Source organism: Coturnix japonica, chromosome 2 (assembly GCF_001577835.2).
Source record: "Coturnix japonica isolate 7356 chromosome 2, Coturnix japonica 2.1, whole genome shotgun sequence".
In the NCBI taxonomy this organism is placed as follows: domain Eukaryota; kingdom Metazoa; phylum Chordata; class Aves; order Galliformes; family Phasianidae; genus Coturnix; species Coturnix japonica.
The window spans coordinates 59,241,397-59,313,485 of NC_029517.1; positions in this window are offsets into that span (position 1 = coordinate 59,241,397).

Genomic DNA, 72,089 nt, shown 5'->3' on the forward strand with positions numbered 1-72,089 from the left:
AAATTACTGTGTTGCCAGTATATGCTTTTGTGGGGGAAGGAGTGGCTGGGGAGTAGATTCAGGACATAGCTGTGATAGAATGGGAAATAGCTAAAAACTGAGCAGTGCAGACAGTATGAACAGAGTGAACTTGAACTTTGCTATTGTCATGGTTTTGTAATTTTGTAATTTTGCTATCAGTATTCCACATCATAACATCGTGTAAAGTATGGATACTTCTATTGAATGTGCAGTCCACAGAAGAAGACTACATATCCCAGAGAACAACAGGGGTAATGATAAGTCACGGGACCAGGACGCTATATAATCTTGTTCCCAGGCTGGAGTGCCCTCCTTCTTCTCTCGAACTTCTCGGAGAGTGGGAAGCGTTCCAGCCGTGTCACCTAGAGTTCACAGTAGGCCTCTCGGTTTTCGGGGACTCTCTCTCTCTGTTTCGTTCGATTTGTTAGCCTCAATTATATTATATTCTGTTATCTTGTATTTCGATATCATATTTAGTAAAATAAGTTTTTCCTCCTTAGATTGCCGCTGTTTTTATCCCATTCCCCTTTTCCCCCTCCTTTCCGGGCCCCGGGGGGGGGGGCCACGGGGTGGCTTCCCCTGTCACGGGCATAGGTAAATCTAAGTAACCCATGACAGCTATGCAACACCCCAGGCTCCTTTGCCTCTGCTCTGGTTTTAAGAGATCCCTACAAAGCTTCTGACTCCAGTTTGACCCTTGGTTTTGCCCTAGCCCAGCTATATCACCTCCTTTGCTCTCAGCAGCTCTGTAGCTCCCCTTGCTTTCCTTCCAAAGGCAAAATCTTTTCCTCTGCCACATTCACTAAAAAAGAGAAGTTTGTCATCCATATCTTTTTTCTTTTTCTTATTCTTTTTTTTTTTTCTTCCTCCCCCCCCAAATATGAGCAGCTCATCTCAGGTGTATTTAATATTGCTGGTAGGGAAACAAAAATTATGGAGGTGTTTGGTTTGGATGGGCTCTGATGATTTGCACTGCTGTACCTTAGATAGATTTGGCTTTCTTGTTGTCGTTGTTTGTTTCGTTTATTTTCCCCCTGAAGTCATGACATGGGCACTTGAGCATATCAGCCAGGTGGATTTCTTAGCACATCTAGATGATTAAATAAATGATGAATAGGTGTTCCTTGGCCCACTAGGAATATGATTCTGACTTATTTATGCTTTAGAACAAATGTCTACACAACAAAATATTAACATGCAGCACAAGACTAGTTAAAAGAAGGCATGACTGTCACATTCTGTGCATAAACCATTGATTGTGTCGAGGTTTTATTTATTCATTAAAGCAAGAAAAGAAAATAACCAGCCTTGTTTGTTTGTTTGTTTGTTTGTTTTATTTGTTTTCCCCCAAAGCATGCAAAAGGACATGTACTCTGTTAGGGTGGATGTGTGTAGGGAATCTTTAGTTGCTGCCACTTCACAGGTCCCAAAGTGCCCAGAAACACCAGACTTAGTAAAAACCAAACAGGCTGCAACTATTTGTGTGCACACAGGAGTGACCTTTAGCCCCCTTAGATGTTGCTTTAGCAGATCCACATATTTAATTCAACATACCTTTCTTCTGATGATGAAAGCTCCAGAAAACTATCCACTGGGCAAACTAAAAGAAATGTCCTCTCCCCACCTAGCACTGTCTAGTAAGTTTAATTAACTGTTACACTAATATATTATTACATGTCTTACCTTTCTGTAGAACAGTCTTTATCACAATGGCTGTGTCTTATTTCAGGGGGGTCAGGACAATTTTTTGTACTCCTTTCCAGGGCTTTCCATCCCCATGACTGTGCACATGCAGAATTAACTGTGCCATATCTTACCTCTAGCCTTCAGAGAAGATTACATTCCTTTCTGTTTCCTTGTTTTCTAGTATACTTATTCTCCTTCTTTCCACTTATTTAACCTTTAACTAGCTCCAAGAAATAGTGCTTAATTACGGTCATGGTAGTGAGTGACCTGAGGCTCCTCTCTGGTTAGCAGAACTGACCTTTACTTGATTTGCCTCCACCTCACTTGTTTTGAGTCCCAGCACTACAGGGGAAGTGAAGTAACTTGCCTTGTTAAAGCAGAGAGGAAAGAAATCATAAAACCAGAAGAAGTGCTGCTAATAATAATGAAAAATATTAGCTTGGTAAAATAATTTCCTGCTGCTTTCACACCCTTCATCAGTTGTACTCACCCTTGATTGCTCTCCGCAGGTTGACTGACTGAGCAGAGATAGCATTAGAAGCAGTCCACCCAGTGGTTTGAGGTTGGTGTTACATGTTTACTAACCACTAGGCGTATTAAAGCCAGAGAGCACTTTCAGCTCTAAGCGATGCTGCTTAATATTATCCAGTCTACTCCAAGTCTGGTGAACACATAAACAAACAACATTTACAAAAACTGAAGAAAGGATTGTGAAATGGAAAAGTATGCAGCAGATGTGGAGGGAAAGAGTACGAGCATACTTTTTCACAAATCATAAGCCAGATCTCTGTATCAAATTGCAGTGAAACAGATTCTGTATTCCACATTGCAGTTGGGACAATACAAAAGGACAAAATTGTCTATCCATTTGGCTTTTGTTTTTATGAAACAATTCTGTCATATCAGCTGTGCAGTGTAGTCTAGAGCTTTTTAAGTATTTCTGCATGGTACATACAATTATTAATTGCTAATGTCATGATCATTCGGGTAATGTTTCCAGGGTGTAGAACATCTTTCTTGATTTTATGACAGGAAGTATTTGCATGTACTTATGAGAAGTGTTTAACTGTCCCACATCCCTAACTACAGCTAAAGACTGTGAAAAAATAAAACAATAGATGTCTTGAAAAACCCCTGGGTACCTTAGGGATATTCACTATCCTTTCTTAGGATGGAAAGCTTTATGGAAAGAGCAGTTGAGTTAGCATTAAAGTGTTTACACAAAAAGCAAGGGAGGAAATATCAAAGACACAAAATTTCATGCAACATTAGAAAGCAGCCTCTGAAGCAGAAGCCTTTTTGAAATACTGAGAAAGCTATTGTACTGCTTAGAAAGAAACCGGAAGGCTGGATATCAGGTGATAATGTTTTACATTAAATGCTTGGTATATCAGACCATATGGCAGTATGGAGATTTTGGACCTGTAGAAATGTAATTGCATGAATAAAATCATGTCTCTGTGCTAATTGTACATGGAGTTTCAGGACTGGAGAGCAACTTTCTGTTTAATGCATTCACAATGAGAGCTGACACTTGAACAAGAAACAGTTACAAAACAAGGGGGAAAACATATGGTTCAAAAATTCCAGCAAGATGCTGGAGGCAAGTTTTAGTCTCCTCCAGGCAATACCTCTGGAAAGCAGAACCAGAGTGAGGGACTTGCCAGCTGAAGTGCCAAGGTACCTGCACAAGATTGAATGGAATCTAATCTTGCCTCATAAATAGTAACTGCAAGACTTATCTTTCATAAAATGCTGTTTGCTTCAAGTAGTTCTGATTCATTCCTGTTCAATTTTATTTGATTCATTTTTCTCTGTCTCCTACAAATGCTGCTTAGAAGAACTGAGCTAGTAACATTACCTTAACTGCAGAGAATCTAAATAAGGAAACCTAAAGTAATATTGTGGATTTCAAAATGGTTCAAAAGTCATGAGATTTTCTAAACCAGTTATTTTTAAATCCTTAATTTTCAATATGCCTTTCTTTTGTTTTGTCCTGTTTTTGTTGTCATTGTCATTGTTTGTTTGTTTTTTAACCTTATGAGGAGAACTTCTGGATCCAAAAATATGGAATCTATCGAAGATCAAACATTATCATTAATATCCACTCAAAAAGATTTCATTATTCCTTCCTTCAAGAAGTCCATCTCAATACTTACTACCATTCATGTCTTGGATATTGTCCTTCCAGATCTTCTTTTGTAATCACTCCTTAATAAAAATTAAAAATAAGAGGATGTCATAAAGATAAAGAGATGAGGGGCGATGTTAGGTTAGGTTACAGCAAGCTCTTCCAGAATTTCTGAGAGTGTAACAAAAAGGTGAAAGTTTTAGCTTCACTGCAGTACTTGGGAAAATCAAGGGCTCTCCAAGTGTCCCAGGCACAGCCAGGTTTTTGGAATAGTGTAAGTAGAGGGCAAGTTGGGACCAGAGGGAACAAGATAGATACCTTTTTTTTAGCTGCACAGCTGTCAGGACTCAAGCTTAGCTATTATTTTAATACACTTATTTACAAATAATGAATTTGTATTATATATTTGATGTGGTTAGTGCTTGGAAGAGTTTGTGACAGTCCTTAAACATGTGACTGCTAGGAAAAGAGAAGCCTGTAAATAATCCCATAGCAATTTAATTTGACATTATTGATCTACATTTTCTAATTGATTTGAACAGCATTACAAGAGCAGCATTCTGTATTTTGACATTTGAATTACTGTCTTGTTACTGTGCCAAAGTCTAGACACTGTCTCAGTTTCAAAAGGGCATGAATGTCTCTGATGATGTCTTCCCACTGAACAGGACTGATCAGTTCAGGATAAGATAGTTTTGCCTGTTCATTACTACTTTGGTAATTTGATCTGCACACTCACCAACTAAATTTTACCTACTCTGTGTTTATTATGTTTACTGCTGTGTTTCTGTGCTAATGTACCTTTAGAGTTGAATCTGACAAAAGCTGTCTGCCATTAGAAGTAGATCCCAAGTATGGTCACCCTTTGCTTGCTGGTCAGCCCAAATTCAGGAAAGACACAGTGTACCAGCATCAAGGTATGTGCCTGCCCTGAGAAGTTCCAGCCCCATCTATTTGTCCTGGTGCAGGTTGCATTCTCCTGGAATCAAAGCCTGCCTCACCTGGCAAAGTCAGCAGGAATGCAAAAAGAAATAAAAGGAAAAGGAAGCCACAGGAGTCTGGGCTTTGAAGGGACATCGGCTTTCTTTGGGTGTGCTGAATCCCATCAGGCTGTCCTGATGCTGTGATAGCACATCATGTGGAATAATACTTTCTTTTTCTTTTATTATTTCAAACTGTTGTACAGTAATCTAGAAATAAAAATAAGCTTCTATCAAAATAAAAAGATAAGAATAGCCTTTTTTTTAACTAAGCAATTTTTAAGAATCTCTGTTGTTCATATGCTTGTGTTTATCATTTTCCATCTTCTCACATATTTTTCTTTCTAGATATCAAGAAGTTTTTTTTTGTTTGGCTTTAATTCTTGAAAGAATAAAAGTAAGAGTAGCAATGGAATAAGCAGTAGAGATTTCAGGGGAAAAAAAACAAAACGATTTTGAAGTGTTAATATAGTGCACTGCTTGCAATTTTATTTTTTTTTCTGTTAATTCATATGATAAGATTTTGAATTTTCTTCTCAATATATAATAGTAGCACTTTTTTTTTTTTTTTTTTTTTTTTTTTCCCTTTTTTTTTTTTTTTTTCCCTTGACACTGTCATGGTTTAATAATTTTGTAATTTTGCTATCAGTATTCCACATCATAACATCATATAAAACATGAATAATTTTACCGAATGTGCAACTTACATAAGAAGGCTACATATCCCAGAGAACATCACAGTCAGAGATAGGTCACAGGATCTGGACACTATATTATCTCACTCGCAGGCTGGACTGACGTCTTTCGAGTTCTGGCGTTCAGGAGAGCCTGTGGGAGTCTTCGCCGTTTCGCCTAGAATTTACAGTAGGCCTCTCGGTTTTGGGACTCATTCTCTCTCCTATTTTGCTTGATTCATTAGCTTAATTTCAATTATATTATATTATATTGTGTTATCCTGTATTTCGATATAGTTTTTAGTAAATAAGTGTGCCTCCTTAGATCGTTGCCGCTGTTTTCTTTTTCTAATTAACTTTTCCTTTCAGCCTAGCGGCCCTGTGGGGGCTGTCCTCCCCCCTGAACTCCCCCCCCCGTCACGGATGCAGGTAGATTTTTGTTTAAACCATGACAGACACTACTGGACTCCTTTTCTTTCTCCACAAAGCTAATATAGAGCTCTTCTAAATGAATTGAAAGATTGCCCTTGCCTTCAGTGTTCTTTGGAAATGATAACACTCATATATTTTCCTATCATTACTCATTTTTATATAACTTTTCTGTTTTTCGGGTACAAAGAATTGTAGAATTCATACACATCTTCTTTAGTTCTTCTGATGAAGGAAGCTTTCATATATGAGAACTCTAATTATTAAATACATTACTAAGAACAAAACTAAGACAATAACTAAGGAGTGTCTATACTTATAAAAGTCATCAAATCCTCAAAATTGAGGTGACCCTCATGTCTAGTAAATACTGTTGTTACGATTAAATTTTCCACTAATACTAGTAATAAAATATACAATTAATAGAACCCACATATCCTCTGGTTGGTCTTAAATGAACATTTTAATGTTGATTTGTTATTGATTTATATTATTTATTGGAAAACAACATTAAATGGAACTGTGAGAATACAGTGGTTGTTCTCTTTACAACAAGAATACAGGTGGCAATGTTTATGGAATTAATTTTTGCTTAAATTCTCATGATCCTAACTGTTTCCATTCCTTCTTACCTTTCTTCTTTCTTCCTGATTCCTTTTCTCTTCCTTCTTTCGCCTTTCCCTTTTAATCTCCCTTAATCTACTTATTAATTGGAATTGGAATTTTCTGATGTAACATTTCAAGAAGCATCCGCACAAAGTCAAAGACAGAAAGTAAAAACAAAACAAAACAAAACAAAAATCTCCCTGAAAACAGCATAAGATGACATGGACGGATTAACAACTGTCATAACACTACAAGGAGGAAATGAGTTAGTGCCTCATTTGCTGTCAAAATTGAGCATATGGGCAGCATAGTATGTTGTCATCACAACATTGAGTTAATTAAAGCAAACAATCTATCTGTAAAATGGTAATGTTCTTAGAGATGACAAATCTACAGAATCTGGGAAATACTTGTTTTTTTTTGTTGCTTTTGTTTTTGTTTTATGTATTTTGTTTCTTTCCCCCCCTCTTTGTGCTTTTATATGCTTGGAATGAATTTAAAGATATTCTCAGTGACAGATTTCATGCTTTTTTGCTGTCTTTATTCAAATAGCTTCACATTTTCTATTAATGAATATTTCAGTTCTTTGTCTCTCATTTATCTGAAAATCCTTTCATGTGGATTGGGCTTTATTCTATAGGCTGCTTATTGTATAAGTATTTAGAGCAAGAGTGATTGTTAATCACAATAGTTGTATTCATTTTGGTAGGATATTTTCACAGGCTGGAGTTCTTCAGGATCACACTACAATGAAAGAAATCAATAAATCTGATTGATAGCATATCTGAGAGAAAATTACCAGCATTATGGAGAACATCAATTAGACACAAATATTTAGATGTAACATTTATATATCAGTGTATGACTAACATATTGAAAAAAGCTTACTGGGGCCAGCAGTTAGAAATTCGGGATCCATTGTTTATTCCAAATGACAACGTAACCCAGAGCAAACTCTACTGGAGAGAAGAGTTACAGATGAATTTCTATACACATAGGAATAATTTCATTAAATTCAATGGAAATATTGCAAGTTCATTTTAAAAAGATAAATTTCTTCTGGGGAGAAGTGTTAGAAGGACTTTATTAGTACATTGTAGCCTGTGACACACATATTTTTTATGGAAAATTTGAAGGACAGGCAAGTCCCGTGAGTCCTCAAACTCAAAATAACCTTATTTTAAGAGATGTTGAGCTCAATATAAATTGAGAGTAACAATCATCTTTATGTGTTTCTAAGTTTTCATCGTTCCACTCGTTTTCCTTTCATTGAGGTTATTCTTTATAACTCACTGTAGCGCTTTCAATACACCAAATATATCATCACTTTTCTCTTGACAACCTCGTGTCATCATTACCATCACATTCTGGAAGATACTCCTGAAGTATTTGTAGAGCATCTCACTGATATCACTGGGGCAATACACTCAGTAGTATGAGTTTCTGCAACCAGTTTTGAATTCAGCTGACACAATTGCTCAGGTAGTGGAACGCCTCCTTTTATTTTCCAGAATATCAATTTGCCCTGTTGATTTACCCTTAAAAGGAAGAGCAAGGATTATTTCAGAAATAGATTGCTGTACATCTTTGCGTAAGAGGTATATTATTTGCCCTATTTATGCTTGTAACTTTACCTCAAACTGTGTAAATTAGAAGACAGACTGTAAAAGCCTGAGTACAAACTGCAGAATGCTTTTTCCTTTTCTTTCCAAAGCTGAACTCTTCTTTAAAGTGTCTCTTTTTCATCTTTATCTCAGGGCAGTAGGGCTTATTAGAATATTAGGTCAATCTTCTTATAAACACACCTTGTCATTTAAATCTTTCTTCTTTCCTTTCCTTGTTGGAAATCTTGCAGTTAGCATTTTCTGTTAAGTAATTATTATAGATGCAATAGTAAAGATGATTCACAACTGTCTCATTTAATAAGATACCCTGTCAAACACAAAAACTGTAACATTTGTGTTCTTCTGTCCTCCTCCTAATCCTTCCTCTCAACCTACTCCCGGCAATGATGAGAAATTATCCTTTGGAAATACTGCACGAAACAAGGAATAGAGAACAGGTTTTTACAGCTTATTACTTAAATTGAACTTGATAAAAAATTTAAGATTTCATTAAGAAGATAATTTTTAGACAGTCATTTGGTTCTATTACAAGTCCTTAGACAAGACTTAGAGTTACTGTTTCTCACTTTTTCTCATCATCTACTTCTCTTTATAACGTCATTCTTTATCAAATGTCATCTACTCTGTGACCACTTTTTTTAAGAGTTACTAACTAAGACTTGGATCAAAAAACCCACAGCCCTTTGTTCTTGCCCCCACCATCTCCCAGTGCCAAATATAGCTGACATTTCATTCTTACTGAATAATGGTCTTTGTTTCTCTTGGCTTTCACTGTGAGGTACAAAAGCTCTTGATCCATCCCTTTCATCAGAAAAGACATCAAAAAGTCATCTCAGAATGGAGTGTCCAACTTTTCAGCCAATTGTATGATTTGCGTACACTTGCTTTTAACAAGTCTTTGCTCTACTTAAAAAAACAAAAAAACAAAACAAAACAAACAAAAAAAAAACAACCAACAAAACAAAAAAGGTCCCAACTCAAACAAAAAAAGGCACAAAGCTGCCTTTCACATAACATATCTCCCTCTAAAAGTTATATTTATTATCTCCACACTTACTTATAAGAGAATATAGTGACAAATAATCTAAATGATTAATGTTAAATATCCTACATTTTATGATTCTGCATCTGGTACATTACAAGAAGAAAATATTAGAATTTTTATGAGGAGAGTCTCAGCTTATTCACTGTAACTAATACTAAGGACATAAGTATACTAGCATGTTTGTTAAGCATAGCTATTACCCAGTATTCTTGGGGGCTAGCAATGTAAGCGGAAAATGACCATGTGTCTGGATGTGTCAGATATTTATTGTCTCATTGATATAGACTTTATAGAAATTAAGGTATTTTTTTAGGACCCAAAGTAGTCAAAACAGTATTACTAAATTAAAAATAAAAATAAAAATAGAGAAACTAAAAAACAAGTACCACACACTCTCAATATTAAATGACTAAATAAGTGAAAATATAATGTGAGAAGATCAGAAGTCTTCTCTGTGTTCAGATTATGATTTCTTGAAGTTGCTGTGATAAACAGTGAAATAAAGTATTTATAACCCCCACAAAATGAACAGATTTTAAATGTTTAATCATGCACTGATGGAAATATTTGTAATCCTTTTCAATAAATATGAAATTATTCCTTTGAAGGGAAAACTAAGACCAGACCTAAAGCAAAAATTGTTATGAAATTGACTATTACTAATTTTTTGTGAAAAAGCATAGGTTCTAACATAGGATGTGTGACACAATGTAAATCATAAGTTATTGTGTACCACTTTTCAACTGTTTGCCTTTTACTTGCTATTCTTTGACCAATATTCTAAAGCTAATTTTAAACAATGCATAAGACATAAAGATTACCCAAATTTAAATAAATAAATAAAAATCACAGATTCATAAAAAGTTATCTTTACATGTAAAAACAAGAAGGAGGAAGCAAGTGAAATATTACTGACTCAAATGAGGAAGCACAGTAGGAATCAGAAGGACAGACAAGGACTAAGCTTTATCAGATGGTTATCCACCCTGGCAAAATACTGACATTCACAGCATGTGATTTCCAAACACCTTTTCACTCCGCTGCTCATATGCATCCTTCCTGGTCCAATGTATCATTTTCTTTGATAAGAACTTAGTGATGGAGGAAAGACCCTGACAAAACTTATACATATATTTACAAGTTACATAAAATAACTTTTTTGTTTAAAGCACAGATTTACCTTCACATTTCTCTGCTCCTCAATCTAGCAGTCATATACCCTGTCTTAAAATATGTTTCTTGTAATCCGTGTATATTACTAACCATGTCAGAGGCATTTGGAGCATGACTGAGGTGTTAGGAAAACTATATACAAATGTATCCAATACAGATGAATCTAAGCATATATCATAAAATCTCATCTGTGCATCTTAGAAATGTAGCCACACTTGCACTGACACAATTACAGATTTTAAAAGGTAGTTTAAATACAGTTTGGATAAATCATACCAAATTTACATACGGTACTTCCTAACGTTTTCCAGTCTTCAAGGCAGTGAGGCATAATCTAGTGATCGGAATGAGTTTCTATGCAGGATACTCAGTCCTGAAATATTTTAAGTCTAATAATTCTGTAACAGTACATAACATTTCCTTCATCATTTAATATTTACATGTCATTTTTCCTAACTTCACTAATTTGTTCCCACTTTTTCATTCAGTTACCAAAGGAAGACTAAAATCCTGTGGTGAATTTGTTAGTATTTATTCATTGCCAAGAAAAAAAAAAAGAATGTATGACATGCATTTAGAATCTAGCTCATTTTCTTGCACAGCCAACAAGTTAAAAAAGCTTTTTAACAATTTATTTTCAACTAAAGAAATGCCCCTCTAAATAGAATTCTGAAAGTACCCTTAAAGAAATATATTTTCCTCAGAATATGAAAAAATCAAAGATAACTAACAGTAAAATTGCTGCAACAAGAGCTTCAGCTCTTCTATATATAGGTGAAATGTTGTCATGGATTGATAGAGAGGGAGCACATTTCTTACTACAGTTTCTCTGTACTCAGCAATAACATTATAGCCAAGTGAGAAGAAGAATATCCATTTTAAACAGAAAATGCAGTACTTCCTTTCTTTGTCTTCCTTCCCAGTTGGCTATTAAATGAAAATCTAATAAACTTGCTAAGCATTCTCAGTGTGTAATACAGGAATTCTAAGAAGTTAAACTACTGCATATTATCAACAAGAAATCTAAAGTTTTGTGGTTTGTTTTTCTTTTTCCTTTTTTTTTTTTCTTTTCTTTTTTTCTTTTCTTTTTTTCTTTTTCTTTTTCTTTTTCTTTTTCTTTTTCTTTTTCTTTTTCTTTTTCTTTTTCTTTTTCTTTTTCTCTTACTTTTTCTTTTTCTTTTTCTCTTTTTCTTTTTTCTTTTTCTTTTTCTTTTTGAGAGCTAAAAAGTTTTATTTCAAAGAAAATTACAGAGTACCATCATTTTTCTGTGCAAAAGGTTTTTTTCAAATCCATAGAATAATATGATCTTTCTTCCTTAACTACAAACACACCCTAAAACAAGAGAAACAAAAATGTAATTCCAGTCCAATAGGTAATTAGAAAAAAACCCACCTGACTTCCAATCTAAAGCACCCCTGGCACAACTTGAGGCCAATTCCTCATGTTCTAATAACACATCGCCTCAGAAAAGAGACCAAAAACAGCCTCACTGCAACCTCCTTTCCTTTTGAAACCTTTTTTTAGTTATTTCACATTTCCTTTCTACATCAAAAAAAAAAAAAAAATGTGTTTCATCTGAAGGAGACTAAAGATTAATAAGGGACACAGAATAAAGGAAAATAATGAACACAGGTCATTTGAACTTGGAATGGTAAGAGTAGTGTGAAAATAATATATATCCAGGAACTGTTCCAGTAAGTATGCACAAGACAATAATGTTGCTGGCAAGGTATTTTTTAGATTGCCATTGTCTTAGAGAGCTGGTTTATCTGAAAGACAAATAAGAAAAGAAGTAATCAAGTATATGCTGACTACACAAAAAGAATTGCATCAGAAACATACAGTTTTATACCTCTTTCACCACAGGAAAAAATATTACAGACAGGAAATGGCAAGGTTGAATGTCCTGCCTTTATATCAGTAGAATTATTAGTACATGATTATTAACATTTTCTGATATTGAATAAAAATACAGATAGTATTTTAGAGTATATAAATACATTATTCTTATTTTATTAAGTATGAAAAATATTTTATTTAATTATTTATTTATTTTTTAAAAAAACTCTTCTTCATTCTTCTGTCACAAGCTTCCACATCTTTAAAGGCCAAGTCAAGTATGACTTGTATTTGTGTACCCCCAGATGTTGGGGGTTATGTGAGAATGCAAATCTATTTTACACTGTACATTCTTTCTTGTGCAGAACCCTTGTTCTGTGGCTGTTATTGGTAGCTGGTGACCTGTCTCCTCAGGGTCTTAATAGAAAGCTTATAATAGTTACCTCAACAGAGATGTGAAACATGCCAATGAGCAGAGTGTGTTTGGGATAATTTTCAAGGGGTATCACAGACATTCTTTAAATAAAATTCTTAATGGCCCTAGAGGCCACTCAGACAATAAGGCACACAACTCTCACTTTTGAGAAAACACTAGCCTTAATTTCACCATTAATTATATTTGTGTATTTCTTTTGACCTCAGACAAATTGCTTAGAAAAATATATAAGATGTGATCTGACAGTAATAGAAATAGACTTATGACAGAAGACAATATACTTGGTAAATATTACATATCCATACTTCTTTTTTTTTTTTGGGGGGGGGGGGGGCGGGGAGGGGGTGAAGAGAGAATTAAGAAATTAAAGAATTACTTTCAAGCATTTGTTGCCTGCAACCACCAGGACCTACTGGGCTGATTTGAAAAATAAAGAAAAAAAAAATAAAAAAATAAAAAGATTTTTATTTGTAACAGAAATATGGTAGATCTGAAGATAAAGCACACATTGAGATTGGACAATATATTGGACAATCAAAGTGCAGTGACATTTTTACAAGGTCTATCTTCAGAGAATAACTTTTTGATGTATGGGGTTATGCTATGATCAAGGACCTGCACCAGAAAGGAAGTCTGTGAGACAAGGATGAATGTCAACAAGAAAAAGTGGGATATTTAGTGAGTATGATAGGGGCACAAAGAAAAGAGAGCAGCAATAAGGAGGAGGAGAAAGAGTCTGAAAATTTTAAAATTTTATGGGCACAACCAAGTAAAAAGGGACAAAAAATGAGAAAGGAGAACAGAATAATTCAGAATTGTTCTTAAGAGATATCAAAGAATCATAAAACCATAAAGTAGCTTGGGTTGGAAGGGACGTGAAAGACCATGTAGTATCAACTTCACTACTATGGAAAAGGCTGCCCCCCACCAGCTCAGGCTGCCCAGGGCCCCATCCACCCTGGCCTTGACCACCTCCAGGGATGGGGCACCCACAGCTTCTCTGAGCAGCCTGTTTCAGTGCCTGAATTCTCTTTGAGTAAAGATTTTATTGTGAATATCTATCCTAAATTTCCTCATTTAGTTTAAAGTGATTCCCCCTTGTTCTATCATTATTAGACTCCATTTATAGTCTCCCTTCAAGTACTGGCACACTACAATGAAGCCTTCCTGACATCTTCTCCTCTCCAGCATGAACAAGCCCAGCTTCCTCAGCCCTTCTTAACTGAAGAGGTGCTCCAGGCCTCTGATCCTCTGGACTTATTCCAACAGCTCTACATCGTTCCTGTGATGTGGGTCCCAGGCCTGGATAAGGCACTCCAGATGGAGCCTCAGAACAGCAGAGTAGAGGAAAGCAATCACCTTCCTCTCCTTGCTGGCTACCCCTCTTTTGCAGCCCGGGATACTGTTGGACTTCCAGGCTGCAAGTGCACACTGCTGGCTGTTGTTCAGATTTTGTCCACCAGGACATCCAAGTCCTTCTCCAATAGAGCTGCTCTCATGTAGTTAACCTCCTGGTCTGTACACATATCTGGGATTGTCCTGACTCAAATACAATATCTTGCTCTTGACCTTGTTGAACCTCATTACATTCTTGTTGGCCCAATTTTCAAGCTTGTCCATATCCCTCTGGATGGCATCCCTTCCTTCTGTTGTGTATCAATCAGCTTCATGTCATCAGCAAGCTTGCTGACAGTGCACTTAATCTCATTGGCTACATCACTGATAAAAATGTTGAAGAGTCCCAAGAAAGACCCTGGGAGAAAACGACTTGTGACTGCTCTCCACCTGGAACAGATCCATTGACGACAATCCTTTGCCTATGATCATCCAATCAATTCCTTACCCAAGGAAGGCCAACCTTCAAATCTCTCTCTCTTCAAGTTACAGATAAGTATGTGGTGTGGGGACATGTCAAAGGTCTTGCACAATCCTGACAGATGGCATCAGTTGCCCTTCTGTTGTCCTTAGGTGTTGTTACCCTATTGAAGGACACCACCAGATTGCTGAGGCATGATTTGCCCTTGGAAAAATCCTGCTTGCTGTGTCAGATTACCTCTTTGTCTTGCATGTTCTGAAAGAAAGCTTCCAGGAGGATCTGTTCCATGATCTTCCCAGATACAAACACGAGCCTCCCACAATTGCAGTTCTCCAGGTCTACCTTTCTCCCTTTCTTAAAAATTGATGTTTCCTTCTTAAAGTTGTTGGGGACCTCACCTGACAGCCAGGACTTTCCAAACATAATGGAGAGTATATTGGCAACCACATCAACCAGTTCCATCAGGATCCTGATATGTATTTCATTTCGGACTTGTACACATTGAATCAAGTCAGATGGTGCTCATGGGAGGGACACTGCTTCCTTGATCATTGCCTTCAGTTTAACCAGCAGGTTCTTGCCCAGCCATGACAGTTTCCTATCCAGGAAACTATCCTATCCCCCTACCAGGTGACAGAGAGGTCCTATGCTCTCTGAAAGACATCCTTAAAGTGTTGCCTGCCCCACTCCTTTGTCTCTGAGGTCAGCATCCCAGGGGATCTCACTCAGTAATTCCTCAAATAACTTGAAGTTTGCTCTCCAGAAGTACATGGTCCTGACTCTAGTCTTTGCCAGATATATATTTTTTGAGTTCATAATCTCAACCAGAGCATGGTCACTACAACCCAGACTGCCTATGATCTTAACCTCTTTAATCTTAACCTCTTCCACACTGATGAACACCAGGTCCAATAACACTTTCCCTCTGGTTTGTTTGTCCAATACCTAAAGTTACTGTTCATGGACACCAATAGTCTTCTCTATTCCTTGCAGCTCATGGTATCATTTTCCCAGCAGACATCCAGATGGCCCCACCAGGTTAAGATCCCACAACTGTAATGCCTCTTGTAGCTGAAGCAAGAAGGCCTCATCAACAGACTCCCCTTGATCATGTGGCCTTGTAGTAGAACCACATAGCCATATTGGTCTGGTCACTGATATTCATGCACAAGCTCTCAACCTGATCATGGCTATTTCTCAGGGACAGTTCTCTGTAGTCTATCTACTACTTAACACAGGGGATAACCCCCACCTCTCCTGACTTGCCTATCCCTTCTAAGTAGGGTTGGGAATTTGTCTATTAAAAGAAGCAAAACTAAATTATCACTGAATCTTCAACCCCAAGAGAACAAACCAGCCGTCAGGAAACCATTACACACTGATTCCCTGAGGAGAATTCTGAATAAAAAAGATAAAAATGGACACATATTATACAGTCAGGGACAACTGATAAAGACTGGACAGAAAACCAAGTGCTCAAGTTTCTTCAAAGAAAATGTCATCTAGCCTTACATATTTCAGCAAGTCACACCATTGGCTCTGAGCAAATTATTCAGAAATTATTCAGTATTTTAAAGTTACCATTACTGTGTGTTGATCAGCAAGAAAGCCACATGGATGTTAATGTTTATTAGCAAGCTTTTCAACAGAATACTGGCTAAAGTGGTCTAAGCTTTGAAATTCTTCAGTAGCAGCTGGCAAATCAGAAAATGTGTACAAGGCTTTAATTAACTGTAAAATTTGAAGTGAACTGTATTGCATGATACCTGGGGATTCCAGGGTAGAACATACATATGTTCTATATCCTAATTGAAGATGAGCTGCATTTTAAGGGATTACATCCCCTGAGGTCATAGCGAGAGAGAGTGAGAGTGGGAAATTGGAGACAAATTTTAAAGGTCTTAAGTAAACTTTCTGTTAATGTCTTGCCCTTTGAAAGCAAAGTGTACTAACATTTTAAGCTGATTTACTGCATACTGTGTGAATATTATATGGAGTTGGTAACATAGTACAAACAGGAATTGTATATATTTTTTTCTCCTAGCCATAAAATGCAAAACTGTAAGGTTTCTTATAACTCTGTGGCAAAGCTTATACTTGGTTTTCATTTTATCTTATCAGCAACATAGTTTTTTAAAGTAGATTAAATGAAAGATAAATAATCCTGGTTAAACTGTTCCATAACCTAATGGAATATTAAAATGTTTCTGTGCCAGGACAATATCAAATATTTTTGTATGGATTGTATGGATCTTGTATGGTTTTGTATGGATCTCACCTTGCACCAAGTACATATAACAGTTAGATACTGTGTAAAGAAAATCTTCACTGTCCTAAAAATGGTCTTAAACACATTAAATGTACACAGTGATTTGACCCCTCTCCTCCTTTCTTCTGCTTTCCAATCCACTGTGCTTAGCCATTGGCTTTCTGTCAATCAGTTAGCGTAGTTTCCTCTTTACTGTTCATTGGGGGGTACCTATAATGAGCAAACTTGCTTTTGATCCTGGATTAAGTAAAAATTTCCAGCTGCACATTCCTCTGCTCTCTGCTGTATCTCTAGGATGAACAGGGGGAGTAAAGAAAAAACTTGAGTAGCAACTATCTCTAATTCTTCCCTGTAGAGAAAGCAGTGAAATTGCTGAGCAGTCTGGCATCCTTCAGACCATGCTGTAAGGTGACATATTAAAACAGAGAAGCAGCTGAAACCTTATGTAAAAGTGCTTCATTTCATTCATTTCAGGTTTGATGCAAAATTATGCCACCTCTTGAAAAGCGTTGACAGGTTGAGAGAGGCAGATTAAAAGGGCAGTGGAAATTGCTTTTAAGTGTAACAGAGGAAGCAGAAGCTGACAGAGGATCCATCATGGTTGAATTCCAATGAGGAGTAAAGCTAGTGTTGTGAATAGGAAAATGCTAGTATATTAAATTTACAGGAAAAGAAAATGAAGAGACTAAGAAAATGTAGAGAAGTGAAAATTAAATTGAATCATTCAACTTTCTGGATTAAATATGTTAGGACAAGGATATGATAGAGAAAGAATTAGATGAATCATCCTGGAGAAATATGTCTCCAGTGATTCTTCAGGTGGGAAGTACTTTTTAAAGTTTATCTTTGTTCATTGATTCTTCCTAAGATTGATGTGTTATTGCGATGGGTAACCACTGAATTTGGGTGTGTAATTGGTTGATCTCAGTCTGTTATATGGAAATAAGCTGTGGAACTGTAAAATTCTGCAAGCTGTATGCAGCTCTAGTGCACATTTTACACAGGCTGAATGTGCATTTAGCATAATAAGCAGATGCTGTAAGAAGGCCATTGCTCGTTTTACAACATTTATTGAAAAAACATGGTCAGGACACCAGTGAATTTGGAGCCCTTTTTTGTAACTTCTAGATGAAAAATAAAGGCAATGCAGATTAATAAATGTTTTTAAAGATAAATATCTCTATTCACAATTCACAGCGAAAGCAATATTTATTTTAGTTCTGTTATGTCAGTAATATAATTGTAGTTTATTTTACTGTTGAAAAAGTTCTAAAAATGTAATAAAATATCACTGACATAATCTAAAACATAATGTACTTAAAACACAGAGAGTTTATCAAGATACTTTCATTACCCATATTACCTGTTATTTCATATGGTGCTATTTTAAAGAAAGCATCTCATGAATAAAGATTAGAGAAGTGAAGAAACTGTGTCTCTGCATGTTTAGTATATAAAATATTGAATAAATTTGAAGAGGAAACTGCTGAAATTTCCTTTGTATAGAGTCTGTGAGATACAGAAAATGAACATATAAATCAGCTCATATAATATTTAGCAGAAGAACTTCTGTTGAAGTTAATGAGCTGGCTTCTACTAACTTAAGGAACAGTACACAAGCAAAGATCTGATGCTTAACCCCTAGACTCAAAATAGAATTAATCTTGGGTTATATTTCTTGCATTCTTAATTCCAAAGAGCATTTAAGGTGCCCTATGAATTCCTGCTTTTATAATAATTAAAGAGTCACAACTATTCCAGTCCTCTTTTCTCATAGACTTTTTCATGGATGTTTGTTCAGAACCGTACAGTTTATTAATGCTATTGATACTTACCTTTCACCTACAAAATGTTTGCTCAAATGGAAAAATCCATTATGAGTACACCTGACTATGTTATAATTACAAGGTTTTGTATAATCTTTATTTTAGATATAATGAATGCTCTGTGACTGGCTGGTCTTGTTACATTTTTTTGTTAAGAATTACTTCTGGAGTTGTCTCAAGTCCGATATGCACTTCCATGTCAGATTCTTTTTTCTCAGACTGCCCCTCTGCTGCCATCTGTCACACAGCAACAGAATGTAATGTAACACTGTTCAAAAGGTTCATCCTCTACAGCCATACCATCAGCATCTGTCTCTCATGTCATGAACAAAAATAACTGCTTTCAGCACTGCCCTTGTAGGTTGCTGGTATTGAAATCCTAAGTTATCTACTCCAAAATCATATAACCATACACTGATTAAAGATAAGATTGTGCAAGTGATTTCACAGTGCTCAGAAAAGTGGTGTTTGATACTTTGCCTCTCCAACTAATTACCACTTCTTGTTTAAAGAGTCTAGGTGGAACTGATGAAGGTTCTTAAAGTCTTAGCTAAACGCCTTGGTAAACCTGTGGCAGTAGATTAAAATTTGATTGCTGAAGCTGATAACATCACTCATTGTCTCCCTATTTCAGTGAGATACAGCTTCACTAGCACAGGTGTAGCTGATTTACTGTATTTATTCCAGGACTTGGTGATAACAGTATTTTCTGTTGTCCAACTTCAGTCAACATCTACTATCCATTAAAGTGCTAAGACTCACTGTAAATTAAAAAAAAAAAAAAAAAANAAAAAAAAAAAAAAAAAGTAAGAAAGTTGAGAAGATTCACTCCTGAATTAAATTCCATGGTAACATTATGACACCAGATGTGAGTAGTTTGGGGTTTTTATTTGTTTGTTTGTTTGATTGTTTTGTTTTCTTATTTTCCTTTTTTTAGTTAAAGATTAAAAGCCATCGTATTTCTGTCTTATGACAGCAGAACTTCATTCTTGCAGCCAGTTCTACCTTTTGCAAAGATCTTATAATTCCAAATTCGTTGTTTTTCACATTACTGCTATAAATTTCATGAAGTTCTGATTTGTTGCTGTGAAATGTTGCTGTTTGATTTTGCATGATTGATAGTAATAAAATACACTTGCTGACCTTCTGCATTTATTTCAGTCTTGGCTAGTGTGGGTGGTGGGTGGTATATGCCTCCAAAAGAGGATAAAGTGAGAAGACGGTTTAAAAACAAACAAGCAAACAAAACAAACAAACAAACAAACAAAAAAAACAAAAAACAACAACAACAACAAAAAAACAAAAACCAAAAAAAAAAAAATGTTTTCAGAAGAATTCAGAGGACATTTCAGTGCCAGCCTGGAGTGGGATTTGAGCAACCTGATCTACCTACAAATGTCCCTGTGCATTGCAAGAGAGTTGGACTGAAAGACCTCTAAAAGTCCCTTCCAACTCAGATTCTGTGGCTTATAAAGCATTGAACAAGCAACAAGAACAGGCAAGAAAACCTTTAATGAGAGTAGAAAACAGATGTCAAAGTCAGTCCATACAGGTTTGTATACTGAAAGTTGCTACCTCATGTTGTTATAGGAGAAGAGAGCCTTTCCTTTGGCTTAGAACTTGTTACCCTTGGTGTTTTGATGGCCCCAGATTCTTGACAACCTTCTTTTGCTATTTTGTACTGTCTTCTGGTAGGAACATTCAGTTAGTCTCTTCCTCATTTCTTCTCCCTTCTTTTTGCCTAGAAAAGGCTCAAGCGCTGTCCTCTTTTTTGAGGATCTGTCCTTATTTCATTTTCATTCCATCTTCCTGCTGAGAGGATAACAAATTTTCTCTATGGTCACCTCCTTTCTTTACTCCTTTCATCTTCTTTGCACCTTTCTCCAAATTTTGCTTAAAACTCTTCTAAGAAAGAAAATGAAAGGGCTGTATAAAGAGGGTAGATGAAATTATCTCATGATAACTCATCTCTTCTTATGAAGACTGTGGTTTGAGACACAACATTTAGAAATCACAGATTCTCCTACTCCAAAATATATGTCAATGTTCTTTCCCAAGTGTGTCCACAAAAACACTGAGAAACACCTCGGTTCTTTGAGGAAGAAAAGTGAGAGGCAATTGATTTTCAGGGTAAAATACATTAACATTCTGTGATGTTCTCTGCTTTTGAAGGAGTACAGTGACTATGACAAACCAATACAACAGTTTAATGATTTTTAAAATGCCCTATGCTAAGTACACAGAGGAAGTTTTCATGCAGTGCGACTCCCTCACTGAAAATGAAATGAGATAAATTTACGGGAAGGCAAAACTTCTTTGTCAATATAAAAAAAAATGTATATTCTTCAAAAAACTACCTACCATCTATGCTGATGGCATGTTAATTTTTCATTAATCTCAATAAATAAATAAATAAATAAATAAATAAATAATTAGAAGAAGAAAACAATATACTCTAATGGAAACAGGAATGCATGTTATATGCTATTGCTGTGATGACATTAAGTTGAACAACTAGAATACAGCCTTGTGATTATAGAGGTTGATTAAAACATTTTTTTTTTTCAGCTGCCTTGTTTGTGTACAGAAGATATCCTGAGATTTTAATGTGACTGGAAAAGAGTCAAGACAAATTAACAAGTCCACTTTTTCTTACTGGTGTGATGGAAGGCATGATTCAGAAAATCTCACAGGATAATTTTGAGAAAGTAAGTTATTTTGTGTTTGTGATGTATGGATGATGATATTCATGTCTAAAATTTGATTAGGCTTCATCATGCAACTGCAGCAGTTGCAATTTGAATTATATGCTTATATAAATCTGAAATTGAACAACTTAAAAACATCATCACTGTGACGAGCTCCTTGAAATGAAATGTGTAGTTTTATTTGTAAGAGACCAAACCCGGAGTACCAGAATGTGTACTTCAGGAAGTCTTCTCTCCATTGTCCTTGGCTTCTGGCTGCTGCCTCCTTTCCCTCTCACAGAGTTGTGGTCCTCTAACTCCTTTCATCATCTCACTGACTCCTGCTCTCTACATTCTGCAGTTCCTGCAAGGTCTTCTCCTTAAGAAACATGTTTGATCCTATGGAAAACTGCAATTTCCTCTATTTCAGAGATGCTTCCTTGGGAGTCACAGAATCAGTGGTGAGTCTGACAGGGACCTCTGGACACTATCTAACCCACCAGTTTGATTTGGGCTTACTCCATTTGGGTTTTGAGTGTTTCTAAGAATGAAACATCTTTGAGATGACTGCTTCAATATTTGACTGCTATCACTATAAAGGGGGGGGGGGGGGGGGGAAAAAGCAAACTATTTTTTTTCATGTTTAAATGTAATTTCCTGTATTTCAGTTTGTGCCTATCATTTCTTGTCCTGAAACTAGGCAGCACTGAGAAGAGTCTGCCTCCTCAGCCTTTTATTCCCTTCATCACTTACCTTCCTTAAGGTGTTTCTGTACACTGAGCCCCCAACTTCACCCCTGTACAAACTGATCCATTCTTCTAAAAGGCCATGAGGATGATTTAAGGGCAGGAACACCTCTCCTATGATGAATAACTGAGGCAGTGTTTGGGTTACAAAAGAGAAGGCTCTGGGAAAACATTACAAAAGATTTACAGTACTTAAATAAGACCTACAGGAAAGATGGGGAGCGACTCTGTATCAGAAAGTGTAGTGAAAGGGAAAGGGGTAATGGCTTTAAACTAAGAGAGCAGATTTAGGTAGGTGTTAGGAAGAAATTATTTCATAGTAGAGAGGTGAGGCCCTGGAGAAGGTTGCCCAGAAGCTGTGGATGCCCCATCCTGTAAGTGTACAAGGACAAGTTGAGAATTCTGGTCAAGTGGAAGGTGCCAACCATGGCAGGAGGTTGGAGCAAAATTGTCTTTAAGGTCTCTTCTGACCCAAAACATTTTAGAATTCTATAAAAGTTTAATTCCTTCACTAGTCAGGCAGTCTTCCCATAAAACTCTATACTTACTGATAAATATTTATTATGGTGTATAAATAGGGTGTAATTAGGTGCCCAATTAGGATTTTTAGAAAGACTTCTTCAGCCTAAAGAGACACATGCCTCATGCTTATTTTCCAAATGAGACTGTATGTTATACCTTCATAGCCGATAGCATCATGTAATATCAACACTATCAGGTAGCAGTTTCCTCTGTAATAATGTTTCTTGATAACTGAAGATTACAAATTTTTTATTTTTTTTTTTTAAGTCTGCCTTTTCCTATTGTTCAAAAAAATATCTAAAATCTTTGTTGGTCTGTATATCACATAGATGAGCATGTATGCTGATCCTGAACTATCTAATTGTGGTTGTTATTTGCTAATTTTCTAAATATTTGATGAGGCATGAGCTTTAGCAATCCGTCCACTGAAAATGAGCAACACTCTAACAGAATGAAGTTTGTTGTCTCACTTGTTATTTCATGCCAACAAACAAAATCAGTTCATACCTCATTTTCCAATTTTACAAATGTGTAACTTAGAAGAAAAATTATTCATAAGTAGCACATTTAATTAAAATAGATCAGATGATCTACTCATGGAGAGCATGGTGAAAGACAATAAAAATTCTGAAACCCAGAAATTTCATCTCTGAGCCAGTGCTATAGTAGACTTTCATTCTTGAGTGCAGAGGTGAATCTCTGATTCTAACTATATTTTACATTAGTCTGATGAAAAAAAAAATAAAAAAATCGGGGGGGGTAAAATAAAAAAAAAAAAAAAAAAAAATTAGAATGTTTAAATGCTGCAGTTTTCATAGTTACCCTAATACAGAGAAGTAAACTCAGCTATGCAAATGTGATTGTAAATAACCGCTTTTCTAAAATTGAACAGATATATTACTATATTATATAAATTTTTGAAGCCTCCTAATTATTCTAAATGTAATAGAAATTCAAGTTTAAGATAGTTCCAGGTGCACAGTTCTGTTTTCAGCCATGATCAGCTGATTACTCATCATCATCTGTTGAAAGCCAGCTGTCAGCTCACAGGGAGATCATTGAAGTCAGTTTGGCTGAGCAAACAGAGTTATTTCTGAACTGAATGTCAATTGGTTTCCAAAGCAGCGAAAGTAATAAAAGTAGTGATGTCAGTACTAGCAATCAAGCTGTACAGACAAGCATTATTTTTCTGTTCTAAATCATATTAAACTATGGCTTTGATTAACAGTGAGATGATTTCTGCTCCATGGGTTCAAGCTTTTACTTGTACATCAGGACAAAACTGTCATATAATGATTTGTGTTGAAAGGAACATTTAAAGATCATCTAGTCCAACTCTCTGCCATTGTCAAGGAGTATCTTCCACTGGATCTAGTTGTACAAAGCCATGTTTAAACTAGCTTTGAACCTTTTCCATCTCTCGGAATAGATAATGCATCAGTACTTGAATGAGAACCTCTAAAGAGAGAATGATATAACTATCTTGCATATATACAGAGTCAAGCACATATGTTATTAGTAGAACAGAAACAGATGGGAGATTGTTTCACGAAACTCAGTTTAATTACTTCATTTGCATATTTCTATAGGAAAGAAAAAAATGTATTATCATATTAAATTAAATGTTTCATTTCTTGGTGTTTTTTTTTTTTCTTGTTTGTTTTGTTTTGGTTTTTTCCCAGCGGTCTTTACAGTAAAGGCAGGAAAAGCTCTAAAATTCACCTGTTTGGAAATAATTCAGTGGATACATATGTACATGTATGTGATCTATTTCTTCTGCAAATTCAGACTAATTTAGACACATATGACAACTTTAGTGCTTTGTCTAGAAAACACTAACCATACTGCAGGAGTTCACAGCTCATATGATAAATGATAATTACATCCATCAGAATCGTGTTTGTGATTTCCAGAGAAGCTTCTTGTTGTCTGAAATTGCTGTGTGTTTCTCAGCTGTATGCTTGGAAATGTCAGATATTGTGACAAAGCTCTCAAAATCTACCTTGACAAAAGAATGCCTTCAGGAAACTTCAGCACCCCTTCCTGTCAGGAGTAACCGTGAGCAAGATTGAGGGAAACACAAAAACAGCAGGTCCACAAGTTAGATAATAGCAAACTAAATTTGACTCAAAACAGTGCTGAAAACTTGTAGTAATTTGGTACTCTTTATGGAGGAATTTCATATTGAGGGTCATACAACATTTATGTTTCTGTTAAAAAATGTTTGACAGATACTTGAAAACAATTTTTAAGCATAATAATTTTGAGGCCAACAGCATGATCCTGTGAATAGTCTGAGTCATGATTTTTTCAACTAGTAGAACTGACAGCTCTACAACTCTCTTGCCAGTTATAAGTTTTTATGCTACTGAAAAAGGAGCATTTATTACTTTCACATGCTCATGGAGAAGTACTTTGTTACCTATTGTTTTTATTAATAAGATCATTTTTCTCAGCTTTCTCTCTCAGCTTTCTCTCTCACCTCCAGTTTAAGGATTAAAGTAAAAAATATTTCAATATTAAATAGGAACTACTGTAGAGAATTTAACTCTTTCCTATTGCACTGAAAATTCATCATGAGCAAAAACTCTATTCATCAGACTTTGAAATATCGCAAGTATAAGCATTATTAAACAAATAATATGCTTCAAAAGTTCTCTCTGCATAATACTCATTAAGATTAAACAACCATCTGGCTGTCTTCTTAATCACTTGACCTAATTGCAGGGTGGTCATTTAGCACATGTTTCAAAATGGTATTCAAGTACATGAGGTTACCAAGAAAAACATCTGTTTCATATCACAAATAATAATTAAAGTTAAACAATTAAAGCAGTGATGTGCCTCTGGGATATGTACGGAGTCCTTCATTAAGATTCCACAAACTAAATCAAGGTATGATTATAGTTAATTTTCATGCTTCTGATGAAGCTTATTTTCTTTCTGGCTGCTGCTAAATAATTCCTGTAGGAACCCTACAGACAGCTTAGCAAAAGCTAAGATGCTTCATGAGTCCACTGCTGTCAACAGACACAGGGGAGAATGCTTTTCTTCAGGGACAAATAGGAAAAAAAATGTTGTATAGATTTCCAAATCCCTACCGGGCAGAAAGTACTTAAGAAGTTCCTTTATTCATCTTTAGCAATAACACTTATGATGTTGATCCTATACCAGTGTGTTTGAGAAAGAGTGCAGAGGGTAATGAAAAACATCTTTAGTATGTTGTGTTGTTTTCCTGCCCTGCTATGTTACTTCTTGGTTAAGTGTCTGTAAGAAAGTGTTCTTTTAGTGAAGGAAGTAAGTAGCCATCTATGTTCCTCATTTATTGCTCTGTGGAGCACGCAGTTAAAGGGCAGAGGCATTCCCAGGGACAAAGCATAAAGCAGTGCCAGGTAATGGTTCTGGTAATTAGAAAACATTATTTGTATTTTAGGGTCAAGAAGAAGATATTTCATTTTCACTGGAAACAGTTGCAATTGAAACTGAAATTCAAGGCTGAGAAATAGTTAGCTTTTGTTCTACTTTGACACTTGTTTTGTCTAAATGAGCAGCTATATAAGATTTAGCTAATTTTAAATAGCTTCTTTTACCAAAAACAAACAAACAAACAAACAAAAAAAACCCACACCCATATTTTTAAAAATAAAAAGGAAGTTTGAATGGACGTATTTTAGTTAGAACTAGCAACTAAGTAATTAAATATGAGGACACAGTAGTAAATGGCATTTGGAGTGAGCGTTAGAGCATTACCCTTCATTGCTCTGTTTCTTTCTACATCAGTAGGGAAGTGAAAATTCAGAACCAGCAGTTGTGGCTGAACTTGTGCTTCTCTGAGGATAAGAAAGCAATGTACAAGCATGTACTACAGGAATTCAGGGAATTAATTTTTTGTTGGTATGTTTTAACAATGGAAATCTTCATAAACCCAAATCACAAGCCTCAGTTTTATACTGATAGTAGTATAGGAATGAATTTTATTGGTCCAATGAAATCTTGTGGCAGAAAGTTCTGCAAAATAATTATGATGTGGCACAAATGTAAAGTATTTTTAACAATATTTTTGTCAGATGAAAATATTAATTAAGGTTTTCTTATTGCTATTCCAGGGAAGCAGGATTTTGTTTATATTCTAGTAGTGTCTAATTTTACCTTTTTCTTCCCTGTCTTGTTTTGAGTCAAATTGGTCATGATCGTTTCATTTGCTTTTTGTATGACAGTTCTTATGCCTCTTCTGCAATTACTTTTATTTCTATCATTTAAAATACATATTTTAGGGCACATTGCAGAGTACAGTATCCAGTCTTATTTATTGATTTATTCTTTATTTAATTTATTCTTCATTAGTCCTTCTGTGGTTCATTTCTATCAGTGCACAGTAAGAAAATTGAAAATCAAAAGAGGCACATTGATCATTCTTATGATATATTTCAACTTCAATATGTGAACATAATTTCTTTCATATTTTATGGACACTTCCTTGCATTTACAAATGATAAAATTCACATGCCAGCATTTTGCCCAGTTCTCCAGCTCTGCTAGACCCTGTAACATCTTCTGATTTCTGTTAAATGAGCTGTATACCAGCCAATTATCATTAGAGAAACCAATTCTATGATAATTTCCTGATGACAGTACTGGATTATATACAAGTATTTCTATATTATGTCTGCTTTTATGTGGAATCCTTTGTGTCACTGGAAGAATTCCACTCTCAGCTACATTGTTACAGGATTGTGATTAAGCTCAAGTATCTTTACTCTAGCTGATGGCTTTTTGTTCTCTGTTTCACCAGGTGAGTTAGTTCTCTATGTTATTTGCAGAAATAAACATGAGGTAGAGAACATATAATTATTTTGGAATGGCAAAAGGAAATTCTTCTGAATTATTATCTATCTTGCAAAGGATAAGATGTCCTGTTTGTTTTTAGCTTCCCCACAGAGTTTTGGAATGTTTAACAAGCTAAACACCTAAGTTTGGTTACTGTTGTCCAAGGAATAAAATTTCAAATGCCAACCATGTAACCGGAACCATTTGTTCATATGTAGTTTTCTTACACACACATATATGTATACATACATGTATATATATGTATATATATATATATATATACACAAATGGTCAGTGAGTCAGTGAATGACAAATGTAAAAAGTAGGTGTTCTTGGAATTGCTACTGGAGGACAAACAGCCGTGCCACAGATTCAGAAATCAAGATCTTTCTAGAACTATAGAAACATGATATAATTCATATACCTTCTGAAAGTCAGTATTCTAAGATAAACATTTGTTGGGAACTGATTATTTTACAGCCTACATGGTAGCTGTATCACAAAGTTAGCTTAATGACAGTATATTTCTTAAGAAAATTAATGGTTCCAGCCTATTCAGAATAAAAAGCATATGTACTAATTTCAGTCCTGAAGATTTTTTGTTACCAGGAAACAAAGATCGTTTGTTTGTTGGGAATAAAGGGAAGATTCTATCTTATCTACTTTTCCATTTCATTTGAAATGACTTGCCATGTTTTTCTTAAGTAAAGATAACCACCCCTTCTATGTGAAAAATAAATATATATATAGATAGATGGATAAATACATAGATAGATAAATAAGGAGGAGATGAGTCATTGATTGACTAAATTTGGCTGAGTTCAGAAATACATATCCTCTCTTCCTGCATGTATCCTCAAGGTTCTGGGCAGCTGCTGCCATTGTTAGAGTGCTGCTCACTGGCTCCATTACTCTGTCTGCCCATGTTCTGCAGTACTGTGTGAGTTCTTCTGCAGGACAGCAAGTGGCTTGTGGTAATTATATTGCTATGTAAAGGATAATTCATTAATGTCTAGAGCTTAAAATATTTAATGCAAAAGGAGCTCCTTTTTTCTTCTTTGGATATTCTAATAAATAAAGCATACATTGTCACTCACTGCCCAGTATAACAGTATAGAAAGTAGATCTCCATGCCATTACAGAACAATAAACAAAGAATGTGGTTAATCTGCAGCATAAATATGAAAGGGCATTTACTCTCTTCAGCTTGCAAAATTTTTCTAATTATGTATGGTTAGATATGAGGCAGACTTGACTGTATGGGAAATCACAGCCTGAACCTCTGATTAATCAACTGAGGCAAGTGTTGGGTCAGCTGCGGGAGCACAGGTGACAGTAATCTAGCTGTGCTCCCAGAAGGGGTGGACTTCGACTCCACCTCCTCTGAGACCTCATTTAAGGGCTGACCACCACTGAGGCAGCATCTTTTGGAGTTTGCTCCCTGGTGGAGACTGCCTCAGCTTTCTTGTGAAAGTATTGACATTGGTGAGTTTGCTTTTGCTTTTGTCTATTTACCACCGTCTTGGTTAACACCTTTACAATTAGCCACCCTTACGCTTGACCCAGACCTACTGATATCAAACACAAAACTTGTGGCTATCCATACCCCTAGAACAGTATCAAAGATCAGACAAATCACTTTTTCACCCTAATTTAGGTATGTAAGCAGAGTTATCCAATGGTTTCTACCCTCACTGGTGGTGCTAACAGCCCTGGGAGCAACAACATATGCATGCAAATTCTTATTGCACACCTACATACCAGCAGAAGTCCTATACATATTTCCTGATACTCTCAGACTATTGCCACACAGTTGACAACTTTGGTAGCCCCTGCATCTTAGAAAATGCACGAGAGTGGGAAAAGTCTTGACAAGCTGGAGAGAATAAAATTAAAAAACATGGAACTTGTGTTAATGACTCTGTTGAAGATAGATACATAAATATATCTATATGTATTGGAACTGTACATCTGAAAATGTATATTTCTTTTTATAAGTTGTTGTAAAAAAATTCATTTTATAATGTATTTAATTTAATCGAGTGTAATACTTTTTCTCAATTCTATCTGTAGATCCTTTCCACAGATTCTTTTTTTTTTTATTATTTTCATGGCTGCCACAATCTAAATTCTTATGTCTGTTTCTTCTTTTCTTGGGATTAAAAAAGGAAGCATTTTCTTTCAAACACATACTACTACATTTTAAAACATACATTTCCTTCACTGGGTGCTTTATGCAGAAAAGCTGAGCCTGCAGGATAAGAAACAGATGGAAAAAAAGTTTGGTAAGCTATTCCTACTTTAACATTCAGTAGATATTCAGACAATTTTTGATGAATTTGCACAGCTATAGGGAACAACATATATTATGATGTAAATGCCATCAATATGACATATGATTAAAGTTCTGTGTATAAATAAATAAAACATATTGAAAAGCCTGCTGCTTACCCCAGCAGTTTATTTCTCACAGTGTATATATGCCAAAGAAAAAGTAAATAAAAAACCCTGCTTTTGCAGTGTTTTTATGTTGAGTTTGAGTCATAAAGCAATTAGTAATCTTAAATCCAGACTTCTAGCTACATTCATAGGTGAAGTCCTATAACTGAATTTCTGTTTTCATGCTGGAGATATGCAAAAACATTTAACATTTCACACAGACAGAAAATGATGTATTTATTCAAAATTATATCCTGACTGAAAGAAGATATATTTTTCCAGTTTCTCTTATGGAAATGATGGTAATAGTTCAACGGTGGATAGATAAAACCCTTCAAATCTTTATTGGGATCTGTGGTAAAAGCTTCAGGTGACACCCATTAGATGGAGTGTCAATGGAGATTGGTTTACAATGTCAGTTGTCTTTTCAAGCGATTTAGAAATAATTAAAAATAAAGCAAAACAAAAGAGTAGTTGCAAATAAGAATGAAGGAATTTAGGAAATTATTACCATTCATGGGAAGTAGATCAACAAAGAATATCCATTAGAAGAATCATCTGCAGTAGTTAAAACTGGTGCAGCTAAGGACTAGCTTCCTCAGAGAGAGACTGTGGTTTAACTTGGAGGCTGGTAGAGGTAGTAGCCCCCTTGTCATGGCTTCCTTCTAGCAAACAGAGTGTTTAATATTAAAGAAGGTGTTGGAAAAACAAAAACAACAAAAACAACAAACAAAACAAAAACAAAAACAAAAACAAAAACAAAAACAAAAACACCTGGTTCGTCTATTTTTAAATACAGTGACAATAATCCACAACCACAAGTTTACAAAAATTCATATTCTATCATCTTCTTAATCTTTCAAGTCTTTTTGAGCTTCATATACATGTTCTGGAGACAATAGTCTATCCTTATACCAAAATCTGAGTGTAAACAGGTCTTTATGAAGGAGAATAATCTTGCTGCCAATAGTGTAGGGGTTAATGCAAAAAATTCTTCATTCTTGATTGTCATTAGAGAAGTTTTGAAGTAATAGAACTGCTTTTTCAGATAATAATAATAATAATAATAATAATAATAATAATAATAATAATAATAATAATAATACACTAGTAATTCTTATTTTAACTGGGCATATGTTCCTAGAACTACCTTGACCACTTTGCTTTTTTTTCAGTTTTCTCTTTCTTCTTTGATTACCTTTACTTTTCCAGTGATGTCCACATTAATACCATACTGCTGAAATGCTTAGGAAGAACATGAGATATACCAGAAGAGGATAAAGGAAATGGCCTTTATCACAGCAGAAAGATGCCTAAGCAGGAGAGGACCTAATTACTATTTTAAAATACCTATTTAGCATCTGTGAAATGATAGACTTTAGACACTATTTATATAATACAATTTCAATTAGATCGAAAACAAACGAAGAGATAAGCAACAAACACTGTGACAACATAGTTAAGGACTGGGACAGGAGTCCAGAAGGGCCACAAAATCCCCATCTTGGAAGTTTTTTTGGGCAGGACAGGTCCTTCAGTAAACTGAGATATTCTGCAGTTAGATCTGCTTTAAGCATGGACTAGGTAGTCCAGAGGTATCTTCTGATTGAAATTAAGCTATTATAATATGAGATTTCTTGTAGCCATTGCTATACTTACATAATTCATCATCAACCAGATAGAGTACTATCATTACACAAATAAATAACAGCACAGCCAATCTACTGCGATAAACATGTAAAAAAGCAACAAAAGAAAGCTTGAAATGATCTCATCATTTCTTTGCAGAGAAATTGTTTTATTTGTCTTAAGCTGGCAATGGTGACATTCATTTACAGGATGGAGTTTCAATCTCTGCCAATAAAGGAACAACATTCCAGTCTACATTTTGACTAAGACGGCCACTACAAAATTTCTTTAAGCAGAGACTAACAGAAAATTGTTTTTTTCCCATGATCATTCAGACTGAGGAACTCTCATTCTGGAAGGAGAGAACAAGTGCAAGAGCTAGATTTCTTCTTTGAGCAGTAGTGCAAATTTATGTAATATTAAAGTGGCTTAATTTTGGGCTACTTCATACTGGATGCTCACACTCAGATGATGATTGAAAATGATGTACTTATCAAAAGAAAGCAACCAATATAAGGTTAATGTATTCAAATGCTTACAGGATACCTCTTCATATTCTGAGTTTCTGCCACTTCAGCCTACATATGAGCTATATCAAATACAGGAACAGAGTTGTAGGTAGGAATTCATGTTAAGAGATTACAACTCAAACACTTCTTCCTTTCTTGATATTATAGGTAACAATTTATATTCATCTCAGCCTGGAACTAAGCTCTTACAACTCTAATACCCATGGTGGAATCTGTCAACATGTCTCCTGAAAGGGTGAAAAGAAACAGATTACTTTGATATCTCTGATGAGACATGTCAAGTTCTCCAAGTTACTTATAAATATTTGTAAGTTTCCTGTGTCTGTTTTACAAGCAGCTACTGTGTATTCAGTGTAGAGAAAGCAAGAAAGTGTCAATTGATGACAATGTTTTAATTCTTTTCAACCTGGTGAGAAATGTTTAAGGATACAGAAATTGAAAACTAGGTATTTCAGGAGAGAATTATAAAATGTGAGCCTTATTTAGAGAAGAATCAGCAACACAGGATGTTTTCCTTTAGAAATCTATGGCAAATGCCATGTAACCATAGAAATTATTTCAGAGACAGCAGGAGTAGCTAAAATAGATTAAATTAATGTGCTAGTCTCACTTTCTCACAGCATGTTTCACTTTAATTGATTACACTATAGCCAAACTGAAATTAATAATATCAGTACAGTTAGGAGAAAATGAATATTTAATAAAATCCCTTTGTGCAGGTCTAATAAATTAACCTATTTGAATAAGCTATTATTTCTGATAAGCATTTAAAGAACTTTTGTCTAACTGAAACACCATTGTAGAAAATTTAAGCATGAAAAGAAGAACAAGACAAAATGATTTTACACATGGGAAAAAAAATAACAGTAAAAATAAAAATAAAAGGCAACCTTAATTTTTTACTTACTTATATGAACTCAATACCATATTAAATTTGAAAAATAGATGTCACTTTACTAATATTTTAGATTTTGTTTTACAAGTACAAAAACTCTTTAAGTAGATTGGTTTAAGAGGAAACAAATGCCTGAACCATTATCCGTCCAGTTTCAACTGTAAAATGTGGGAGAATTAGTCAATAAAAACATATAATTGTGACTAATGAGAATAAAGAGCACAGATCTTTGATTCTTTGGAATACAGAAACTTATATTTGTAGATACTCTTAATAGAATAAATCTATATATGTCCCCTTCTATAATTAGAGTTAGAATAATCAATAAAGGAAATCATTTCAGCAGGGTAGATCTAGTATCTAATCATGAAAGGAAAATTGGAAAATGATACGGAAAAACCTGACTAGCTAAGAAGTATAAAAAAGCCTTCCAGCAACAGGGGTATTACTATGAGTGTGATATAAACAACAGAGGTGAAGAAGAAAAAAAAAATAAAGAGAGAGAGAGAGAGAGAGAGAGAGAGAGAAAGAGAGAAAAGAAAGGAAGAAAGAAAGAAAGAAAAAAAGAAAAAAAAAAAGAAAAGAAAGCCTCACAATAGCAAAAACTCAGACTGATTTATTTTTAAATGTTTTTAAAAAAAGAGAACACAAAAACAAACAAACAAAAAACAACAGTGAAATGCAGCCAGGAAATACAACAATTACAAGACTTTAAATGAAGAGAAGAAAGGGGGAAAAGAGACAATAAGTCTCTAGATATTGCTTAGGGTCCCAGCATACCTGTTGTTTTTAAAAATATATGCTCCACTGACATACATTAATTATACAACTGGGGAAAGAAAAGAGGAATTATTAATGTATACAGACTGAAAATATGGGATAATCCTATAGCCCTCTTTGTTTCACTAGGCCCAGTGCCACTGTTCAAACTCCAGGCATCATTATTAATAACAATCACACAACTTTTTTTGAACTTTTTGAAAAAAAAAAAAAAAAAATCATCTACAGGGAAAGAAGCAAACTACAGTACATCCTATGGATTCATCTGTGAGCAGCCACCATATGACCTTTAAATCATAATGAAAAGAATGACAAATTAGAAACTAGAACCTAGTAAGACTTTAATAAAAGCAATGTAAATGTCTATATGTGTATCGTAGCTGGTACATTCTATTTCAAAATAAAAGTAATGTAAGAAGCCAGATTCCTCTGAACATTCCTTATGAAAGTTAAGAAAAAATAGGGTTGAAATTGATGGGACAAACAAATTCAACTTGTACGATTCAACAAATAAAATTCAGGAAAACCTTAACAATGACTTAGTCATTTTAAAATCAGTTGGTTCATTTTGAAAACTGGTTAAATATAGAGAGTGGAAGGGATGAAGTTGAAGGAAAATAGGTATTGTCATTACTATTATTGAAACTCACATTTAATGTAATTCTAGTATTTTGTCTTTGTAAACTGATATTGTGCTTATATGGTCCACATAAATGGACCATATTTAATCTCTTGGAATTACTTGATGACACTGAGAAAAATGCAGGGTTATCCATGCAAGAGATGGGATTATCACTTTTGTAAAGCAAAGGATATGTATTAAACACTTTCATAATGGTTGAGTTCATTTCCTTTTGGCCCTTTTATAACAGTATGTTTCTTTACTAGTACCATTTATCCTTAGTGTGAAAACCCAGATATGTCTAGGAGGTAAGATTTTTAGGTTTCATCCTTCAATGATTTAGAATACTGACAAAAAACACTGTAAATTAGAGTTACAAAAGGGGTTATGATGTTTGCAGTAAGTTAAGCGGAAACAATCTGGGAAACAATCTGTACTAAGATTCCTTTCAATTTAACTAGGTTTGTTGTATATATTTAAAAGAGTGTTCAGTTTTCTTGTTAAGTTGTGGGTTGTTGTTTTTTTTGTTTTGTTTTGTTTTGTTTTTTAATTAAATTAGAAATCCTAAGGGAAACAGAATTGCATGCAGCGAAGAACCCCTGTAGTACAAATTTAATTGACTTGATTATCTAAATAAGCTGGATCATTTAGAAATTTCTATCTGCTTGAAATAGCAAAGGAGGTTGATTATAAGGCATAAACTGAGGAAAATAGAGATTATTTATTCATTCAGAGAAAATCTCATTGTATTTTATTAAATTAGAAACAAAACAATAGGGGACAGGTGTTGTTGTTTTCCTCTATCCTCTTTAAACACAGCTTTTTTTACTAATTCATAGCTATGTGTCCTTCATTTTTGTCAGCATTCTTATCCTAGTTTCTACAGTATGTTAAACATTAAGTATTTAAGATATTAAAAAGTGTATGTGTCTCGGGGGTGGAGAAGGGGGGTTGGTTGGGAAAGCGACATAAAATAATGGCGTGGTCCCAAAATGGAGACGACAGATTTAAGGATATATTCAAGCAGTAAATGATCTGGGATTCACTGATTTGTCTCAAAGGCTTGGTCAGCCCATTTCTTGAGGTAGGATCAACAATTTAGATCCAGATACTTCATCTTTTGCTTACAACAAAAGAGTTATTTTTCATTTGCATCTTGTACCTCCTTTTTACATTAACCAAAAGAGCAGTAAAGCAGTATAATAAACACTGGTCTGGAAACCTGGGGAAAGGAGGAAGATAACAACTCTTCCTGTAACAAATGGAACAGAGAAGACTTGTGTGATATTTCATTTCACATTTATTTGCAGGGATGTCAACAATCTTCTTCATGTAGGTTTTCTGTCAGTCAATAAGATTGCAGGTGTTACAGTTCATCTTTACTAGGGACTGCATTCTGATTCTAGAAATGTTTCAACATGTCTTCAAAAGGCACAGTTTGTAACCTTATTCAGTCACTCATTGACCTGATATTTCAAGAAATGTTAAGAAAATGCAATTTTCTGTTGTTAGGCTGCGAGCACATTTCTGGTTTAGATGACCTTATGTAGCATCAAAGATGGGGAAAAGAGGATGGTCACATTTTGTGCTGCTAGAAGGTTTGGAATGTTAAGACAATATTTATGCATGGTCTGAGATTCAAAGTTCTGTAATATTTCTCACAGGAAATTCATCATAGAATTGGTAGAAATTTCAGTGAATTGTAACAAAGATTTTTATTTTTTTTTCCTACCAATACAATGTTTTAAGTTTCAATAGAGATGGTTTATTTTAGATTTAGCTCATACAATTGAAAGAACAAAGATTAGTTTTCCATAAATTGTAAGTGTGTAAATTTCCACAAAGATATAGAGCCATTCCTCTTAGAAATAAAGACAAACATCAAGCTATCTGCTTCAGTCAATCAGGCAAATATGTTGCAGCTTACCAATATAATAACCTTTCAGAATGCACTTTTCAAATAATTATTTAAAAGATACCATTCCAGATAAAATGATTTAAGTCAATGCCAAAAAAAGATTCTGATTTCATGAAAGCATTCTGGATTTCACTCCTGAGTTTCTAAACTGCAATATTAGAGACACTCAGAATCAGACTTGAAGAATTGCTAGGGTTGAAAAGGACTTGAGAAGATTGTCTATTCCACCACTGTGTATAGGTAGAGAAAGGATCGTGTGCAGTTTAATTTTGAATATCTCCAGGAATGATGACACATCTTGGAGAAGCCTGGTCCAGTGTTTGATCTCCTGCACAGTAAAATATAAATAAATACATGTGTAAAGGATTATTTTTAGTGGAATGTCAGTGTATGAATTTGTGGCTGCTGCCTATTGTCTATTCAGTGGATGAACTGACAGCAGTCTGGTCCCATTATTTATTTATTTATTTATTGTTCTCTTCCTGGAGTTGTTTAGACATGGTGATAAAATCACTCTGAGCCTCCTGTTTAGAGTGAACAGTCTGAGGTCCCTCAACATTTCACAGAATCACATCATTGACTCGTGACCAATCTATCAACCACCAGCACATCTATATCCTTCTCTGCGGAGCTCCTTTGCAGCAGGTCAGCCTCCAATCTGTATTGATGCATGCAATTATTCCTCCCTAGGACTCTACACTTTCCCTTGCTGAATCTCATAAGGTTCTACTCTGCTCAACTCTCCAGTTATCTTCAGTACACCGCAGAAACTCCCTGGACTCTGTGCCCATCAGCATTGGTTTTATAGCAAATGTCAAGGTGATTGAGGCCCCCCAGGAGAACCAGTGCCTGTGATCACAAGGCTGTTTTTAGTTGTTTTTAGAAGGCTTTATCATCTTCTTCCTCCTGATCAGATGTCCTTTAGTAAACACTCACAATTATGTCACCCATATTAGTTTGCCTCTAAATACTCACACACAGGTTCTCCATTCAACTTTAGTCAGCTCTTGCTACATTCCAGGTGTTCTCTCAAATAAAAAAACTTCACCTCCTCACCCTGCTGGCATATCTTTCCTAAAAAGTACATGGCTATCTATGATAACATTCCAGTTACGCAAGATTTCCCACAATGTCTCCATGATCAGTGTGATTAAAATTACCCTGCAACTACACACAGATCTCTCGTTTTTCATGTTCATTTTCCATGCTGCATGTGTAGGTATTTGAGCAGAGTATACAGGTTTCTCTGGAGGAATTCTAGAGGATCCTATAGCTATCCATGCATTGAGGTGTCTAGCCTTCTTGCTCATGTAATAGCAGGTAGCTAAGGAACATTTGTCCCTGTTCTGGTTTGCCTGGCTCATTCCTCAGTTGGTTACAGTGATGTGAGCATTGCTATTTTGTACCTCATACCCCAAGTCCTTCAGCTTAAACCCTGCCTCACTAAGTTAGCTACCCTGCTGCCTATGTTTGCCCTGATTCTTCTAAACAGGTGGATCCCACTCCTCCCTAATAGATTATAATCTTTACAGAAGATCCCACTGTCATAAAAACCTTCTGTGAAAAGTCCTCCAGTCCCATGATTATCTCTCTGACATTTTTCAGGTTATAAAAAGTACAAGTTTAGTAGTTTTACATATCTGGGTGTCAATCTACAACTGAGTGGCAAATATCCCAGAACTAGAAAAAATGAATGCAACTCCATGCTTTGAACACTAGAGTTACCTTCCTTTGAAAGTGAATAAAAACAAAGACAAAAAGCACTTTAACTAATAGACATTTCTGCTACAGTGGTGATCTCAGAAAAAAGGCTTTCAGTAAGATGTCAGCAGAAATTGGAGAGCACACAGCATAAATGCTGTCTCTTGTACCCAGCTACTGCCAGCTTATCATAAAAATAGCGTTATCTAAAAGCAAGTCATTGATTATTGAATTATTTGCACCCACAAATAAGAAAATTAAAATGGCTACTTTTGAGGCACTGGAGAATTTTAATTTTAAAGGTATTTATTTAATGCTTGAAAAAGTTAAAATACTGTGAACAAACTCCACTTCTCAATGAAATCTCTCTTTAAATTTAGGAGTATGCAGTCTGGGCTGATTTTGCTACCTAAAGCTTTCCTCAGTATGTAAGTGAACATAGGTTCAAGTTCTTCTATTGCAGGATTTTCACCTCTCTGCATAATGTTGACACAAGAAAGGAATGAAATATCATAAATCTTAGTCTAACATAAATATATAAACTTTATCATATGGTAAACCATAACTCAAACAAATTGCAGTCACTGTGTTCCTTCTACTGAGTATTAGCTCTGAATATAAACAAAATCACAACATTTCAGTGCAATATTTCAGTCTGACCTATTTAACTGTGAGATGTAAACAGAATGTATCATCCCTTGTCTTATGAAAATGTAGCTGTTTTAAATCTGCATTACATGAAATATATTTGTTTTTATTAATCTTATATATTTAAAGAAAACAATGTTTCATTTTCATTTTACTTCCTGGTATTCATAATTGTTACACACTTTCTGATTTCTCAGTTGAGATAACCAATTATTCTGTAAATCCTAGGACTTCATTCTTTTGGCAGAAGTTGTCAAAATCCATCATTCAGAGCAGCACTGGCCACAACAGCAGAATTATCATTCTGGGGAAAATTTGCCAACTAAAAGTTTAGTTCCACTACAAATTGGAATGGAAAGCTGAAATTTTAAGTTATCTTGAGGAAAAAAAAAAAAAAAAAAAAAAAAGGAAAATAAATTTATATGTGTAAAAACTTCTATGCTCACATCAAATATGAATATAAACTGATTCAATTTAAAAGATGAATTGAATTTGATACCAGAAATAAAATTATATCATCTCATTAAACACTGAAAAAAAACAATGAAATGATTACTTTTAAAAACTTTATCCAGTGGGAAAAATAATAAAAATTGTTTCAGTACTGGAAGCATTTCTCATTAAAATTAATTTTTGCTTTAAGCCTTCTTTTTCAGGTATACAATTGTTTTTTCACTCCACATTTCCTAGTGGGTGTTTTTTGTTTGTTTTTTTTTTTCCTACTTATTGAAGAACTTGGCACAGTAGATTACTTCAGAAGGTTATGAAGAGCAAATTGTTCACATCTGTTTGATTTCAGCAGAAGAGTTTTTCTCTGAGGAAGCAAAAAAGATGGAAGCTTTTTGCCCCAGAGTGTTCCCTCTTGGTGCTCCCACGGGCCAAACAAGGTGACCCTCCCTCCCTCCAAAATGACTGCAGTTTATACCACAGTTTCACCTCTCCTTTATAGATATTCTCTTAGGGGAAAGAAGAAAAGAGAGCTTACCAGCATGAAAGAAAGAAGAAAGCTGATGAAGCTTGCTTTTATTTCTTAACCAAGGGGAATTGTTTTGTAGTAAGAGTAAATACATCTCAAAAGTGTTTTCACAGAGCCCACCTACGATATCATATCAGAATGAGAGGAGGGGCAAAATACATGCTACAAGACTTCCTCTATGTTGAAAGAAAGAAAAAACTACACTTTCATCTGTATTAGGGGTATATTTTCAAAGGGATGTTCAGAGATTTATTTGGAAAACTTCCATTAGCATCACTGAGAGGCTTTTGTGTGTGTATGTGTGTCTGTGTGTGTGTGCTCTTCTTTGAAAACCAGCCTCTTTGTTGTCTTGGCAGGGACGGATTTATAGTTTTTGTTTGTTTGTTTGTTTTTGTTTTTTTTTTCTTTCTGACTGACTCTTTCATTATAATAACGACTGATAAACAAACAGGCTTTTGATTAGTAAGGAAAAATTAGCTAGTCCCTTCATATAGCTTGAAATAACATACTAAGTTAATTAGGGTCAAAGTGCCCAGCTTTTATTACATTAACTTCTAAAAAAGTTCTATGAAAGAGTATCTCTGGAATTTCATACACTTCAAAATTTCACTGTAAAAGATAAGATAGCAATTAAAAAAATGGAACAGTACAAATAGTCGAGATTACTGGATTTTAAGTATCCTTTCTAGACAGATGAAAGATATATATATATATATATATATATTTAGTACAAGTACTTCCTAATTAAAACTGATATTTTATAATCATGTTATATGAAGATGCTATTACTGATATTGGCATACAGATAATTAATAATAGTTTAAAAATTGATTTTTTTTTTTACACAGCTCTGATAGTAAAAACATAATGCACTCTCAAACATGTAGACAGGAGGTTAAAATTTTGTTTGCTTTTGTTTTCAGGTGAATGTATGCTATGTGTTTATTTTTTCCCAAAAATTATTCAGAAAGTCCACAGAAAGGAGATTTTAACAGCAATAAGGACCCCATTGATGATATTTCTTCATAGAGATCTTAGTCCATTAATAATACTGCTTAATAAACAGTAAAATGCTGGGATAATTTCACTTTCCTATTGAATGAAGCATGAGGTGAGGATAGTGGCAAGGAAACAGCTTGTCCTTGGCAGCAATGAGGGGCTGCTCTGCTCATGGTGACGCAGAGTCTCATAACCAGCAAGAGCTTGTCACAACACACTTCATGCTCACATAAATTACCTGCCATGATGGAAGTTCATATGCCAGAATTTGCTGGGCTACTTGGGTTATTGGTAAGACCCTACAACAGCAACAGGGAACAAGAGTCAGAGATTAAAAGTAGAATTGTATACTGTTTATTATACATTAAGCTCTTTCACGCTTTTTAAATACTGTTAATGGATGTGTTTACTCTCCTTTCTGTCAAGGGGAAAAACTATTAAGACAGAAAGGATGAAGCATGCAAAGATAAAACTCAAATTACTTTACTAAAACATCACAAGGCAAAATTACATGATTGTTGTTAAGGAAAAGCATTTTAGAAGCATTACATTGGATTGCAATTGTATGTTTTTCCATTTGCATGTAAATACATTTTGTTTTCTGGTTCTTTGTGTACAGGCTAGTCATATAAATCATAATGTAAAGGCTTTCTCTGCACTTATGGCACTAAGTTGGTTTTGTTTGCCTTTAATGGAAACAAAGATAGATGGAGGCGTATATGTGTATAAATGTATATACCTATGTACATCTAAATTCACACATATATGCATGTATACCTATATATACCTATATACCTATATATATATGTGTGTGTGTGTGTGTTGGTATATAGTATAAAGTATATACATGCATGTGTGTGTATACATGTAGGCATTTATATATGTACATATTCACAGATATATTTACATGTTTCTACATACATAAACTTTTATTTATTTTTTTACAAAATTACCTGCCTCAAGACACGTAAGTTTGTGTAGAAATGACAGAAACTGACAACAATTTCCAGACCTGAAAGAGCTAAACTTCATAACTTTGTATGTGCCTTGTACTGAGAGTTAGTACATCAGCATCAATGGCTAACAAGACAGTAGAGGAAGATATAACCTAAATGGGAAACTGGAACTGCAGCTGCACTTTCAGCAAAAACATCTCAGAGTGTTTCTAATTTCCCTTTTTTAATAACAAAGGATATATTTTCAAATGTAACTAATGTGCAAATAAAAGTGAAAATACTTTAAATGGCAATTTGCATGTAAATACTCTTCCATGCATCTCACTCTCTTACAGACACCTACTGTGTAATAAAACATGACACCTATGAGGTGCAACCTACTAGGCATCTTCTGAACTAACTCATTCTTCATGACAAAAGCAGCCAAGTAGAAACATTCTACAGAGTGAATACTTTGAAAGTTAAAGACAAAAAGGCCTTAAATCATCCCCCAAAAGTTCTGTCATTCATATGTACCAGGTGTAAATCATCTTCTATCATCAACCAAGGATTATGTTTCAAAATGCATGTACTGACAGCCAAAGATGCAATTCTAAGACTAAAATTTTAATCACATACTTGAGATGGGATTTTCACATAACAGAGTGCAGTGACCAGTTTCAATGAATATTCAGTACAGTTACTTCCTCTAAATCTCATGTGGGTTTCAAAGCTGCTTAAAACAAAAGTAGAAACAAATACAAGTGCACAGTCTCTTGTCAGCATTTTTTTAAATTTAAAACACAAATGAAGAATTTCATTTGAAGTTTGTGTATGGGGAATGATTCATAATATTTGCTGATTAGAATAACATAAAATTCTTACTTGGTCTTACAAAACAGTTTCTCACCACTGAATATTTTAAAGACTCAGCCTTCACTGCCTAAGACAGTGAATGTGCCCTTGAAAACCTTAAATCAAATTCAGTTGAAACAAAAAGTGAGAGAGATAGGCTCAAAGTAGTATTCAGGAAATATGGGAGCTTTTCCTAAAACCTGAAGGAAGCACTAAGAATCAAAATACCTCCAGAGAGTAACATAGTTTTTACCCTATTAATTTTTATGGTATTTTCACTGAGGATATGAAAAGTAGTCCTAAAAAGCTTTCCCCTAAGTTAGGCATTGAATTTTGAATGCAAATATCTAATAAAAAAACAAAGTTTAGAAAATGTAATATTTTACTTCCCTATCTCTTTATTCATCTTGAATAAGAATAAAAGAATCAAAACTATCTAGATACTAATATCTGCTGAAAAAAAATCTTTCCTCTGGCTCCCTTGTGAGGATCCAAGTCTGCAGTGATGTCACTACAAAAGTGCATGGTACTGCATGTGGCAACCAGACAGTTTGCGAAGAGAAAGTCAGTGTGACACAGGTAAGGGGAGTCTTCAAGTTTTCTCCATCTACTTCCTGTGAGCATTACTGAAATCGATTTTCTCTATTTTAGGAGAACTGAGGTGATTTGAAAATTGTCACGAGTTTAGTAAAATGTTTTGTGACATCCCCTTATATGAGACCTCTAATTTTATTTCTCTTGTATAGGGAAAAATAATCCATCTTATAATAACTACTTGATAGAAGCAAACAGATCTCTCCAGAAAACACACAAAGATGCTACAAGCAGTATTCTTCTGGTAATTCTGTCATCAGATAATACTAATTATTCTAATGAATTTATACTACTTCAGATTTGCTATTAGAAATTCTATGCTAGAACAGGGAGGTGAGTTTTAGTTCATTGAGTTCCTTTTGATAGCAAGAACCCCAGACGTTGCAGAGAACATTCTAGAAAACAGAGGTAGCTAGCTAGATAGTCACTTCACCCTTAACCTCAAGAAGTACAGAAATTTTAATCCAAAAAGCTAAATTTTAAAATTCTTTCTAAAGTCCCTTCCTATTCTGCACACAGAATGTAACATTTTTCAAATGAGAATAAGGGAAAAAATTAAACTATGGTTCCACACCTGTAACTTTATAAGAAAGTGAAACAAATACATATGAACTCTGATACATTTCTATATGCTCAAATGTTCAATTTCACTATGTACTGTCTTGTTTCGTTTCTGTATTAAAATCACCTACACACAGAAAGATTTTATTTTTATGGTTACTTGTAGTGTTTTACATATGGCAAGACCAACTTAGTATTTACAGCCATTTGATCCAGTCCCAGAGGCAATGGACAACAGCACTTAAGAAAAGAAAAAAAAAAAAAAAAAAAAAAAAAAAAAAAAAAAAAAAAAGAATTGCCTCCAGATGCTTAAAAGCTTTGAGAGATTACCTGTAGTGTGGACAAATCTTTAAAGCCCTTTGGTTCAAAACAACACTTGACCTTGCTAGGAGCCCCACAGGGAGATGGTTGCACAGATTCCACTGCTTTCTCAAAGGCTGCATTCTCAGATGTATCTTACCTTTAATACAGCAAAAGTTTATAACTTTGCAAGGTCAAGGAAAGTTACCCCACATTACACAGCTTCTTGATGAGTGACTTGGAGGGAACATTATCAAGATAATATTTCAATATTTCTTGACTTTCATGCTTTATTTTCTTTGCAGTTTCAAGCATTCATCTCATTCAGTAGGGCAACTGTTATATGTAGCAAAACGTTTGGTTATGTTGGAGATACATGGAGGGCATGTAGAATCATAGAATCATAAGTTTGGAAAAGACCTCTAAGATCATCTAGTCCAACTGTCCATCTGTCATTAACATTGCCCACTAAACCATGTCCCCAGTTACTACATCCAACCCTTCCTTAAACATTTCCGGAAATGGTGATTCCACCAATTCCCTGAGCAGACTGTTCCAGCATCTGCCCACTTTTTCAGAGACTAAATTTTTCCATACATCCATCCTGAACATTCCCTGACACATCTTAAATCCATTACCTCTAGTCTTATCAGTATTTACCTAGGGGAAGAGGTGGACCCCCACCTCACCAAAACCTTTTTTTCAGATAGCAGGGAGTTGTATATGTATGATGAGCATACAAATAGGAGCAGACTTATAGCAGATGTGTAAATGACTGAAGATCAGCCTCCTTGTTTGGATTTGAGAATGTCACATTTACACTTAAATAACTAACTGTATTAGGTAGCTAAGCAAATGTAAGGCACAAATTCCTATTTCACTACTGGATATGTTTATATATCTTTCTCAAAAATAAGGAAGCACTTCTGAAATAAGTAGTATACATTTTTAAGAAAAATAATATAATTAATATAGAAATAAAGTATTGTAATAAGAAAACTCATTCAGGAAGTACTCTGCTCCTATATTTGTTGCAGGGCTTTTGTTTGTTTCTTGTTGCTTTTTGTTTGTTTGGTTGGTTGGTTGGTTTGTTTTGTTGTTTTTTTTTTTGGTTTGGTTTGGTTTTTAATACACTAGTATTAATATGGATGAAGCTGTATCCTAAAAGAGGATTTGGTAAATTTTCTGCTTTTCATAACACAGAAGAAATACCTCGCACACCCATTAAAAAAGAAGCATTACACACTGTTATTTCAAATCAACAGTTTGAGTAAAAAGTTTTAAATATAACTTTAAATTACTTACTCCTTCAATCCTTTGCAGCTGGTGTGTATTAGCATTCTGCAGGTTGGTAACTTTAACATCACACAGTACACCCAGCTAATGAGACTGCAAGAACATTGTGCTCCTCCATCATTTCCTTATCAGTGACAGTCAGTCCATTAAGATCTGTAACCCTGAGAAGTGAACTCTAGTTTTAAACTTTTGCATGCTGAAATGGCCTTCCCTAGGCTGTTAATAGATAAGATGGATGCAACATTTTGTGACAGTTCAAGACACAGCCTCCAAGAACTGTTTTGAAATCAACAACAGGCCTATTATCTTCTTTCAGAAAAGATTTTTTATCCTGGACTATTAAGTGCATTTTGTCTTATTGCTGGGTGCTCTAGGCTTGTCTTCAATGGTTACATCTACTCTCAAGAATATTGTGGGTTTATCCTCCAAGCATTAATGTGTTTCTTATGAATTTAAAGGTTTGGGAAATAAATATTTTTGTCACATAATTATTTGCAGACAGCTGGGGCTACTGAATGGGAAGGTCTTAGTTCATGAATTCAGAAAAAATAAAAAGGTCACTTTTATTATAGAAAGTTGCTGCACAATCTACTCCAGAAAAATAAAACGAAACAAAACAAAAAAACAATCACCAGGTAATTGAAGGGTGAGATTCTGTTCTCATGAGCTTACAGTGTATGAGACACAGGGCTTACACCTGTGTAGCAGAACCAGAATTTCATATTATGATAAAGAAGTCACAAATGAAGATTTGTTATTTGTAATAATTGCAACATATGAGTTCAAATCAATCTGAAAACATACCTGTCCTGTAGAAAAGAACTAGACAAAAGACTGTTCTTTTCATTCAAAATCTAGGACAAGAGCAATGATTGGTCATATTGAGGGGCAGGAATGGCACTCAGTGGATTAGTGGCACTTGGATTTAGTGGGCATGGTGGGATGGGGTGACGGTTGGACTAGATGGTCGTTAGAGGTCTTTTCCAACCTTAATGGCTCTCTGAACACTCTATGAAAGGTGTTACAAGAGCAAGTGGTGTGAGATGAATGAATCTTCGTCTGTTAGGGATCCTAGGCACCTAACCTGGGAGCATCTAACACATCTACCAAAACTAAGACTACATTCACTTAGTAGCCCTTTTTTTGTAGTAGGCATTATATTACATATTCCTGCTAATATAACTAACAGTCAAAGCAGATCCTGGTTGCTCAGCCCTGCTTGTGATCTTTACAAAGCAGATCCTAAAGGGGTAAGAAAGCATTCTGCACGATCCCTGTGAAAAGTGGAATTGGTGTCTAGAAAGGACTGGATTGTCTTTTATACACAGAAGAACACATAGTTTGGGTAGACTATTGCAATATTTGCTTGTAAGAGATTATTTTTATATACCATTGACTCAAAGCTTGCCGAAAGACACAGATGAACAAGTCCAAGCAAGTCCTGGTCAAGGGTTGAAAAATCCTTTGTCTGAGGGACACAAATGGACAAGGCCAGGGGCAACAAGAGAGAGAGAGAGAGAGAGAGAGAGAGAGAGATAAGCTGCAGATGAAAGGCTGTGAAATGGGTGCATCTCAGGGGGTGAGATGGCTATCTCATCATGTGCATCATGCTGCACATGACTCTTACCCAAGCACCCAGGGATGTCACATAGGCAGGTAAAAAGGATAAAAGAAGGATCACAGACCATGAAGTTAGGTTTCTGACAACAGATTCCTCAACAAGTGATGCCTGCATGCTGAATAAGAACAGAAATGTTTCTGACATCAGATTCCTCACAACATGATGCCTGCATGTGGAAAAAGAAGAAGGTTTCCTGACAACAGATTCCTCAACAAGTGATGCCTGCATGCTGAATAAGAACAGAAAGGTTTCTGACATCAGATTCCTCACAACATGATGCCTGCATGTGGAAAAAGAAGAAGGTTTCCTGACAACAGATTCCTCACAATGTGATGCCTGTATGCTGAAGAAGAAGGTGTCTGCCATCAGATCCCTCAGTACGGAAGTCCTGCTTGCTGACTGACTCTTTTAGATCTGCTACCTGAATCCTGCTGCCTGCTCCCAGACTTATCCTGTGGCTTCTTCTTGATGCCCGCTTGTTGCCCAAGGCAGCCATGCTGCTGCTGTTCTCCCTCCCTGTGCTTTTGCCTCGGACCACCAGAACGTCTTGCAGTGGGACCACTGCTGGATCCTGGTACTAACTATCCCTGCTTTACACAATTCTATTCTCTTTCTATCTTTTCTATCAATCACCTCCCTTCCCTTCCCCATCACCTTAAATCATCTGTCCTCCCCTTCCCATCTCCCTGATTAAGATTTCTCACAAACTGCTTGGACCAATATTTGAACTGTTGTTTCTTAATCTCACCTCGGGTATACATATTCCAGAGAACTTCTTTTCCCTCCTATAAATTGGAGTGAGACAATGCTGAACTTGCTAGTGCTTTTTAAGGTAAAATTTAACAAGCAAACAGAAGATTACAGGCAAAAATACATCTGGATGTGTTTAGTGCAACAAAGACTAAAAAGAAATTCTTAGATTCAACATTTTAATTATTTTAAATAATAAAAAGTTTAGTCTGAATATTACCACTGGGACTGGGAAATGAGTTGAGAGCTTGGTTTGTGTGTGTGGCATTAAAAACAAAAATGCTGTTATCCCTCCAACTCAGTTTTTCCTAAACAATTACAAGTTACTGTTCCATAGTTAAACAATGTTTCTGCTTTGATATTTTGAATAACCAGGTCTCATCATGTATTATATCAATAGGAAAAATAGAGGATCATAGGATCATGGAATCTTAGAATGGTTTAGGCTGGAAGGGACCTAAAAATCACCCAGTTCCAACTTCTTGTCTTGGGCAGACTTGCTATTTGCTGTATCTGGTTGCCAAGGGAACCATTCAACCTGGCATTGACCACCCACGGGGATGGTGCAGCCACAAGTACTTTGGGCAGTCTGGTTGACTGTCAAACCTCCCTCCTAGAAAATAATTTATTCTGAATATCTAATCTTGATCTCTTTTAATTTAAATACATTACACCTTGTTCTATCACTACATTCACTGACAGAGTGCCTCTTAAGCTTTCCTGTATGCATACTTTAGTTACAGAAGGGCCACAATGAGGTTTCCCCACAGTTTTCTCTTTTCCAGGCTCCTGTTAAATATATAGAATATCCTTGCTTATTATTACTGGATTATAACTTGCCCATTTAAAAGTGACGTTATTAGTAATTACTACATTAACAAATAATATCTTAAACATATGATCTTCAGTATTTATACAACAATCTGTTAAAATTCAATCCACAAAAAGACCACCAGTAAATTCTTTATTTAGTGTACCTGGATTTGACCTAAAATGCCTAAGAGTGATACCAGATGGGATGGATCTCAACAAAATCGTTGCAAATAAGCTTCACTGTAAATAATGAAAAGTAATGCATCTAGGGAAATCTGTGTCTAAGTAAAGCAGAAATTAGAGCTGTCAATTACAACTCAGAAAGAGATTTTGGAACTTTTATTAGTGATTTTCTGAAATCATTAGAAAAAGTATTAAAAAAAGGATATTTTTTCTTCTGAGTAAAACATTTTGCCTGTCTCTTGAGTGTCGTGTTTTGGTCAAAGAAGCGTGTAGAGGACTTTGACATGTTAGAAAAACTGAAATTATCAAGGAGATAGAGCAGATGAGCAGATGCTTTTCAAAGAGAGACTATGAGACTATGGTAGTTTGGAAAAGACGCAGCTGAGAGGAGTGCGAGTACAATTAAAAAAAAACTGAAAATAATGAGGAGATAAAAAATTCATCAGTAACACCAGGGGACACTGCTAATGGAAAGAAGGCTGCTTTAAAATTAAATATATTTATATACATATATCATAATAAGAAGTCTTCTGGAACTTGCTGCAACAGGAAATTTTGGATTTTGCATCAGTAGGTTCAGTAAGTATTTTGACAATTTCATGAAGAATTGACCCAGTTTCTAAATGGATGTGCCCCCAGATCAACAGACTAAAGACTGTCCAAACTTTTATGCTTTCTATTGCAATAACACTTTGCCACTGTTAAAGAGTCTGAACATTGATTTAGATGGACCCTTTGTCAGTCCCAGTGAGATATCTCCTGGGAGTGTTTTAGACATAACACTACAGGGAGAAAATGCTATTGAATGTGGTAATGGTGTACTTTGTGGACATATAGATCAAAAAGTGAACAATTAACTTCAGTGCAAACATTATTATCCTGAGCAACTCTAATGGTAAGAACTCTATTTTTCCTTCCTCAATCAGATTATGATATTTTTGCATTAACCAGAATACTGAGCAGCTTAAAGATCTTTAATCAACAAACACATGGAATGCATCCACACAAAACACGACAGCTATAGAACACTTTTCAGTACCAAGCAATTAAGAAAAAAATTCCTCATACTTTAAACATCATATAACAACTCGGCGAATATTCCCAATGACATTTTACAGATCCTTCTAAGATTTATTGATCAGTAAGATAAAATTAACAAATACACTTCTACTGTCCAAATGCAATGCATTTTAATACCAAACTTCTTGGTGCAAAACAGTACAGTGATTGACATTACTGAAGTGTTACATACCCTGAAAATACCATCTATTTAACTTAAAATGTAAAATTAAATTCTCTCTTACTACTTGTTGCTTCATGCATGTATTCACAAATGATTCTCAGTGATGCAAATGAACTAGGTTTAAATGAGATTTAACTTCATTTCATAAGAATATGAAGTTTTTACACAAAAATTTAGTCAAGTTTCACCATATATAAGCCATCCTAAAAGTCAGAGAATGAGCTGTGATCTCTGTTCTTGAGGTTTTTTGGTTTTGTTTGTTTCATGGTGCTCTCAGATGAATGCAATCATTTCCACAGAATAGTATTTCTCAGAGTGCCTTGAAGAAAACATTGAAGGAAAATAACAGTTCATATTCAGAGATCTTCCTTCAGTTCTCCACAGGAATGGAATATAGTCCCAAGTAAAACATTTCATTTAGAGCAAATTTTTCCATGTGTTTGTGGTGGCAGTATATCAGGTCTTGGGATTATCAGCCAGTGAGAGTAAGCACTAGAGCATAAAGGTGGACCTGCAGGGAAAAAGCTAGAAGCGGGAAATTTTGGGAAAGCCTAAGGTAGGATTTATGATTTTTTATTTTTTTCTTAAGATAAGAAAAGCAGAGTTTAAATGCCACTGTAGCATGACTAATGTAGTGCAGGTGTTCTGTGTTGATAATGTGCTATCACCTACTCCAAGGGGTCCTGCTGAGATTCATGCTGCCTGAGAGGACAGCTCTGAAATTGAGAAGAAAATACTGAATATTTTCCTACAGTCTTGATCCTTTCACATTAAGAGGAGCGCTTGTTTGAATGCAGCTCACCAATGAGCTCTCCAGCCTCAACACCTGGATGGCAGTAACTAAGAAACATCAAAGTGTGGCCACTGCAACCAAATATATGGTATCATATATTCAAATTGTTAGTGTATACTCAAAGATGATTCAAAATACAAGTAAGATTAACAGTTTTGTTTATGAATAATCTTGATTAATAATATGAAAGTATAATTGCAGCAAGAATTTACTATTAATGAATACAATTAATAAAACAGTCCTAATGTATTAGTTTTCTAACCAGTCCTGTCACAAGAATCTCTAGTTACTTCACTGATACCTACCTCTACATTATATGCTGATGTTTTGAGGCATTTCCACCTTGTTTTATAAATAAAATTATCTTTCGGTATCTGTATTATTTCTATAGCTGAGAAAAAGAAAATATATATGTAAAGTTACACACATCATTACAATAAGTAGGCTGCCTTGCACTGCAACTTTCTGTTGTTACTGAACAGGTAACAATGGATTTGATATAGGGTGTAACTCTTTCCCTTGTTTTCTTTTCTAGAACTGTTTTCTCCAGAAAATACTTCTGATGCAGTGAAGTTCTCCAGTCTACAGCTCAACATGACTGTTTCCAGTACTGCTTTTATTTTATTACCATTGGCAATGTTAGGGTAATTAGCTAATTAATATGGTAATAATATTAGCAAAAACATCAGATGGGGGATTAATTAGTCATACTAGATGTCTTATATTTCATGAGTTATTTTATGGCCCAAGAGAAAAGGAAAATTAAATGATTAAAAGCATAGCTGGTAAGTACTACTGTTCATTTCTTTTAAAGCAACACATTAAATGATGTTCCTGCTATATGAAGAGTAGGAAAAAAGGAGTTGCAAATATACACTTATTATTGTTTAGGATAGTGTATTAACAGAATCACCTTTTATATTTATGAGAACTTTTTCTGAAACACAGAATCTGACTTTGCCCGGTTATACAAGTCTCCAGAAAATGGAGCCACAGCTTTACTGTAATAAATAATTGACATTGAAGCTGATTATTTGTCACCAAGGAAAACATTTTAATGAAAAAAAAAGGTTATCATGTCACTAATAATATAGAAAGGTATTTTAAGAGAGTCAGTAATACTGGGTGAACGTACATTAAAGAGCTTTATGAAATGCCTTTGGGAATTAAAATAAAAAAAGAACTTTCAGAACTCTCTTTTATTTATCTCTGTGTATTTAACAGTAATGAAAAATGCAAGACCAAGCTCTGGATGCTGAAGACTCATTTTCAGTGAACAGGAACAGGGCAAGCAATAACAGTTTCCTCTGAGTGACTTACATCTATGTGCATGAACTATAAATGAGGGGATGTAGTGCAAAATCGATTATATGATTATCTTGAAAATCTCATGATTTTATGATTTACTTGATGTAGTAATCTTCTCTCTTTGAATGATAATGTTTTCCTATTTTTACATAAGACTAGTGGAAGCATCCCATGGTGCTTATTGTTTTGCAATAACTGAGATGAAGCCAGCAAATCATTTCAGCATTTACTAATAAATAATTTGATACAAACACACAAAAACTGTTATTTGGTGCATACACACCGGTGACCCTGATCAATTTAGGCTTTACTTTGTGTCAGTACTTGACTATTAATTTTTGCAGTGATCACTGTCCATTACTGAGTTTGGTTCAGGATCATACTATAGAACTGCCAGAATTGAATGAAGGTTTTTGGGCAGCCTGCTATTTTATGTAATTATGTAATTTATGTCCAAATTACATAAATATATATATACAAATTATATGTAAGATATATGTATAAGTTGTATATATATACACACACACACAAGATCACATCAAAACATTGAAAGAACAACAAAACAGATTTCTCAGAGAGTAACAGAAGAATGAGTTAAACAAATGACTAGCTTTCTACTTAATTCAAGAAAAGGCCTGGCAGTTTTAGTGGACCTGTGAGTATGTGATTCAGGACTGTGGAGGGTGATAGTGACAGGGAAAACATCTGTTTCTGGAGTGAAAATGCTAGTCTGTGTACCGAAAAGCTGAAAAGAATAATTTGAAGAATTTAGATCAATATTTCAGGATCTCAGGATATCAGTTCTAGATGTCTTACAGCTAGACCTTATGCTTACTGCTGTCTAACACATCACAAATATAAATTACTATAATCCAAGACCTCAGACAATGCAGGATTCTAGGAATACTGATGACAGAGCTTAAATGCAGTATTCCTAGATGATCCTCTTTCCAATGAGGCAGATGACTTACAAATATCTTTGTCTATCTAGCTTAAATGTTGATGTGTTCTGGAACTGATGAGTAAACACAATGACTATAGATGAGTGAAGTATTGAAACAAGGAATTAAAGTGGCTAAGTGGGGGAAAATAAATAAATAAATAAATAAATAAATTTCCTAACAGTCAGTGAATGTTATACACATTCTGATATAAAATTTCAAAATCAGTACTTCATTTTTAGTCTGAGGAAAAAAAGGAGGCAACTTGAACCAATTAACAAAGGCAATGGCAAAATCATCTTGCTTTCCTATATACACCATCAACATCTTTTGAATTCCCATCTCAGGGGGAATCAGTAATGAGGATTTGTACTGTTTAAGGCTTCTTTTCCCCTTGAAAAGCAATAATCTTTCTTCATGGAGGGAAAAATGTGCAGTGCTAATAAAATGTTAAGTGACAGGCGAGTCATAATTGCTATTTCTCAAGATGCAAACTGGGAGTAAAATTATTCTTACTAGTATGGAGGTTTCTGCCCCACCTCAAAAAGTGTTTCAAGTGAAAAAATTATTTGGAAAACTCAAAAAACTAATTAACTTCACTAATAAGATAGGGACTATGACAAGGCAAATGTTAACCTTTATCACAGTACATATGTACACATTATATGATTCTTAAAAATTCTCCTCAGATCAGCAGTATCTCTGGAGAGTTTATTACACTTGATTATTCCACTTAAGTATTCATAAATATTTATGCACCAATTGATGTTCTCGATGTAATCTTTCAGTGACTGGTACAAATATGTCACTAAAAAGAACAGCGAGGGAATCTGCAATTAGCAATTAGTGATTCAAACATATCATGCCAAAAGTTAAAAATTTCACTTGTGTACAATAAGCTTCTGCATTAAACATATGGATTAGTTTAGCTTCCAAGTGCAAGAAACCACCAAAGACCTAAGCCTATCACTAACGACTAATTTATGAAGCTAGCATAATGTGTAAAAGCATATATTTCCCCTAAATTAGCTTCCAAAATTTGATTTACCAGAATTGTATGCAAATTTTCCATGACTGATCGATCAATCCATCCTTTCTTCAGATGCACTGATAATACTCCTGACCAGTGTGACACTAACAGCCTTGTATAATATCCTTTCCAGGTACTTCTATGTTCCTGGAATCTATTACCTCATATTAACACTTGCCAGTACAGTCTGTTTCATTGATTAAGAATTTTATACGAACTTCTTAATTTTGTCATGGAGATGTTATCCAGACAGCATTCCGCTTTCATTGAGAGGAACCTCAGGTGCAACAAGATAGTAGGTCCAGCTATTAAACCATCATCTCCTTTTATTTGTCATTTATGATCAAACACAACGGTGATTTACAAAGCACTAATCAGACAGGCCATATGTTAGCACATTTTGTCTGGAAGCAGAAGGATGTGTAATCATATATTTTTAATTGATTGTAGAATGTTTGCCTGGATTTTTTATTCAAAATTTTCACGTTATCTATTCCCTTCAATTTGATTGAAGTTTTAGGTTAAGGTAAAAAATAGCATTAAAAAGCTAATGTATGCCTACCGCATTGAAATACCTGCTGAAATACCCATGTAGAATTTCTTCACTTGTTTAGTTAAATGGGACTTGCTCCCCTCTTCCTCATAACTTACCTGTGGACTGCTTTGATCTTGCATCCCAATAAACCACTTTGTTTGTTGATCTCATTACCCCTGAAAATTGACCATGACTTCTCTTAATTTGAAAGTCCAGTCATAAGCAGACTACTAAGAAAAAAATCCATGGCTTAGTTGAATGAGTAAGTTCATCACTCTGCTTATTTCCCTACTTTACACATTTAATATGCCAGCTGTGTTTTGTTTCTGACTGGAGCTTAACAAAATGGACTTGCCTTGCTATTGTACCGTGACAAATGTTGCTCATTTCCACTTTGCCATTTGTAAGAGGCCACGCTTTGCACTATTGCCTCAAAGTCCAAGCAAGGATGGACAAGTCCAAGCAAGTCCTGGTCAAGGGTTGAGAAATCCTTTGTCTGAGGGACACAGATGGACTACTCCAGGGGCAACGAGAGAGAGAGAGAGTGAGAGGGATAATCTGTAGATGAATGGCCGTGAAGTGGTCTTTTGTGTGGGATTATCTTTGAGGAAGACAGCCATCTCAGGGGGTGCTGCATATGACTCTTAGCCAAGCACCAAGGAGTGTCAGGAAAAAGGAGGATAAAAGAGGGATGAGCAACCATGAAGTTAGGATTTCTGACATCAGATTCCTCACAAAGTGAACAAGGAGGTTTTCTGACATCAGATTCCTCACGACCTGACACCTGCATGCTGAAGACCAAGACAGGTATCTGGCTTCAGATCCCTCACTGCTTCCCTGCTGCTGCCAGTGGACTCTCCTGGGTCTGCTGCTTCCTGCGTGAGACCCTACTGCTTCCTCCACCACCTGCTCTGCACTGCACCAGCTTGCTGCTTGTGGCCAGTCACTCTGCTGCTGCTCCCTTCTGCTGCTGCTCTCCTCTGCGCTTTTGCCTTGGACCAATGGAACGACATGTGACAGGATGCTGCTGCATCCAGGTAGTGACTATCCCCGGTTTAAGCAATTCTTGCTTTCTTCCTACCTCTCCTATCGCCTGATTTCCCCTCCCCATCACTCTAATTCTCTAAGGGGTAGTCGCTGCTCTCCCTTCCCCATCTTCTCAGTTGACTATTATTTGTAATAAACTTGTCAGACCAACATTTGAACTGTTGTTTCTTAATCTCTCGCTTGGTATAATATATCAAAGAACCTTGCCTCCCTCCTATAAATTAGAGCGAGACACCATTCCTTCATATTACTGTTTTTGACTAGCGCTTCAGACTTAGATATACAGACTTACAGATCTGGTACAGTGCCAGCATCAGAGAGCAGCAAAACTAACTAAAAAAAAAAGTAACTGATTAGAGGAAGCTGGCTGCCAGACACTGCAAAACAGGAGATGGGGGGGAGAAGGAGAGGGGGGAAGGGGAAATAAAAATAAAATTAAAAAAAAACAGTTAATGCCAGAGCCCGGGGAAAGACAAAAAATAAAGGCATGCTGCTGCTGCTGCTGCTATGGCTCTTGTCCCTCAGGGAGTTCCCAGTGTCAGCTCTTGCCCACAAGGAGGCCTGATGCCTATGGCAGCTCTCACTGTCTGCATATTTTTCTCACCCACAGCCGTAAAAAAAAACTTTCAACTTTTCCACGGCTGTCACCAACATCACATCGCTCACTCTGTGGATTTGAGTCAAGAAATCTGAAGAAACAGTCAGTAAAGCAAGCATATGCTGGATATTTTTTTATTATTACTATTATTTTATTTTTTCTTTTTAAAATTTTCCCAGAAGAATCAAATGTTACAACTAGAAGTGTTTTCCAGAGCAGATGGTCTTAATAGACCTCAGCCTTTTCTTCAGATGATTGCACTTATATCAACCAGGCAAGACCCCTTTAGTGGTTCTTTTCCTTTGTAGTACATAACCGTTTTCTCTTACCTGCTATGACTTTTGCTAAAATAAAAAGAAAAAGTCCCTCTTTGTAAAGGAGTATGTTTAGGATGTGGAAACCAATTATTTAGGACACTGAAAATGTACATTCATTGTGAAATACAAACGTTTTCCCAAGAAAAATTATAGATAGGCCAAACTTTAAAATACCTGTTACTTTAACTCAAAATCAATTTCTCCACGGCAAAGGTAACAAGCAGAAGGGAAAAATACCTTACTTGAACCTGTGTTCCTTTCAGCAAAAGAACATAAGCGAAATCATACTTAATTACTCAGATTCAGATAAGCAGTTTTTCCAGATTTTTTATATTTACTTAGATTGCAGGAAAGAAATTGAGTTTGAGAATCTCATCTCAGGAATTGTTCAGGAGGAGGGTTATTGCTTCTGTTAGCATGTTTTTGGATTGGATGCGTTAATATGTTTCCTTTATAGTTGTATAATTTCTATCTCTAACTCAGCTATAGGCAATCAGGCAATCATAACAACTATCATTTGAGGTGGCAAGCATGAGTCAGAGAAGATTATCTGTGTGTTTTAACAGAGTTTCTAATTTATGTGAACTAAAATTTGATTTCACAACGCAAGAGTGGGTTTTTTACGTATTGCTACTCTCTCATTTGCATAATGTATGATATAATCAATGCAATATTTTATTGCAATTTTGAAGTGTATCTAATTTATGGAATGAGACAGTGAAGATAGAGCATACACATATCTTTCAAATGTGCATAAAGGATATGAATAGGTTCAGAAGAGCCATATGTCAGTTGAAAGTCACTTTGGGACATAAATTTACAGCATCATTTTCCAAGATGCAGTCACATTCCAGTTTTGGCTTTACTGAAAAAGTTCTGAGAGGGAGAAAAAATGTATGTGCAATATTATCAGAAACAGTGAGCACATTATTGAATTATCACAGAGATAGATACTACCTTTCCATTCCACAATAAATATTCAATCATGTCTGCACAGAATCCATTTAAACAGAAAAAAAGAAATGAGTATCTCTCAACAAACAGATCTGGGGAAAGGGTGCAGCTGTACGTAGAGGTCGTTGCTATATTGTCAACTTTTACTAGATTAGCATCTATGCCTGGGCTAATATTTCAAAAGCAAAAAAATTATCAATTTTTTTTTTTGGTTCCTAATACGATGCTAATACGAATTCCTAATGCGAAAGTTCAAAAGGAACTGAACTTTCTCAGTTTCCACTGCAGGAAAGGAGGCAGACTGTAGCTGTCAGCACAATGCAAAGGAATTTTTTATTTTTATTTATTTATTATTTTTTTTAAATGGGTCTGACGCACTGATTTCCTTTGTCATTTTCCTTACCAAAATAACCCAGGATTTTTTTCTTTTTTTTTTTTTCAGGAGATAATTACACTGTTGGTTTGCAGTGTTGTTTTAGTGAGTTTTATAAGAAACTCTGCTTCACTGTTAATTCTCCTAAAATAAACCTTCTCTTCATCAGCTGTTAGAAACCAGTCACTGAAGTACTGGATTTATGCACCCAGGTTGTATATAAAACACTTTTTATATTAGCATGGAGTGAAATCCCTACTTGCTTAGAAGGTAATTAGATTGCTGATGTTGCCCACTTGGAAGATGCACTTAAATGTATCAGCAGTGCTTGAGCTATCATCTGCTAAGTGATTCTTGATTAAGTATTTTGTAATTACTCATTTTCACAAAGAATGTTATCTATTTGAAGGATACCTCAGTTATCAAAGAGAGGATGCTAATGGAAGCCTTTCACTCTTTTGGATTCCTTGCACTTATTTGACATTTTGCTTCAGTTTATGAGAGGAAAGGGTATGGATATTCTGCCTGGATTCCACCTGCACCATGATTCTCTGCATTTTTATATACAGTCTAAACTATGTATCCCAGTTACTATCCAACTATGCAGAGGTGATGGATATAATTATTAATTTCTCACCTTGGAAGCTGTCTGGCACAGCCTGGAGAATCCAAATACATCAGGCAATAGAAAAGACAATAAATTAAACCACTGGTTGCTGGTGAGAATTAGTCTTAAACAATTTTTTAAATAGGTGGTGCTTAATTCCTAAGCAGGGAAGCACTTTTGTGAGACTACTAAGAAAACTACATGACTGGCTAACACCTTATTAATACCTGTATATCTCCAGGAACGTGGCATTTGAAAAACCAAGACACTTTCAACTTCTACATGAAATGTTTGAGAAAACTGAATAACCCAGTGAGTACTACCATAAAGATCTTGCCAATCTATCAACTGGTCAGCTAATTCCACCAGATGTTGTTGATATCTTAATGAAGTCACTGGAGGGATAAACATTTTTATTTTTTTTTTTTAATTTTAAAAGCCATCTCAAGTGTGAGATGATTCTCATGCCTCTTGCAGAAATTGTATAACCAGATGTCCTTAGAAAGTTTTCAGACATAAGCTCGAAAGAGGAGCTATGAATACCTTATGAAAGAAAGTTATATTCAAAACAGACAGGAATGTATTTCGAAAAACATTTACTGTTGCTCAAAGCAGATGGTGGGACATTTGAGAATCACTGTAATATCCATTTCTCTAGTAAACAGCAATATTAGATGAAACATTGGAAGGCAAACAAGACATATCTGGGAAAAGGAATAGTATGGATTGTGAACTCTCTGTACAGAAACCATCCCCAGTCCATATGTGTAACCAGCAGCCTGAATGATAACAAAAACACTTGCAGAACTTGTGGAATGTGATTGCTGACCATCAGAACAGAAAGATGCTGCAGGCCAAATAATAAACACAAACTTCAGCATGCACCAGGAGATGATAATGAAGTAGCCAGAACAAACATAAATTTAAGGGGGAAAAAAAAAACACACAAATTGAATGGTCCAGCAATAGTGAAATTTCTGTGCATCTCCACTAGCAGAAAAGAGTTCAGCAAATGAAGGGCAAAAATGATTAAAGAGATAAGTTCCATGACAAATATCTATGTCACACGTGACTTGCAGATTAACAAAAAACTGATCTTGGTAAATCACATTTATGATATCTTCTTAGGCAGAGAATAACAGAACTCAAGTTATTTAGCATGTATTTCATGACACACATGCTAACAGTAAATCAATCTAAATACTGCTTTTGACTTAGAGCTAAGTAATGAATGTGTAAAGTCCTCCATAGAATAAAAATATGTCAGAAGAGAAGATAAACAAACAAAGCCTACTGCTAAGAGATGATTAAACTAAAACACTTTTTTAAACAAAATCTCTTGGCAGAGAACTTCGAAAAACTTCATCATCAACCATCTCAGGTAGAAAAACATCTGTTTTCAAGTTATTGACTTAGTTTTAGAAAAGAACTATGTGATATAATCACTGTATAGCCTAGGTGTTTATTGCATTACACCGTTCCTGGTCACTTTGCGTACAGGCAAATCTACACAGGAAAATCTGATAATGGAATTCATTAATATTGATTGCAAGGCTTTTAGGACATTAAGATAACTCTTGCTATTATTAGGTTCCCATTAGGAATATTCAGTTTCCTCTAAGTCCTGCCATCTTAAGTCTTTCTAGAGAAAATACATTCTCACATAATGTAAGCTCCGCAGAATTATACGTTCCAAATTTCATAATTACTGAACAGAACACAGAAAAGTTTGAAACCCAATCTTGCTTTTAAAAAGTGAATTTTGACCTTATTTTTTAAAGTCTTGTGTGAATGTCTCAATTTTCCTGCAATCATCATGAAATCGTAGAATCATGAAATAGCTTGGATGGGACATTAAAGATCATACAATTCCCACCCCTTTATCATGGACAGGGTTGCTACCCACTAGATCAGGAATGATCAGGACAGTGAAGACAACTGTAAAAATAACTTTTTCCCACAAAATGCATGTACATTGTATGTATGATTTTAAAGTTTATGTCCAAATTTGCATGAGTAAAGGAACAAAAACTTTTCAATAAAATAATTTGAGAATGCCATGAAAACCGGGTAAGTACTAGAAGACGAAGTTATAGGCTATTCAGCTAAGGATTAATTTCCTGGAACAGAGGTTCTCATCTGAATCTTATCCATAGATTATCTTTTTTTTGTCCTTTTTTTTTTATTATTTTATTTTTCATACCCTCTTCCCAGGTGGAGGATTATTTCAGGGGGTGGCACTGTTGCCATTCCTTGGAGCTATGCAGTAATTTATGCAATTTAGTAAATAATAATGTACTCTAATTGGAGTAGAATTGAAGAATCATAGAATCATGGAATAGCCCAAGTTGAAAGAGAACTCCAGGGAATATTATTACATTCATATAATGTAATGTATCTGCTTCACATGCTGTAGGAGTTCTGGAAGAGTTGACCCATTTCCAATGGAGTTCTAACTTTCAAATGAAATGCAAGTCTTTCCAGTCTTAGCCATTATTATTTTTTATTTTATTTTATTTTATTTTTCTGCAAGGCAAAAAGCATACTGAGAATATTTGTTACCAATTAAGACTAAGATGTCTTCTGTGGAAGCTCTGAAGGAAAAATGTCATCCTGTACCATATCCATGCCCTTTCTCAACTGCTTAACCAACAGGAAGTTACTTGTCACAGTGTCACAATTAGGTCTCCCTATAGTCAGTCATTTGTCAATCTCTGGTGCCCTATCACAAGTTATCTCAGTTGATCCCTACGTTTCTGATGCTTGTGAACATATTTTTATCAAGGACACTGAAGTACTTTATGGCACTAATTTATAGCTCCCAACTCAATGTCATTTTTAACTAGTTTTAATGTTTCCTTGATAGATCAATGCTTGTCACTTCAGAATTAAATGAATTGAGAACGGTGCTCATAGTTTCATATAGCCTGGGACTGTACAGTAAGTATAAACGTCACTAAAAGGGCTAACATAACCTGTTTTATATAGAACTTATTACCAAGTCAAACAGTGGTCCTTTTTTATGTAATGTCACCCAACTCTGTAAAATTGTATACCTTGTTATCAAAGGTACTCAAAGCTAGATAGTACACAAATATCCTAGATATGTGTATTTTGAAGCCTTGATGAACAACTTCAAATTGCAGCCATTTGCCCTTTTCTGTACAACACCAAATAATTTCTTGGATGCCAGCAATATGAGTACTTCAGATACATCTGATAACTAGCTGCTTAGAAATTTTTGCTTCAGCTAAGGAAAAGAGAGAGCAGTAAAGAAATCTTGTCTTGACTTATGTGAACACAGAACTGTTCTTTTGGTAAGTTGGCAGCTCAGGATTTCTAATTACAGCAAGTATTCCTCTTGGATTTCCTGAATTATAATATGCTATCTTTTTTAAATGATTGACTGGCTTAAGACAGAAAGATGTATATTTTATCTACCTGTCTGAATAAGTATGCTTGATTTTTCCCTAAAGATACCTATTAAGAATCTATAGAGCACTGAAGGCTTCAGTCAAAGAAGAACATTTAGAAGCAGGAATATCTTCTCATGAGGCCATAAATGCAAACAATATTGCTTCTTTTCTGAAAAATTAATCTCCATAGTTTTGATTTCCAAGAAAAATCTAGAAGATATGCCTTTGAATAGTTTGAATGTTTTTAGGAGGAAGAGATGTCATCTGAACCTTCACCTGCAGCAAAAGCATCAGGTCATTATTAATTCCTGGGTATACATTACTGATGTATTGAAGACCTGGCACCAACTTGAGACATGTGCCTTCATGCAGCAACTTTCAGGTTCTTACTGTTAGTTGTTTCGAAGCTCTGGAATTATACACAATGGATTGATTAGTTGATTGAAAGCTTTATTCATAGAAAAAATATTCCTCTTTTGCAATCTTATTTCACGTGACTGTGAAAACTGTATGTCCTGTTTTATGAGACCAGATGCATTCTATGCCCACATACTGATTTGCATAGAACTCTGCATCACAGTTAAGCATGGTTTGGCCTTGTTAAGGAAGGGACCAGAAGGATGTGGAGTATATGAAAGATGTGAATTAGAGGAAGAACACAGACAGCTACAGACAATATGTAATCCCTTTAATGGAACTCCAGTTCAGTCTGTTTGACTCATACATGCTGAACAATACACCCAATGTGATTTTCCGTCAGGGTTGCTTTAACAGAGATGCAGTTTCCAGAAATGTATTGAAAGAATAATACCTCTAATATATGTGTGTTAAGCAAATAGGCTGTTACCTTCTAAACTAAAATAAAGGTGATCTCCTTTGGAATACTGATGAAGCATTGAACTACTTCAAGCAGTAAATACATTGGATGCAGTACAGCAAATGACAAAATCCAGCATTAGCTTTTTAAAATTTAATTTCCATATTAATATGAATCAGATCTTTGGAAATTTACAATTAAGATGTTTGTCAGAACTTCATTGTAAATTCTCCTTGTTATCAGTACAGATAATACCTAGGAATAATGGCCTTCTTGAATATTTACAGAATGAAGATAATTGATTTTAACTTTTATCCTATTGTTTAGCTGCATTTATTAAATGTTTTGGCATGAAGATTTTGTCTACTGTAGTGTGTATTTTTATTTTTATTTTTTGTATGCATTATTATTTTTTCAATCAAAACCAAACTCCAGATGCATTATTCCTTATTAATTGGGTACTGTCCTCTATTGTCAGTTTTTATGGTCCTTGGCCTTGAAGTTATGGGAAATTTTATTCTGTGAAGATTCAGGTACTCTGGAATCAATCTCAGATGGAAAGCATGTTAAAACACTTGATGTGTGGAAGTTAGTGTGCTAAGCACCTTGTGAATGAACATAGGCTTACATTTCAATGCATGTTTGCTCTAAGGGTCACTTCTTCTAGATATTGAGATTGACATTTGCTTAAAGTTCATTACAGGTTTTGTCTAAATTGAAAGCATTATTTATTTAGTGTTAAATCTACTTCTTGTAAAATGGGAGTTGTGTAGGATGTGGACAAGGCTCAAGAATGTCCTCAAAACTTAGAATAGGAAGCATTCCTAAATACTCTCAAAAATCCATGGTTCCATGGTGTGGTTTATCAGACACACAACCTGCTGCTTTCTCACAGTCCTTCCTCTGCAAGACAGGGGAAGGAAATAGCATTCAAAAGGTCATAGGTCAAACATAAGGGCATCACTCAACAATTACTGTTCCAGGATTAATAGCCTTGATCATGGTTTTGATTTCTTATTGTACAAAAACAAATTAATGAAATACAAATTAATAATTGGCATAGACAGCGGGATCAAGTGTATCATCAGCAAGTTTGCAAATAACACTAATCTGAGCAGTGCAGTTGATATGACAGAAGGACAGGGTATTATGCAAAGGGACTTGGACGAGCTTGAGAAGTGGGCCCATGATAACTTAATGAGGTTCAACAAGGCCAAGAGCAAGATCTGGGTTGAGACAGTCCCAAATACATATACAGACCAGGAGCAGATCTCAGTGAGAACAGTCTAGCATAGAAGGACTTCCATGTTCTGTTGGATGAAAAGCTTGACACGAACCAGCAGTGTGTGCTTGCAGCCCAGAAGGCCAACAGTATCCTGGATTGCATCAGAAGAGTGGTGGCAGTAGGGAGAGATTGTCCCCCTTTGTTCTGCCCTTGTAAATTCCCATCTGGAGCACTGCATTCAGGTCTGGGAACACCCAGCAAAAGACATAAAGCTGTTATCCAGAGGAAGGCCACAAAGAAGGTCAGAGGACTGGAACATCTCTTCTACAAAGACGGGTTGAAGGAGCTGGGCTTACAGAAAAGCTGAAGAGGCATTCTATCTGAGAGTGTAGTGATAGGGCAAGGTGTAAAGGCTTTGAACTAAAAGGGGAAATTTAGATTTCAGGTCCCTTCCAAGCCAAGCCATACCATGTTTCTGTGATCCATTAAATTCATAAAAATCTGGCATCACAATTTCAACTATACTTTTAAATTTTATACAAATACTACCACATCTAAGAGTTGGAAAAAACAAATAAACAAACAAACAAAGAAAAAAAACCCAAAGAATTAAAGAATTTATGTAACAAATAATAAATGAATACTTTTCTAAATTGAAATTTCTCTATTGAAATTCAAATCAGCTTTTCTTTTTCTGATAGAAAGTGAGTAAACAATTTGTTTTAGATTAATAAATTTGATTCTAATAAAAATATTGCAAAACATTCATCTAAAGCACAGTTTTCTTATGAATTGTTCAATATTTAACTCTAGTAATGCCATGGGGTTATGCATAAATTACTGTTTGTGTTTACCACGGTCCCTGACTTTCCTGGCAGGTAATGGCATTAATAAGTGTTTCATCTGTTAAAACCATGTGATACAGAACAAGAGAAGGAAGAGTAAAGCATGAAGTGTAATCTTATACTGTCATATGGCAGAACAGGAGTATTGGGCTGAATACCACATTCACTTTAAGCACACAATTTGTGAGAAAAATTTTGAATTCTCAGAATAGTTTGTTCTTTTAAAAAGTTAGAGCAAATGATTTGGGCTGACACAAATGCCAAAATCTCAGGACTTCCTGAGGGACTATGCTCTGATTTTTGCCTGGCTGAACTATCACTAGAAGTGCTGTTGATACTTTTCTGTCTACTCCTGACATTCAGGAACAGAAAATGGAAGTTAACAGACCATTTCACATAGATAAAAAGACATAACACTTACACCATTCTGGCTCGAATTTCAATACAAAGACAATCAAAATTAAGAGAGCCCCAAAACTGAAATCTAAATGTCATTTTAGGCATGTTCATTTTATTTCTTTCAGTCTCTTTGTAGTAGTTGTAGTAGTAGTAGCAGTAGAAGTAGTAGTAGTAGTAATAATAGTAGTAGTAGTAGTAGTAGTAGTAGTAGTAGTACAGCAGTGTAAAGGACAGAACTGTTTTTCTTTTGTTGTCTCAAAACTTGCTTCGTGAGGCCTTTTTGATGATGACGGGAGACTGCTAACTATCTAGGAGGGTGAATGGTGGGTGTTGTTGTGCCATAGTACCTCTGCTTATGATTGCAAAGATAGCAGAAACAGGACAAGCAGTCTTCTTCACGGGTGCTGCTCGAAGGAGCTGACCACTGCAGAAGGCGATAATGCTCGTGTCTGGCAACAGAGACCCCCCTCCTTGCTGGCTTATCTGTGGGCCAGGAATGTCACAAAAGCTGGTTTTAAATCATTTTACAAAGTGTGTTTGCTTGCTTGTTTGGAAGTTCAGTGTTTGCTTGAGATACGTTCCCAAAAATGCTGAGCTGTAATCCTCAAACTTCAGAGAAGAAGAAAAAACCCAGACCGAAATGGGGGATAAAAGCCCCTCACTAAACTGGGGACTTTGGAGACAAACTCCCGAAAACACCTTTGACAGAGAATTCCCTGAGGGGAAAACCTCGTCGGAAGAACCCCTGGGACCGGCTTGCTGCGGAGCTCCCTGGCTGTCTCCCATCCCCCGCGGTGATCAGACGAGTTCCTGAGATCAACGGACCTACTGTGTACCTCGCTGGACCCACGGTGGTGACTATCTCTTTTGCTCTCTGTGAAGACTCCTTGCTTATATTTCCTACTTTCCATATCACTTACCTTCCCTTCCCCACCTCCCTAAAAACGGCTAGGACTTTAATAAACTGGTTGGACCAACATTTGAACCGTTGCTTCTTAATCTCACGCTGGGTATACACATATCAAAGAACCTTGCCTCCCTCCTGTAAATTGGAGCGAGACAAGCAGCCCCTTAATTCTTTGGCATACCTCTGAGAATTTGCAAAAGCACATAAAATTTGTTGTAAAACAACAACAACAACAACAAAACCTTGATTTTGCCAGCAGCAGGAGGCATCCTCAGAGTGGTCCCAGAGGAATCTGCTAGGGCTTCTCCAAGAAGGTAACAAGGGTGATAGCCCAGCTGAAGTACTTAGGCCCCAATGCAAGGAGCACAGAAAATAAGCAAGAGTAGATGGAAACCACAGTGCAATTAGAAAACTATATGTTCTAAATGCTATCAAAGAAATATGGTGGGATAAATCACATAGCTGTAATACTACGATAAAGGGTAACAAAATTTTCAGAAGGGATAGAAAGTATAGGAGGGGTGGGGTAGTTGTTCTCTATGGAAAGCGGTGAATAAATTGTGAAGCACTGTCTATGAGAAACAGCCATGATCAGGTTGAGAGCTTGTGGGTAAAAATTAGGGACCAGACCAACAAAGGATATCTAATTATTGGAGTCTACTACAGGCCAGCTGATCGAGGAGAACCCTGTAAATGAGGTTTCCTTGCTTCAGGAAGCATTGTGCTCATAGGCTTTCATCCTGATGGGGAATTTTAACTACTTAGATAACTGCTGGAAAGGAACATGGTGATCTGCAAACAAGACAGGAGCACCCTGTTTTCCTGGTCCAGACATTAAAGAAACCAACCAGAGATGAAGCGTTACTGGATCTGATGCTCTCCAATACAGAGGAAATCACTAAAGAGGTTAAGATTGGAGTCAGTCTGGCCTGTAGTGACCATGCCCTTGCTAAGTTTGTGATCTCAATGAATATGGGCTTGACAAAGAGCAGTCAGGAACTGAACTTCTGGAGGATGAACTTCAGGCTCTGCAAGGAATTATTGGATGAGAGTATCTGGTAAGCTGTCTTTAGAGACAAAAGAACAGGGCACAGCTGGCAGCTCTTTAAGCATGGCTCTGAAAAAAACAAGATCTTACCAAACTCTGGCATAAGAAATCTAGCAGAAGAGGCAGGAAACCAGAATCAGTGAGCAAGGACCTTCTGGTCAAACTGAGGGATAAGAAGGAAATGTACAGGCAGTGAAAGCTGAGATGGGTAGCCTGGAAGGAATGTAAGGATGCTGGCCAGATGTACAGAGATAGGGTCAGGAAAACCAAGACAGATGGAACTGAAGTTGGTGAGAGATGTGAAAAATAATAAGTTCTACAGGTATACTGGTGTAAGAGATTATTCTTCTATGCCCTTGCCTCAAATCTTGCTGAGGAACAAGTCCTGAGAAATCCTTTGTCTGAGGCACACAGATGGACAAAGCCAGGGGCAACGAGAGGTAAGCTGCAGATTAATGTCTGGGAAGCAGTCTTTTATGTGGGCTTGTCTTGAGGGAGATGGCCATCTCAGGGGGTGCTGCACATGATACTTACTCAAGAACCCAGGGATGTCACATAGGCAGGAAGAAGAAGGATAAAAGTGAGATCAACAACCATGAAGTTAGGTTTTCTGACAACAGATTCCTCATGACCTGAGACCAGCATGTGGAAGAAGAAGGTTTCTGATGTGAGAAGCCTCACCGGCCCCATTTCCCTCCTAGACTTGCTCTGTGCTTGCTGCCTAAGGCCTGCCACTCTGCAGCTGCTCTCCCACAACATGATGCCTGCATGCTGAAGAACAGGTGTCTGCCATCAGATCCCTCACTATGGAATGCCTGCATGCTGACGGACTCTCCAGGGCCTGCTACTGGAGACCTGCTGCTTCCTCCTGGACTTACCCCGTGGTTTCTTTCTGAACCTACTCTTGTCGCTGCACCTTCTTGCTGCCTAAGACCAGCCATGCTGCTGCTGTTCTCCCCCTTCATTTTTGCTCCAGACCATCAGAACAGCATGCAACTGGACGCTGCTGGATCTTGATGGTGATTGACCCCGCTTTATGCTTCTTTCCTATCTTTCTTTCGTTTCTATCGCCTGCCTTCCCTTTCCCATCACCTGAATTTGTAATAGTGTCCAGCCTCCCCTTCCCCATCTCCCTGATTAAGATTTGTAATAAACTGGTTGGACCAACATTTGAACTGTTGTTTCTTAATCTCACACTAGGTATGCACGTATCAAAGAACCTCCTCTCCCTCCTATAAATTAGAACAAGACAATTGGTCAGAAGAGACAGATGAAGGAGAGAGAACCAGCTCTAATAAGCGTGAAAAGAGAACTAACTTCTTCAGACACAAGGCTAAAGTGCTCAACAAGTTATTTGCCTCAGTCTTCACTGCAGATAAATTTTCCAGATCTCTCACATCCCTGAACTTCTAAGAAGCAGCTGGGGGAGCAAAGTCCATCCCACTGTAAGAGAGAGAAAATCTGAGACTCTCATGAGATTGAATGTGTGTAAGTAAGAAGATGACATGCCTCCTGATGCATGTCTTGATTGATAGGATTGCTAAGCCACTCTCCATTGTATTTGAAAAGTCATGATTGTCAGGTAAAGTACTTGTGCCTGGAGATGGGAAACATAACTCCAGTTTTTTTAGAAATGGAGAAAGGAAAACACAGGAAACTACAGTCCAGTGAGCCTTATTCCTCTGCCTTGGAAGACCATGGAGCAGATCTTCCTGGAGGCCATGTTAAGACACCCACAAGGTGGGGTGTAGGTATGAGCTGAGACAGCCAGCACAGCTTTACCAAGGGCAGACTGTGTCTTACCAATCTGATGGCTTTCTATGATAGAGTGGTGATATCTGTGGACAAAGGGAGGGCAACTGTTATCATCTATGTGGATTTGTACAAGTTCTTTAGTATGGTCTTACACCACATCCTGCTAAGTTACAATGGTATGGATCTGAAGGATGGACTATATAGTGATAAATATCGACTGGATGATTGCAGCCAGTTGTGTGCACCAGGGGACAGTCCTGGGACCAGAGCCCTGTAAAACCTGTATAGATGACAGTGGGTTTAGAGAAAGTGTACTCTCAGGAGGTTTGCTGTTGACAAGCTGAGTGATGCAGGTGACACAATAGAAGGAAAGGGGGGGGGGGGACTAGACAAGCTTGAGAATTGAACCCATGAGATTCGAAAGAGATTCAGTGAGGTCAAGTGCAAACTACTTGAGGAAAGTAAAAGTAGTAGGAGGATGAACTTTTTATATAATCTGATAGTGGCAGGACAAGGGCGTATTGATTTAAACTAAAAAACAGGAGATGTAGGTAGGAAAGATAGGTAAAAGGTAAAAGTAGATAAAACTAGGTAAAAATTTTGGGAGATCTTAGGAGAAAATTTTTTACTCAGAGTGGTGAGGCACTGGAACTGGCTGCTAAAAGAGGTTGTAGATGCTTCATCTCTGTTGACACTCAAAGTCAGATTGCATGGGGCCCTGGGTAGCCTGATCTAGTGGCTGGAAACCCTGCCCATTATGGGAGAGTTAGAGCTATATGATCATTAAAGTCATTCTAACCCAAGTCATTCTATTACTTTATGATTCTAAGTCATACTAACTTAATGATAGACAATTACTATTTGTTGTTCTTTTCAATATTTCATGAAAATTTAGTTTCTCCTACAATATCAAAGGGACATAATCTTTCCATTATAGTAGTAAAAATTTGGGGAAAAAAACCTTTATTTATTTATTTATTTATTTTACATTTTATAGAGTCTTGTGATTTCTGAATTAGACATCTGATTTTATTTTTTTTAAGATAGGATTGCTGTTAGCTTGAACAGTAGTGTTACATCCTGCACTATTGCACATCCCTTGATGAACCACTAAATTCTGTGACAAACAGGAGACTCTTTGCTAGAACTGTAAGGCGTATTCCTTTGAGTGTGTTCTTGTAAGTGCAGTATTTCTGTCATTGTAGCTTGAATTTTCTCAATCTGTTCCATAAAATACACATTTCTATAAATGATTTAACTCCAGTGGATTTTAATGTTATATTAATCCCATCCAAGTGGTGGGAATGATTGCTTATTTCCTTCCTTCAGTAAAAAACAGGTCTTAGTTTGGAAGAAGAGTGTATCTTTTTCATCAAAATAGTATCAATATATGTTTCTCAAGATGTTTTCTTGGCACTGTCAGATTTATTATTCCAAAGATAAGCATTCCAAGGGCATAAATCTGAAGTTTAAGCTGTGGTTAACTTTGTACATGTAAGTAAAACACTGTACTAGATATTCATAGAAAGGCAGTTAATAGCTCTCTCAAACAGTTTTATCTATTTATCTATTTATTTATTTATTTATTTATTTATTTATCTTATTTTATTTATTTTTAAAATTTATTTCTATTTCTACTCACAGAAGTAGTGATAACTTATTTGGTTTATTGAAAACTACAATGAAAAATATTTCCGGAGGAGAGCTTCTTTTGTTTGTTTGCCTGCTTGTTTTTTGCACATTTTTGGGCTCTATGAAACATGCAGAATGTTCACCTCTGCAGAAAAAATGATCACATCCTCACTGACATCCTCTTAATCACAGGAAAAGTAAAAGTCTCATGCAATCCCTGTATGTGCAATTTATTCAGAATCCAGACAAATCTGGGAAAAGAAGTTTGCAGAAACTTATTTTGCATGTGGTTGTTGTTTTCCATGAAGACAGAATCCAGTGACCAAAATAATTTGTAACAAAGGGAAAAACTACCAGATTGCAAGCCAGGATACGGACACACTTGCACACTTATTTCTAGCACAGCAATTGGGGACCTACAGAGCATGCTGCTCATCTGCCTCAGAGGCAGAGGCAGAGTCCGTGGAGACATGCCTCACAAAGTCACCCACCAACCTCTGGTACAGGTTTTTAAAGACTGCAGGAAAATGAAACTGGCTTTCTGCTTTGCTAAGCTCTGTCTCCTTGGTCTGGCAGAGACAGTAGCATAGAAGCCAAAACTCTGTAGTGCTCAGGAACAGAAGGGAAAGTGAAATGGGTTGCCCTGCTCTATTTTAAACAAATTCAAAGTAATCATTGTTAGGTGCTTGGAGTTTATTCCCTGGGTACCCCGGGACCTTGGAGATCCCCTCTAACTCACTGCTCACTGGAATGGAGCGGATGAAATACTGATCATTTTCTCCCACTGAAAACAGTTGCCACTACAGCCCATGGAATATCTTCACAACACTCATTGTGGCACTCTAGACAGGATTGAAATTCACTTTTGTGAAGTGCAATTGAATTCAAGAATCACATTTTGAAATAGAAGTGAAATATCCAGACTAACCAATTAGCCTTTAATACACCAGGTGTACTGCAGATATCATTCTTGAGTGCTTCATTTCCTGTGCTATTTTTATTTATTTATTTATTTTTAAGTGCAAAACATATTCTTATGTATGTCCTCAGATTTAAATTCAGAACACATTGCTTCTAAAGTAACTTAGTGCTTCCATGACATGATGAATGGATTGAAGTAACCCATCTAAACAGAGAAAGATATCATCTTAATAATCTGATATTTTATGTTCTTTGTTATAATTACTTTTGCTTCAGATTAATGAATTCCATTTACAGTAGCAAGCTAGCAAATGAAAACCGTTCAGCACAAGTATGAAATATAATGGAAAGATGAGACTATCTAGTATGCAAAACATAAACTGAAGTATTGAAGAAGTCATTATTTACAAAAACAAAACAAAACAAAAGAATGTGTTTTTTGTCTGTAGTGTAAATTTTAGTAAAAATAAATCTCTTTCCTTCACAAGAAATCAAGTACATTTACATTCTTGAAGACAATTACCCAGTCCACAGAACTGAAAAAACTAAGCTTTCAGTTTTCTTCTCAAATTACTCCCTTTGTTCCTACTTATTTTTCTGTATGATGTGTTATGTCCTTCATATCTTCCTGTTCATTCCATCTGAGGTCCAATCATTACAAGAAAAAAAAAAAAAACAACAAAAAAAGAAATCCCAATACTTAAAAATAAACAAAAAAAAAACCAAAACCCTTTTAAAATCCTTCTTTGCTTAGTAATACGTGACCTCCTCTCCCGAGGAAAGCACATCTTTTTTAAACAGGGTCCCCCTGTAACACCTATTCTGCAGCCTGATGTGGCTGCAGTGCTTAATAAAGCCATTTCACTAGCGAGTGAAATGGGATGGATCTGTTAGCTGGAAAGGTGCAGTACCAAGGAGCTGGCAAACAGTGCTTCAGGTTACAGTGCAGAGAGCATAAGTAACTATGTTTGAATCAAATGCCACAGGTAGAGGA